General features: G+C 43.3%; 1 protein-coding gene across 1 annotated transcript; it reads right to left on the bottom strand.

The window, feature by feature from the left end:
* Window positions 1-2161: 2161 nt before the first annotated feature.
* On the bottom strand, window positions 2162-53764 carry fam222aa (family with sequence similarity 222 member Aa). Its single transcript, XM_085294305.1, has 3 exons — window positions 52863-53764; window positions 25923-26065; window positions 2162-9338 (listed from the first exon to the last, which is right to left on the bottom strand). Exons 2-3 carry the CDS (start codon window positions 26017-26019, stop codon window positions 7870-7872), a joined length of 1566 nt encoding a protein of 521 aa, XP_085150431.1. The 5' UTR covers window positions 26020-26065; window positions 52863-53764; the 3' UTR covers window positions 2162-7869.
* Window positions 53765-60948: the final 7184 nt, after the last annotated feature.

Genomic DNA, 60948 nt, shown 5'->3' with positions numbered 1-60948 from the left:
CCTTGGAAACACCTGGCCAGTGATTATGGGCTTTTGCCTTCCTAATGAAAGCACAAGCTGGCAACAATTTATGGACTGGTTCATTGCCTTTCACATTTCATCGTTACACCTCACCTTTCCCTATTTAAAGAGGAGCTGGAACGGCAATTCTCACTAATGATAACCAAAGCCTGACTGGACACCTCTTGTCCTTCTCCTCTCTCTCCTCGCTCACTGAGGCCAGCAGCGCTGAAGGACACAGGGAATCTCTCGCCACCTCAGAGAAGAGGCTAATCCTCTTTGCCCCAACTTTAACTGGGCCACTAATCCTCCAGGTTTATCTAAGCAGTGAGCACCTAGCGCTGCTGACAACTTGGCCTTCCCTCCTCTCTGTAGCCTGTTAAGTAGGGCAGGACTCGGTCCTGCGAGTGTCACTGTCAGCAACTCTAGAACCGCACACTTACACAGGAAGTGTGAACTGTTAACAAAATGGCTCACTCTCTTGCAGCATGTGCATGCTTGCTGCCACAAATGTGTCTCAACAAACCAAGTGACAGCCAAGAAGGATCATGTCGTAACTGCCCTTCATTTAGTAACCACACAAAAGGAAAAGTTGCCAGTCTCAGCAAAGTTTAAAGTGAACTAACCACCTTAGATACTGGCAGAACAAATTGTTCCGCTATTGTCTGGCCAGTTAAGCTTTAAGGTGTTCAGGCTGATGAGTGGATACTGAACTGGACTTGGGCCAGCTCATTCTTTCATCACCAAACAACAGCCCAGACTGTCTGATGACTTAAAGTACAACATTAATTGTCTGCCTGAGGTCCAGCAGACCAGCACAGAGAAGAAAGCTCATATTGGTGACACTCCCACTAATCATTTCTCCAACTTTCATTGCAAAAGAGATGATAAATCGTTACTGAATGACGCTCTACAAGGGAAGATTATGTCAGGCTCAGACCTGAGAGATAACTCCAGGAGCACATTTTCTGCTGTATTCAGCCAGTGCTAATTGTCTTTTCGAAATAATTCCTTCCATGATCCCCAGTGAAATATTTCACCGCAGTGGGGTGCTTCTAAACGTAGCGAGCAATCACTTGACGCACCGGGCGATGAAGAGGAGGAGCCAGGAACATACTGGTTAGGCGGCGTGTGAGATGACCTTTCAGTTCATCTAAGATGAAACGAGGCCGCTGAACCCGAAATGATTCAGAGTGTCTAAACTGACAGGCGAGGGCATGGCCATGGCAGAGTTTCAGCCGGCTGCCCGGCCTCCACAGGCATCTCTCATGATTTATTGTGAAATTGCCAGGGACTCAATGTGGCGTGCAGGTGAATGAGTTTTGCTAATAAGAGAAGCATTTCTGCTCCACGGAGCTCTTTTTCTATCTGAGCGAGCGTGTATGAAATCAGTGTGCAGTCTCCCACTACCACACGCTCTGGTGGAGGCAGCTGGCTCATCAGTCTACGACTTATCTGATGTTTTAGGTGGGTGGAGAGGCTGGCAGCGAGGAGAGAAAAGAGAAGAAAAGTGTCAATATTGAGGTGTTGAAGGTACCTGTGTTGTTCAACATTTAGATTAAGTGTATGCTGAGTTACTTCGAGTGCTGGAAAATTCTCAACACACAATTCCTATAGATGAGTTGATATTAGACTGTTATATAATATAAGCGATGGAGTTAAATATAGTGAAAAAAACAAGTGTAAATGGTTTTTGGTGTTTTAACTGGAGGGAATTTTTCAGTGGTTATTTTATAGGTCTGTTCTTTCATTATGCCGCAGCTTGTGTGTCCAACCATCAAAGGAGATGCTTTCACTTTGAAAATTTGTGTATACTGTGACTTAGCCTGCATTTGTCTTTGCTTGAGAGCAAAAACATAAGAAAAAAAATCAGGCAGTCCCACATTATTAAATTACTGTTTCCTTTGTGTCCCAAAGCTTGCCTGGCAACAAAAGCACAAACCACACATGCGTCATGAACTGCGAGGCCTTACCGATGCTGCAATAGACTGCTGTAAAGGTGAAAAGGATTGTCGCCGCGGCATATGGCGGTGATGCACAAAGTGAATCCTAAGACTGATATGCTTATCTTCATTACAGCAAGGTCTTCTTCAGGGATTTTAAAAATTGTTTAAGAAAGAAGGAATGAAAGTAAGGAGTAATGCGGATAACAGGACAGACATAGAAGTCATCTGCTTTATTTACTTATGTCAAACAATAATACATAAGAGACGAGAGGTCAAAAGAAAACCAACCATCTACATTTAAAATAAAGAAATTTCAGTCCTGAGATTGACAAAAAGCAGGGAGAACAGACAAAATATCTACTGTGATCGTTGGGATGGAGGAGGGACAGTGGCAGTTTCAGCAAATTGAAGATGATGGTTGTGGGGAGATTAGGGGGAGATTGCAGAACTGGAGAGGGTAAGCAATCACTGGGATGCTTGGCTGTAGGCACATTCAAAAGTTGAAAACCCCACTACTAAAGGATTTTACAGCTTTTTTTCTTTTTTCTTTTTTCTTTTTAAATATTCAGACTTCTTAGTTCAAAATCTGAGTCTCATATATTATAATTTTTCCAAAAAAGAAAAAAGGAAGATATTCTTTACATATTTTCATCCTGAGGAGACAAAATCATTTTTAAACATAAATACAACACTGCAGGGAGAACAATAAGAGAGATGCTTTATAGATTTCCCATTTCCATATATATTATTTTCTCAAGGTTGCGGCACCCTCAGACTTTGGCAGCGTTGGTGCATTTGAGATCGTTCGGGAAAAACAGCCCTGTTTGTCCACAGGAACATTCGGAGAGCCTCACAAACAGTGAAAGGAATCAGGAAGAAAATAAGCAAAATCCCCAGACTTTTGAGTTTTGATTGGATACAGCAATATCCCCACAGCGTAAACAAGATGAATATTTGGAGGCCATAAGCTTTCTCAGCTGAACATACATACTTGTGGCGCTGAAGAAATAAAAACGCTCTTGGAATTATGCCCCGCTGCATTGCCTTTCAGAAAAGGGCTCCGAGGCTGTGCCTTTTGGGATAAAGATCCTGATTTATTTCTTCATCTGTGCTGATCTTTTACCTTGCGGTGCATTTAACAGGTGCTGAAAACAAAATTTAAATTCTACGGCGCTCACATGTGACCCATCCAGTTCTATCAGACAGCACTAAAGAGACAGCAGTGTGCTCAACGTTTGTGACAAAACACAGAAAAATCTTTTAATGGTATTGTGCAATACAGCAATAAGGCTGGTGGATTAACAATACAAGCCTCCTCAAAACCAACTGAACTATTGATTAAGGTATTTTCTTGCTAGGTAGGAGCCAAATGGAGAGGAATGGCCTTGTGGATGTAACGTTAAGGAGGGATGCTGGGAAGAACTCTGAGATGAGAGCCCCAGGGGCCCAAGGGCAGCCAGGGGACATGACTGAGGTTGACCAAATCATTGTGGAAGTAAGGGGGTGGGGGGGCGCTTGGGCCTTCTCCCCCTCCTGTCATCTGTAGATTAGAGCAGCGCCAAGACTCTACAGAGTGAGCAGCTGCCTATATATTTTTTTGTCCTTCCCTCCCCTCCCGTTCCCTCTCTTCTGAGAGTGAAAGAGCTGACCCTGCTTTGAACGACCCCGTCTGCTCTCTTTTCTTCTCAGCAGTATTTAAGGCGCATAATATGCAACTAGACCTTTACACTGGGTAAAGGTCCTCGTGGCCTTATTGGGATTTACTAAGGGATTTTTACAACCAGCATAAGTCATTTCACCTTCGTTCTGCCCTCGGGCCATCCGTGAGAGCATCTCTCTGCCCTTGAAAATGTGTTAACAGTCAATATCGGTCTGTTGCTACAGCGATAAATTACAGATCCAAATGTCCTCATTCAGACTGAGATTTCTGTGTCATTAATAATTTCCTGGACAAAATATTTGTTGAAGTGTTAAAAAGTTTAAAGTGAAGTTTTTGTTTGTTTGTTTTTTTACTTAGGAAAATCAGATTGAGGCTCAATAAGTCTTTCAGCCAGAGAGGTGATTTCAGTTGGCCTTCAATCTGATAAGTGACCGCAGAGCCAAATAGGGGAAGCTTCAACCAGGCACCAGGAATATGGCAATTATCCTGATTACTGATGCTTCGAGGCTTCTCTGGCCCCCAAATCCTTGCCCACATCCTTTCCTCTCTCCAAACCCCCCTTTTTTGTTTTTTTTTGCTGAGACCTGTCACATTGCACAGGACCCATCAGCCAGGCAGAGAACAACCATATAACCATATATAATCCAACAGAAAACAAATCCCCTCGATCAAACACAGCCCAGCCTTTAAAGCAGGCCTCTGAGCCCAGGTGCCAGGGTGCAGTGCTGAGGCCCTCAGAGAAGCCGCGGAGGCTGTGATTTAGCAGCCTCCCCCCACCCACTCACCCACAGAAAACCATTCTATCCTCCTCTTTAACGCCAGCCAGCCAGTCCTAACCTTCAGTTTGTTTAAGCACTGCTGAACCCAGTTGGCCCCGGATAACGGGAGGGTGGGCTTAGATAATGACATGCCATATGCCACTCTGCCTCTGCAGCTGAGTGAGCCATGGCTGGATCAGCCCAGGCACAAATCTATTTGAAATTTAATTCTATTATCCTAATATGGGCTAAGCGTCCATTGTCCAAATCAGGAACAGAGGAATGGACCACAGTTCCAGGGATAAGATGCATCCCATCAATAGAAGCTCATTAATGTGTGTAAAGGACCAAGGGGACAGACAGTTTGGAGCCTGTACATAATGAACGGTGGCCACAAAGGCACAGAGTCACCTTTCGCTAAATAAAACTGTTGTTGTTTTTAACTTTGTATTTTTCTAAATGACAAATGATCGTATTCACGTGGATTTTTTCTGTTTATTCGGCTGAAGTTGGCTTCAAATGGCCAGATTTCTCTCAGTATCTAAGAGGAAATCCTTTACTATTTGAAAGGTGTTTGATTTCAACCCTTTGACTGAATGAATACTCTCTGCTGGCTGTGTCCTGTAGCCAGACGTCACCCAATATTCCCATTAGTAGAGAGGCCTGGTGCCTCAGACCTCCACTGGTGGGAAAGGCCAGACACTAGAAGCTCCACTGCCTCAAGTGTCTCCTCTTCACTTCAACATCATGTGACAGGGTTTAATGCTTGGATGCCGAAGCCAAACGGAAGGGATTTTGGGAAGGGATGTATCTGTAAATCTGTCAAAATATTTCTACAAGACAGAAAATATGCTGGAATCAGACCACGGCTGGGGCATTAAGCTGTTGAAACAACATGAAAAATTTCACTGGAATGTTAAAGAGGCTTACTGTGCAAATTTAAGCCAAGGGGCTTGGTACTCTTTAGACTGGAATCTCTGTCAGCGTTCAGATACAGTGGCATGCCTACGAACACCATTACCTCAAAATTTAAGGCTCATCGTTAATAATTAAGGGAAAAGATCAAATCATAACGATGCTTCTTCTTCTTTTAAATATCCGTCGCATTTCAGTATTAACGGTTAATGTTTTTCAGCAGTGCTGTCTGTCCCGTATCTTTGGATGGCCAAAGTGTAAACATTTAAAAGACGATCATCTAAATGCACTGCTACTACTACGTTTATCATTACAGCACATTATCCGAGCGATGTCACACACCGTATTCCACTCTGGGTCTCACAGAGCTGCTGTAACAATATCCCAAGCTTCCCACTGCCTTTTAGAGGTCACATGTTAAAAAATAATCACAGACTTCAAAGCCGAAATGTGGCTTCTGAATACATTTTTAAAGAAATTTATTTTACACCTCAAAACAAAAGATGGATAAGGATTAGGGATGTGGTACATTGGGAATGTATTGACAACTGTAGTTTACATTTTTTTTGGTGTAAGCTCAGAGAAAAAAAATGTTAATACAGTCATAATAATTGCACTTCATAAATCTAGACTAATGCCAGTATTTCCCCACAACAAAGCTCTGGTTCTTTCTTCCTCTGCAGTTAATAAATTCAATTTACTACTCAAATTTGACTGACAAAAGAAATGCTAATTTAAGACCAGAGGACTGCTGCACTGATCCAATTTTTCTCTTTCACTTGAGTCCCACTAGGCAATAAAACATCGCAGTAATTTAAGTGCAGTACATTCAAGGGAATCTCACAGTCATAATAAATATTTCACTGCTCTGAATCATCAAGTTAAGACTGGCCTCGGCTAAACGCATCCCAACCAGGGGCTGAAATGGACAATGAAAAGCAGTGAGCTTTGAGTCTCATTTCATCTGATGCCAGAGGACAGGGCATGATTGTTTTCATTTGTTTTTGTTTGCAGGATTAGGGGTGAATAGCACCCCGAAGATATGATCTCCATTTGTTTCCACCACTTTCTCATGATGATAGCACCTGACAGATGAAGAGGCTGTAGTGCTGTAAATACAGTCATAAAGGAGTCACGTGAGAAAATGCTCTCTAGCTCCACTGAAAATCTAAAGCCTCCGAAAATAAAAATTAAATAAGAGGGGTTGAATTTGCAAACCATCTCCCGTACATTATGCAGATATAATGTTTATGGGACCGGTGACTCAGTCTTTCGGTCTTGGTGGTAAAAATCTTGTAATGACAGAATTTGAGAAGAAGAAGAAAAAAAAAAAGTCTGAGGATTTTGAAGAACACAAATTTAAAAAAGAAAAAGACAAAGCACGCACGCATGCACTCAGCCACATACACGCATTAACATACATGTAAGGTTATGCAGATAACCTCCCAGTCACATTCTTCATTGTAACAATTCTTTTTCTTGTAATGTTTTTTTTTCTTTTTTGCAATGTTTTCTTTTTAAATAAGTATTTATTGTATTGTATGATTCCAGTGTTGGTTAGGAAAAAAAACAGCTCTCCAAACAGGTTCTTACAGAACCAAAGCAGCAACTATGCCTCACACCAGGACATAAGAAACTGCACGTCAGCCAGAGGAGAAATTATTAAGTCATCAAAACAAGAAGTGGAAAATAATAAAATTAAATTGAAAAAAAAAAAAAGCAAGCATTTGAGACACTTTTCCCCATAGCAGCCAAATACATATAATATACCTACAAATATATCAAACAACAAAAAATAGGTTCAAGTTTTTCAAGTTTCTTAAATATATCATATCCAAACTACCCAATTCCAAACTTCAAAGTTAACAAAATTCAAGCAGTGCAATTTATGTATCAATTATTATAACAGCAATAATAACTAATATCGTACTAGCCTTTTAACTCAACCTTATGATCCTTGTACATAACACCCGAGTACAGCCTATAGTCTTCTCACTTGTCAGTACATGTTTTGTTTTTTTGTCTTTTGTACGTGTTCACGTGTGTGTACTGTTACAGAGTTTGGATTTTGAGAGCAGCCCTAAATATTGGCCCTTTTGTGACCATTTCAGTGACAACCTACACAGTAGCTTCATCCTTAGTATTTAGAATGGGGATACAAGTGGCTTATGCACTTCATGTCAAGCTATGATTCTGGTCAAAACAAGTTCAGGCATGAGAAAAAAACAAAAACAAGAAACAAAACAAAAACAGGAGACCAAAAATATAATTAATTCAAAATCCTATTGGCAAACCACAAGCTGGAACATCAGGAGAATCATGAAATCCCTTTTCATTCCCACTGGCAATCACTACCACTTTTTGTATTTGGGATTTCCACAGCCTACCTTGAAACCACCAAACCTAGGGCCACACAGCACGACAACTGCTCTTCTCTAAGCACCCACACTAGTTAAAGCAGTGGCACTCGCATCAACCCCCTGCCCCCCCTCCCAAAAAAAACATCTGGTTTTTTTTTTTGTTTTTTTTTTTAAACTTGGAGAATCTTCACAAATTCACAACTCTTGATTCGTTTCCTTTACTTCCCCCTCTATCTGTAAACAGGGAGGCGGATGTGTGCATGCTGGTGGTCTAAGAGACGTGGCACAGACACAGTCTCGTAGCCTTTGCCAAGCATCTGCTCCTTGATGCAGGGTGGGTGGATGTCGTTGATCAGGTACTCCAGAGACTGCAAGCTGCTGCTCAGCACAGACGTGTTGCACAAGCTTTTGCTGGGCAGGCTGCAGCACAAACCTCCCCCGCTGTCTATAGCAGGGTGGTGATGGTGATGGTGATAGTGGTGATGGTGGTGAGGGTAGCCCATCTCTCTGTGCCCTGTGGCCGGCCCTCCGGTGGAGGTGCCCAAAAGCTCCTGGGGATTGTAGCAGTCACTGTCAGGTGTCACCAGCACGCTGTTCCATGGCGGCGCAAAGTACTGACCCACTGAGAAGTTTCCGTGCATACCCACGCAGTTCAAAGGGGAAGAGCTGACTTTGTCCAGCCCGCCTCCTCCACTGGCACTGGCAGTCAGGTGGTAAGGTCTAGAAGAAGAGGAGGACACCTGGGCACCCATAATCCCTCCTCCTGGAACACAAGTTTCCGGGGACTTGCTGATGGCGCCCCCTCCTCCACTGCCTCCACTGTACATGCGGAGCACAGCCTGTTGCTGCTGCTGTTGCTGCTGATGTTGCTGCTGCTTCTGCCATAGTATATAGTCCATACCATCTGCGTACACACCAGTCTTCATCGCCTCTGAGTTCTGAGCCGGCAGCCCCTGACCTGTATATACCATGTTAGCCTGGGGACCCATTCCTACCACATAGCCTCCACCGGAGGAGTTAGAAGAGACCCCCATGACAGCCGCGCCCTGCTTGGAAGGGCTGGAATTCGATGGTGCGGTGGCAGCCCCTTGACACACCTGCTGCAGAGCCTGGGCCTGGCAATGTTGGTTGATCTGGTAGATGATGCTCTGAATGGAGGGAAGGTTGGATTGCGTGGGCAAGGCCAGGCCTCGGCCCCCCGTTACAGGGATCACTGAGCCAGCTACAGTGACATTTGGGGGCACTGACAGTCTGGGGCCTTCTGGAGGCTTTGAGGGCCCAGTGTGGTATACCATTTGGCCATGGCCACTGGCTAAAGTGCTACTACTAGGGGGCGGGTATGGGGCAACAGCTATGTGGGCTGGAGAGAGCTTAGTCCGTCTGCCTTCGGAGTTCTTGAGAACACCTTTTGAAGAGACGAAGGTGGATGTTGACGATGATGACGATGACGAGGAGGAGGACTTAACAATAGCAAGGAGACCCTGGTAGCCCCCTGTGTGGAGGTGTGGGTAGGGACTATAGCGTTGGCCTGTGGTGTCATATCCATTTACAGTCCGGTTAAGGTGCTTGTGCTGGGGAACCCTGATGTTGGTGGGGAAGATCTTGATGGACAGCGGGCTGTTGGCTGTCTTCTGAGCATAGGCATCAAGTTCTGCCGCAGTGGGGTAGCGAGGGGAGTGTGTGGGCACTACTAGTTCACCTGCAAGACACAAAAAAGAAGAAAAAAAAGAATGACTTAAATGAATAAATGCCCGTAGAAGAAGCGAACAGCAGACCTGGGGTTTAATTACCAGAAATATCAAAGAGCCTGACAGCAATGGCATTCACAAAGCCGGGTCAATCAATTGTAATAACCACTGTTCTCCTGGAATAGTAAGATCTGGCAGCAGCACCACGGCTAGATTGAAAGCAGGTTAAAAGATGTCATCGTGACACAAGAGCAGGCGAATAACACAAGATTACAAACAGCAGAAACACTTCAGAGCAAACCCACACAGAGTTTGAAAATTGTAAATGAGGGCTGGCATTCATTTGCGTTCTCTCTCTCGTCCTCCATCTTAGCTTTCCTCCCATCTCATTTTCTCACCCTCCTGTGGAAGTTCATCCCTAGACAAATGGATCTTTTTAAAAACTCATTCTGTCAAAGCCTGGTACCTTAGGCGCTGTTAAATCAGTGCATTGTGAAATTAATTCGGACTCTCTTTAGCATTGAATTGGGTTAGCCTTGGATACCAGGCAAGGAGGGATGAAGGGGAGGGGATAAAAGCTTGTTTAATTGCAGTGGCACATTTGAGATTTATAAGTGCTATCACTTACTGGGTCTTACCCTTGGCCACAGAATTTTCACATTTTTTATTCAGTCCAGGAGTACATGAGAGGCCCTAGCAAAAACCTATTAAAAATCCATGGGGAATTAGTAGCCTGGTTAAGGTGAACTACATGAGAGCAGAGCCAAGTCCAGAATACTTGAGTGATATTTTTTTTTTTGCTGAAAGTATTTGTTAAAAAGGCAGAAAAACATAAACTCAGTGATGAAATAAATCAAACATTAGTTTTACAAATGGTATGCTCATACGTGACAATGAAATATTTCCAGTATGAGGTTAGAGAAGTAAAAAGCTGGCCTCCGTATCCTTGTAATATAAATTGATGTTACAAAAACTACACAAAAATGCTTGATTGAACAGGAAAAAAAGATAAATAGACGCCAGTATAGCAAATGTCTTCCTCTTACTTTACGTCCAAATTCTCTCTAAGGTTTGACCAGTGAAACCACTCATTTCAAAAATCAATTGGACACTGGTGTTGAGTGAGACTGGCGATGGTCCTCGGTCGTTGAACCAAGGGTTGGCCATTGTGAACTGAGGTGGCAAACAGGAAAAAATGCAATTTCTAAAAACCCCACCATGTGTCATTGTTTGGGGGGGGGGGCACGGAGGTGAGGCACTGCAGTGAGATTGGATTTAAACAACATTATTCAGGCAATTTCATGGCTACTTAGCTCAGTGCAACAAAAAGGGTATGGGGGTGGGAAAAGAACTCAATTTACAAGCAATATATCAGCTGCCACAAATGACTTGCAACCCCTTCAAAAATGACTTTTTTATGCAAAAGCTAACAAAATGCACAAAAATTTAACTGCCGTAACTGTGCCGTCAGCAAATGTCCTGGCGACCCAAGGCAGTCTGCAGGGTGCAGGCTGTGACTAGGACTCACTCCATTTGCTTTCCGATTGCAAAATCATTTTAAAGAGACTCCACAGCCAAGTAGTCACAATTCTCATTTCTTTGCTCCCATTACAGAAAGCATGGGGAGTTCATTTCAAAAACCCTATGGGTCTCCAACTGTGAAAATGATTAAATCTACAAGATCCATATCATAAAAGAAATAAATTGGGAATTTAACAGCAGACTGGAGAAACTGTGAATATTCCAAGCCAAATTTAGTGCCTGAACTATTATACGCGTGTTGTTTCATCCGACAGGCAACATGCTTTCCAGATCAGAAACTCTATGGCATCAAATTAGGCTTTAAATTTTGTAAAAGAAAGAAAAAAAAAGTGCTGACATTAATTATTTAATTTTAATTTAGAGTGTCATTCTAATGGGCTTGTCTGAGTATGCCAGGCTAGCCTATCTAAGATCTAACCAACCTTACTGAGGCAAAGCCCTGCTTCCCTGGTGACAGCAGTGCCATTTGCTTTGATGTTCTGACTTGCAGAGGAAAACTGACAGAAGACTTATTTGCTCAGAAGAAAAAAACATGCTCATTTCAAAGCACATTGCTGGTCCACATGCAAATGGATGGCAGCATTTTTTCTGATCATCTTTACATGAGGGCAAAAAAACATCTTTGATCATCACATGGTCTAAATGAGGAAAGATACTTGGCTTTCAGGCATATCAAGGGCCTGTGCCCTGCCGCCCCTATAAGCCCCCAGCTGCAGTATGCCCATCATTCCACCTAATTACTGCCACATGAGGAAAAAAACTATAAAAACAGCCAGGAAATTCATTAAAGGGTGGCTAATTCTATTCCTTCTCACTGACTGAGCCCATATTTTCCATGCCTGAGCCTGCATTTCTTCTGAGAGAGAGAGAGGAGAAAGCCTTCTCCCTCCGTCTTTTCCCAGCTTGGCCCTTGTTTGTCAATAGGCAGAGCCTTTGGCACACCAACCTGGCATCAAAGGGTTTCACACTTCACAGGCCACAGGGATTAGAGGCCTTTCAGGCCTACAAAACCCATCTCAGCTCCACAAAGGCTTCCGGTTATTAGAACCCATGGGCATAAAGGAAGAAGAGGAGGAGGAGGAGGCAAATGAGCATCTGGATGCTTCTGATTCTGGCTTCCTCTTTAAAAAGTTCCACGGTAAAAATTTTATAGCAAAGTTGATTACAGTAGCCTAAGTATGGCCACAAACCAGAGCATATTTCACTCTCATACACACATTGTTATTCACACTGTGTGTTTGATGTGCGGGGTCTCTGCATTTCTCTCCTCCAGAGCAGTAAGTCTATAAGTGAGGACATGGAGGTTAAAGGAGTGAGTCTCTTTTTAGGCTGGCGCTCTGTGACTTATTGGTTTAGGCTGCAGTAGATCATAGCAATGAGCAGCAGCATACAGATGGTGCGGGCTGATAAACACCCTCTGAGGCCGCCAGTACTGCCTCCTTTGTGCGAGCCCTTACCTCCTCATAAGGTGGGAGGGGGGGTTTCCTGCACCTGTGCACACTCTCTAGCGTGGTCGTGCATGCAAACATCATGCAGAAAAACAGGGGGAAAAAAATGGGGGGAGGCACATTCGCATGCATACACACACCTGCATCGGCAGTTGTGTGTCTCATTTGCCATCAGTGGAGCATGTTGTTATCCTCTGCTCAGCGCTCTCTCATGAAATGTAGGGCAGGGACAACAACAGGTGCCTGTGCGGGCGACAGCCTGCAATGCCTCCTGGGCTAAATGCTTCACACTCGCTTCATTTCAACATGCGACAGCCTTGTAAGGATTAATTATTTCCCCTGGGGATGGAAGAATATGCTATTTCCCTTCCTGAGAGCAGGAGGCTATGTGCACTCACAAGCACATGAAATAGCTCACAGTAAATGAACAGCAAAACCTGGGCAAGCGCTGCTTTGAAAAGAAGTAAGAGCGGAAAAAAAACTTTCACATGAAAGGAATGTAAACAAACCAAGCATAGTGTGATTGAACTGCATTGGAGATTAGATAAAAGCTCAGGCAAACACATGCATTAGTACTGAGAGATCACGCGCCAGGGAGCGGAGATGGCAGGGAGGCAATTAATGGGCTGACCTTCGTCCTTAATCACCCAGTGCCTGGCACACAATGCCCATGTGTCAGAGCAGCACATCTCTAAATGCCACCCCTCATTAGCACGATGCACGCCGTGAGAGAGGGGCTATCTGTGCAGTGCTCCACTCTCCAGCGGTCAGACAGAGATAGCAAGGCAGGGATTGGATAACATGGCAGCACAGCACTGAACTGAGCTGCAATAGGCCATGATATGATCTAGAAATCCCATTTCACTTGGAGGATGGGCACTCTCCTTTCTCTCCATTTTTGATTGGCATGAAACTCCCCAAGCGCAACGTCCTTGGTGTACCCGGTGCTGTCACTGTGATTGCGTGTGTGCTTTTTGTGTGATTGCTCTGTGTGTGTGTGTCTGTGTGCATTTGGTGAAGGGGGTACCCAATTCTGAACACTCAATTAACACTCCTTTAATTAGCCAGCAGTACATTTTGAATTCTGATGAACTAATTTTCTTGGTGTGACGGTGGAAGAGGCGGCAGAGGGGGGAGGCCTGGTAAAGATGAGGTCCACTGGGTACAAAACAGCAATAAAGAGGGAACTGGTTAGATTAGACTGTAAAAAATCCATTAAATTCTGTGCACTTCTTCCAAGTGAGAGGTCAAATTGTGTTGATCACAAGAAGCAAAGGCAGACAGAGAGAGTATGAGAGCATGGAGTTAGGTGAGGTGAAAAGAGGAGGGGTAGCAGGGGAGAGGAGCAAAAAAAAGGAGAGGAGATAGGGAGTCAGAGGCTGTGCGAGAGTGCAGCACCAAATCCAGAGGACCACGAGAATGCTTTGCATTTTAATTAGAGGTTTAAATGAATAAGCGGAGGAAAAAGTCTGAGAGAACTGCCTGAGATGCCCTTGCTCCCATTTATTAGTGTTCCAAGTGTTCTAAAATTATGAGCAGGTTGGAGAAGTTTCTTCTTATTAGCGGAGAAAACGCTCCAAAACATCAAAAAGCCCTCAGCATTTCCTCACTCACTCCTGCAAAGTCTACGTCCCTACTTACCACACGCTTTGATCCCCTCTGACCATGCACACTGGTGAGCAGGGGAGAAGAGCGCTTGTTTAGATGAAGGAAGAGGACCATTTGGTTGAACTGCAATTAGGTTTTCACAGAACAACGAGTGTGTAATACACTCAGACTACGGCCAAACAAACAGAGCAGCCTGTGATGAGGTTAGGGCAAACTACAGGAACAGAGATGACCAGGAAGACGAAAGAAAGCGAGAGGTCAGTCTTAGTTCAGCACCCGCTACTTTCGCTGGGAACCATTTCCCCTCATAATGACAGTCCACATTAAGTAAAAGCACGTCCTCGAAATACTCAGCATATATACCGTAAACCTATATGCACTCATGTGTGCTGGGCCTCTTTTCTTCGCCTTTGCTCTTCATTTATCTGGGTTGTCTTTTTGAGGACTGGGCTGGCGGGATGCTCCTTTTCCACACTCTCGCAGCCCATTCCTGCACTAATGTACAGTCAGCCATTAATCTCACTGTAATAAATTTATTCAAATTAATAATTCATGGCAATTCAAATCCTTCACATCACAATCTCCCAGCTTGGAAAAGGTTTGACCTGTCAAGCACGGGGCAGGCTGAACAGCATTGTCCCTTGAAGGAACCCTTGACCTGTGGCTATTGTTTATCTCTTAGCAGATAGAATCAGCGTCCCTTAACTTGCTGTAAAAGGATGGGCAGGCTGGGGAAAGCCAGAGGCAGCTTCACGTCCTGAACAATACCTGCCTTGTGCTAATGGAGGTGTCATCTGGCACAAGGCTGATTAGTCAGCGATTACAGCCAGGCCTCAATTGCCGTGACAACTGCTGCAAACACAATGGGCCCTGATAGAGCCAGCTGTTTGGTCCTCTGCAATTAACCCTGCATCCCACTCGTCTCCGGCAGAGCGCTGCCTCTAATTGACTATCGGGCACACAAAGCAGGGGCTTTCGTCCAGACCCCCTGGACATAGACCCCCGCCCCTCTGCCGAGGTAGAGATGATAATAATAGAGGCGTCCTGTGGACTCAGCCGCCAGTCAATCAAAGCCTCGGTGCCCCACAGGAGCTTCCTGAGGAGAGGGAGAGAGCGGAGGAAGCTCATGTATGAGCCACTGATCAACAGGGTAGAGCAGCCTTGCAGGGGGGCAGACATGTTGAATATGCCCTCAACCAAAGTACTAATCAATTCAAGTGCACGTGAGGGGAAAGGAAACCCTGCTGCTTGCTTGATATCAAAAAAGCATTTTTTTTTTTACAAGCACTCATCTCTCTCTGTTCATCTCAAGGTTGATTTTCTGTGCAACAACACAGGGAAGGAAAAAAAAAATCCAGGCAATTATTTGTCAGGCCTCTGCTATCTATAATTGCAAAGATAAAAATCAATCACTGCAATGATTTCTCAGAGGATAGAGCTGTCTGAATTCAGCAGCTGCTTGTGTCATCACAATCATCAAACAAATGCATATTGTGAGGCAGTGGAAACAAAAATGTGCTCACCAGATAACTCTTTTCTAAATACTTCATGACTTATTGATTGGATGTTTTTTTAATACGACTTTGTTGAATCAAAATCGGTTTATTTAACGCAGCTTTTTGTTTCCAGTTGCCGTCACTTTATCAAACATCGCACACAAACTTACAAGAAAATTATTTCTCTAATCAAATTAATTTCTATGTAAATAAAAGCAGTAGCTGGACAAGATATTTCAACAGGGGATACCATACTGCACTGCATATTGGGCTTTTAACCTGCCAACATGTTTCACAAATAGCAAAGCGGATAATGAGAATGTTAAAGCAATCTGCACACTGATCCTTCACAGGCACGCAGGCATGGCACCATGTCAAAAATGGATTTAATTGTTAAAATAGATTTAAGCAAAACTTGGACAAAACTCCCACATTTAATCTTTCATTTCATTAAAGACAATCTCATCCAAGATTTAATCTATCTATTTTCCACACAAGCAGATGGAAGAAATACTAAACTGAAAGACTAATCTGGGCTTCCTCCTCACTGCAGCATGAGGTCATTTGTTTAGCCTGCAGTGAAGCGGCACACGTGTGCGGTAAATACAGTACGCTGATACAGAGATGGGGTCCACAGGTACTGGATAACAGTGAAAAGGAGCAGCAGAAAAACAGAAATGTTTTTCACTTTCTGTTCCGCATGTTGTTACACGTTTTTTAATGTTTTACATATGCGGCTAACGTGTCCAAATCAAAACTGCTAATTGGATTTCTATTATAAAGGTTTCTACCAAAGAAATGTGAAATATTATACCATCAGGACACTGTCGTGTTTACATTTTCTCATTAGAATTTATCTCCAAAGCCAGATGTTACTGAATCAGCTATGAAAATTAATTAGCTGGTTTGATGTGGCAGCCTCATGCTCCTTCTAGACAGACCTGGCTTTTATGGGCTGTAGGGGAAATTACTGAGAACTGATTGATCCTGAAGGACTCCTCTGTACACATGGCCTGCCAGCCAGACACACACACACACACACACACACAGATCCCACTAACAACTAATTCTAATATTTTACCCTCCCGATGAAACTGATGTTTTTTCTCTTTAATAACATCAATAGCAATTCATCAATAAAATCCATAAATCAGAATTAGCTTCAAGCTAACTGATTTCTTATTAAAAACCACCAAACAGGTGAATAAACACAATTTAGTCTGAAAAAAGGACAACTCTCAGCCTGAGTGTGTTGACCTCTAAAACCCACCACTCTCTGAAATAATAGCGTTGCCCTCTGACCCATAAAAAAACATTGACTCTCCCTCTGCATGTCTTTGGATCTTTTTTTCACTGCTTTCTCTTGTTTCTCCCCATCCTTTTCATTTCTTTGTGCTCCTCTCACGCTTCATCCCCCTCTCTGTCTTTTCATCCTCCTCTCCGTCTCCTCTGTCTCTTCATCCCCCTCTCAGTCTCTTCTGTCTCCCTCTCTGAGTAAGTGAGTTTCATCTGGGGTGCTTGCCGGGCGAAATCACCTCAGGGCGAACACTTTATTATCTGTAGTCAAAGCGTCACCACAAATACCATTCTACACACACAAGTGTCACTTTCCATTTGTCTGCACTCTGGCTGCATTAGCAGAGCCTTGCCAGCCCAGAGCCTCATCTCAAACGCACCCAGCAGAAGAAAACTAACAGCGTGGGAAAGCACTCGCCCTGCATTCCTGCCCCATTAACACCACTGGCAGCACCAGAGCAGACCTGCTGCCTCTCAAAGGAATTAAGACATTATTATCAACACTGACCTTTCTGAAATATCTTACAATATGACAAGCTATTTAGGCAGGAGCCTTAGAGTCTAGGGGAAGATATCTTAATGTGCATGAAAGGGAACTAAGCAGATGAGCCTCCCTTTAATTCCGGAGATCACTGCACATGTTAATTACTAATGATCTAGCTGAGAGTCTGGTCAACACAACACCAGTGGGTAGTTTAGTCCTCTTTGAGCCGCAAAGGAATGCAGGCCGGCAGCAGCCGTGTCAGGCCTTTTGTAGGACACCCGTGCACCAAACAAACAGAAAAACTGGGGCAACATGTTTACCTCACACTACACGCTGAATTTCATAAACAACAACAACAACAACAAAATTAATTTAAAAAAAAAAAACACCCAAACAAAAAGAACAAGCTCCGTGTTTGTTCCCATGACAGCCAACACCAAAAAAAAAAAAAAAAAGGGCATTTCAATGGAAAAATAACCGTCCTGAATATTTCACACTGTGAAGAGAGCTGCTCACAGCAACAGCGTCATTTCAGGAACAAGTTTCACCAGGCTCTTTCCATTTGCAATAATTTATGGGGCTGGATGGGCAACATAATAGATTAATGGAAAAAATAACTATATTCATCGCAAAAATTGCTTTCTGTTTAATAATCAAGGCCTGCCAAAGGGCTTAGTTGAGTGCACGGTTCTGTATAGAAGCAGGTTCTGTGATGAGCCAGCCCTCAGGCCTGCCTGGGCCACCCTCATTGTGCATACAGCATGGTCTAGAAAGCAGAGCTTTATCAGCAAATACCCCGAGTCAGCACAAGCAGCGGGGTGGTTATGTGCTGCGACTGGCACACCAGCCGATATTGTCATGTGCGATTAGGCCTGTGCTCATGAGCCTGTGAACTCATTCCTATGGCATCAAAGTCAACTTCACCTCCTACTCGCCTCCATTTACATCCATTCCTCTCTGCTGCCCTCTCCTCCTTCCTTCCCCAGGTTCTTCCCATTTTACATTCAGCCCTGCCGCTTCACAGCGTACCTTCAGTGAACCTTGTGAAAAGCTGTGCTCTGCTGAAAACAGATAGAGAGGGAGAATAAAACAGCAGGTTAAACTGGTTTGATTTCCAAAACAAATCTCGACAGCTTAATTAACTCCAGCCAAAAGGGTCATCCACATGTTAGAGCCAGCCAGAGCAACAAAGGAGCAGACGGCTCCAGTTGTTTTGTTTTGTCTTGGTACACCTCTCCAGATGACAAGGCTGATAGAGAGGAACAAAGCACAGCTCACGGAAGACAGAAAGACAAACTATGAGGCCCGTTATGGGGAGACATCAGGAAGAGGAAACAGAGATTAAACCATTCAGCGATGAGCCAGAGAGCAATGCGGGACACAGAGCCAAGAAAAAACCCCAACAAGCTAAAAACCTGACCTGAAAGATTTATGTCAGGCCCTCCTTGTTCTGTCTTTAAGAGAATATGCCACGCTGTGACACCATTTTCTCAAAGGGCTACATGTACAGCAAAGAGCCAGCAGCATTCAGAGTCATGCACAAACACAAATGGACACAGCAACAACACACACACAGTTTTGGAGTAAAAAAGAAAAACCCAGAGGTAAAGATCGTAAGCACATAAGCACAAGAAAAGGAACCAGTGCACAGAGCAGAGGAGACGGGGAGGTAAGGGAGAGAGAGCGGGAGAGAGATGGAGAGATGAAGGAAGGCTGGAGGGGCCTGGGCAGGCCTGTCAAACTGGAGGAAGTGCTGGTGCGCAGGCCTGCAGGTAAATGGAAGAAGAAAGGCGCCTGCAGGCTGCCTGAGGCAAGCCTGGGCCCTTCTGTTCTATCATTTAGGAGACAAGTCCTCCACTGATTCCCAATTAATATTTAACACTGCACAGACAACAAGGCAGTACACATGCCGAGGAGAGGAGAGGAGAGGAGAGGAGAGGAGAGGAGAGGAGAGGAGAGGAGAGGAGAGGAGAGAACCATTGAAAGGACATGCATAAATGAGAACGTTGTCAAAAAGATTAATCAAAATTTGTAAAAGATTTAATGTCAGTGGAGTTTTTGAAGGAAGGATTTAATAGATGCAGTGTTCTATAATGTTAACCATCGCTTAAAGCTGAATGTTTTAATGTTTATTTTTCATCAATAAGGCTCCATCTTATCCAACTATGGGTCTGTGGTCAAACTTAAAAACCTGTTTTAAGTATTAAAGTTCAGTTCAACGGAATTCAGTATGCTTTATTGGCATGAATGATGCACAACTGTGTCAAGGAACCCCGTCACCAAAGCGACAAAATTAGTTTATATAGTTTATGTGGTAAGTTAGATCGATGACACCTTAAAGTTAACAGAGAAAATGAGATACAAATGCATTACAAGAACATTGTGAGTAGATCGTCACCCACTATCTTGCTGGCGAGATTCACCAAGCAGTCTGAGTGCAAGTGAAAGCACCATTAGATGATGTAACAGGTAGTGTAGAAGCAACATACTGACTGCTGTATGGTCTTCGCAGACCCATGGCTCTTATTCATTATTATTTAATAGATTCATTTTTATTGCATAAAAAGAAGTGACTATAGGCCACTACAAACTATTACTGATATCAAATTTGAGTTGTATTCTTGCAAGTAAATGTTTTGTTTCTTACTCAATGCACTCCTCTAAATGAAACCTGTATATTTGTATCACTGGCACCATCTGGTCACTGCCATGATCAATTTCCTGAGAAGCCACTTTCATTTGAAGACCAATCTGACAATCTGAGTTTGCAGATTGTCCTTTGAATTGTGATTGGTTAGGGGAAACTGATTCTTGGGGATAGTCTCTAAAGTCTTTAAGGAACCATGGAAGAGGGTTGTAGCAAGAGGTCTAGGATAAAACCTTAGGGTCAGACCATGGCGTCAAATCTTTAACTATGTAAGTAAATATTCAAATATGAAGATCCTAAAATGACAAAAATGGGCTTCATTAGAATGAGTAAACAGCAGACTGCAGTTAAATGTCCCAGTGGAGCAATGATTTGATTATTGTGCTGTGGTCAGTTTGCACTCCCATGCTCTCTCTGCCAAAACCTCTGCACTGCTTAGGCAGAATGAAAAACCAAAGGCAGGAGTGGTATTAAAAGTGCATTGCTGGTTCAAACCAAAACTACACACTGCTAATGGCTCTCTAATTTCAAATTGCTCACACATGACTTCTTGTGCATTTTCTAATCATGTTTACACCCTTCAAAGAACTTGTGCAATAACATACTGATCAATAAGTACTCTGTGAATCTCAATAATAGCTATGAGGTTAAAATGCGTTGGCTAATTCACTTAAAACTAAATGCTGGTGAATCCTCCAAAGAGGACTACTTTTATGCAAAATATTGCCAGTTTAGTAGAATTTAAGAAGGTAAATAATAATATCTTGATTTAAACTTTCGAATCTGCTGTAGTATTTTCATTTGGATGAAGCAACTAGACAGAAATAGAGCAATTAATGGCTTGAAGTTTGGTTAAAAAAGAACTCAAACTTTTCTTCCAACTCGCACACTTTTAAAGTCCAATTACTGGACCAAAATTCCGTTTTTATTTTAAGTTTTGTTAAGACGTCCATGCTCAAAAACAAAATATCCTGCCAGGAGTGTGCCAAACCTCCTGAACGCCTCTCACAGCCAGGCTGTGCTGGGTTTAGCTTTATGAAGACACGATCATTTCCTGTGGGACAGCTAGAGCCTGCAGACACTCTCTGTACCCTCGCTCAGATCGTCCAACCCACCCCCACTTTCTGGCAGGCGAAGACAGAGGGTGTCGCTGCCTTGCACCTGGGACGCCCAAATGCCAGCTCGGAGGCTTTGGAACAAGGAACCTGTTTTTGAACCCAAGTCCTGCTGCGACCAAAACTACACCAGAGTCCCTTTTCCTCAAGCTCACCTCTCAAGGCAATAAGATTGCTTCACCCCCTGTGTTCACAGCAGAAGGCAGAGGGCAGAGGGAAGGCATGGCTCTGCTGGATGTCACCATCCGGAAATGATTCTCTGTGTGCCAGCAATCAGACGCCAACACGACAGAAGAGGCTGTGGTATGCATGAGGTAAGATATGTACAACTAATATCATATGGCCGTCTCTCTGAAATAAACTGCGACTCAAAATTCTCCGCTTTTCACAATCTAGCAATATTACAGAAGTGCAAATTACACAATCAGTGCAGCTATGCAAAGCCAGCGATTCCTCAAAATGAAACTGCATAAATAGGAATCGTGGATGAGTTATGGAGGAAGACGTGGATAGCTGTCAATCACCTTGCACTGTAAAAAACACCTCGTGACCTCTGCTTCCTTGCTGCAGACAGTGGAATAATGACAGTCTCTGTGGACCCTCTGTGGAATTCCAAATGGGAGTTAGAAATGAGGTAGTTCAATCAGCGGGAAAAGGTCAAGTGCATGCAGATTTGCTCTCCCTTGCAGTCTCCATTCCTTTTTTCCCAGTTTCGCTTTACACCCTCCAGCCCCCGCCACCTCCAGGGTACTGAGGCAATCAGGGTAAAGGCTGTTATTTCTGCTGCCGCAAGTGACCACGTTTAAATATTCAACTAAAAAAGTCCCTTCCCTCCCCTTTCTTGCCAACTCCCCCTTTTCCCCCTTGGATAGTAGTTGTTGAAGTATTGTGGTGCAATTTGATACGGCCAGCTAATTCCACTGTTATGTCTCGTACTGCCTCAGACAAGTGTGGAGGAGAGGTGGCAGCAGGTCATTACCTGAGCATATTTCCCTCCCAATGGCAATGTGGCTTAGGAAGAGAAGCAGCTAAAAGCAAAGAAAAATAATGGCTTTGGCAGCTCTGCCTGCAAAAGCATGGGGCTATTAGGAAAACTACAATCCCCAGGTGTACCTCTATGTCATGTCCTAAGGCTGTATGTGACAAGGCCAGGTTGTCTCTGTCGATCAAGCTGGAAGAGGGCCGAACCTGGCCTGACATAGCATGAACCTGGGATACCAAGCCTTCTGGGAATTTTTCATCTACACCTGGCTGATTGGCACCCCCGGGCCTCCCGGGTGGTGTCACACAGGGTTATGGTTGCAGGTGTGCTTGTGTAAATGTGTGTGTACACATCTCTGCTACAAGAAAAATTCTGGGCTGTACAACAGTTGATTGAAGAGTGGCTTTAGCTTTAAATAATAATTTAAAAAAGTAGCTTTATGTTTTTGACATAAGTAGAATTGCGTTCATCTTTAAAGGAAAATCATTTTTGTTTTAATTAGGCTTAGGTGCAGTGACACCAAAAGTAATTATAAATCACCATTGTGTGCTCATGAGTCGCAACCAGGCCCTGTTGAGGTTAGAGACACAAGGGAACACCCAGGTTTAGCCCAAAGTCTGATCCAATCATTGGACAAATATGGGAGTGGCAGTAAGCTGTTTTGTTAACAAGGGTACTGTAGCATTGACAGCATGTCTGCACAAAATGTGCAAATATGCACACCCATTTTGACAACTGCATCATTACAAAATGTCATGCTGGCACAAACGCAACTGTTAAGGAATGAATAAACAAATTAAAACCTGCTGAAATTTGAAAAGATATTATTTTGGAAAATAGCCAGCAGAAATACCCCCATCAACTACTCAAGTGAAGGATTCTGGACCTGTTATTCTCTAGCTGACATGCGACAGAGTAATTGCTGTCTGGGCAAGAGGGGAGGCAGGGTAGTGGTGGGGGCTGCTGGGCCTCCTGTCCAGCCATCTCAGTGTTCACTGGACTGGTCCGCCTCCCGTTCCCCTCCGAGAGCGGGGCTTTAACGCTCACCCGTGTTCCCTGGACCTTCCGGACCACATCGAAGGATGATCAAGGAAAGGAATGGGTGGAGAGGGAGGTCACCACCGGCTGAGGGTGGCCAGGGTCAGTGGCATCCATTCACCCCTCTCCCCCTGCAGGGCCTTTCTCTCTCATCTGCCTGGATGGGTGCCCTCTCTGTGGGGCACAACACGATGAGAGGTCCTGGCTCCGCTGCCGTCTCTGCCTTTCATGTCTCCATATAGGGCAGTGGTAGATAGACGCGGAGGGGGAGGACGAAGGAGGGGGCAAGCTACAAATGTCACCCATAAGGGGGGATTTAATTAAAAATGACAGGGGCTGGCGCTGGAGAGTGCAGCCACATATGTGCGGAATTTGGGCGCAGTGAAAGCAAGTGCCTATGATTTATAATTCAAGTAATGCTCCGCACTCCTTTTAATTCTACGGCCAAAGAAAAAAAAACTATCAAAAGGCTGCCCTGTGAGGCTAATCCAATATGATATTTTTAAGGGCAGGCGGTCAATAGCTTTTTGAAAAGCCAGCTTCTCTGTCTCCCTTTCTGCTTCTCTCTCTCTCCTCTACTTGTCTGTCTTTCCCCGTCTCTCTCTCTGCTCCTGCCTCCTTTCTCTCCCCGCTCTACAGTACCTCACCCCACCCTCCTGAGCACAGACACAGAGCGGGCTGTGATAATGGAAACATCCCGCTCTCCGCCTCCTGTTTCTCCTGCTAAGCTCTGTGCGCTTGGGGGAAATTGATTGTCTGGCGAGCCGATCTGAACGCTTCCAGCTGATGGTAGAGCCAGTTAAGTCCTTTTTTATTGAGGGTATGAGGGATTTTTAATGGGATTCAATAGGAGTCGCATCAATGAACTGTGCAGCCACTCGGCATCTGCATGCAGGGGCTTTTTCTAAAACCCTCCTCGCCCTCTTATCCCAATGCTCTGCCACCCCACCTCCACTTTCTCTGACACACACACCCACACATACACATGCAGACAGGTTTTTGTGTAAAGGAAAGCAGATGCAAATGACAGAGCTCGCCTCTACCTTCGCTGCCACGTAATCCCCCTCCTGCACTTTTACTTACTGTCCATTTCAAGGGTGTATTCTTATATTCAGCTTCCTGTTGAGAGCCCTGTCATTTTACCCACAAACCCTTTCCATTCTGGCACAAACTTGGCCACGACCAATCAGTCATGGGACCTGCTCAGCATGGTGACCTGAGTGTGCCCACTTCTGCAGCCAGACCCACTGTCTGCTTTTCTGCAGCCTTTCTAGGCCCGGACAAACAATTGCCTTATTGAGGCCAAGTGGTGCACGATGGTGGAAATCCAACACTTGCCTCCCCCTCCCTCCAGTCCAAGGACAGAAAGGAGGTTATTATGTTCAAACATCCTCATTATGAACCTCAAGTCAGTCACTGCGGTAGTCCTTCAATCAAAGGGTTTAACAGGTGGAGAAGGAGAGGGAGTGACAGGGAGAGTTAGACAGAGAGGGTCAGCGAGAGGGAGGGCAAAGGGAAAGCTGGAGACTGTTCTTTTTCTCTATTGATTTGAGTCCTGACTCCCACTGGCTGCTCTTCAATAAAGGACCTTGAGAGGAAGTGGGCTAATCCTGCAAAATTGGAAGTAGGGAATCGATTAAGAAGACTGCTGAAGACTCCTTCCATTTCTCTCCCTTCCTCTTCATCTTTACCTTCACTAATTTTATTTTCACAATTTCTCCTTCCCCCTCCCCCTTTCACTGTGCCTCTTTCTCTAAAACCTCATTAGCGATTTGTGGTTGGTTCACTAATCTAAAGAGCTAACCCTTCCAAATGCACCCAAGGCTTTGTTTATCTCTCTGTTCCTCCCTGTTTCATGCACATCTATACACCTCCATATCCACACAGACTAGAAAAAACAACAAAAAAAGTCTGAGTACATATATTATACAGTCACCTTTTTGTTTATGATTCTTCTCTCCTCTGCATAAGGAATTTGGAAAGTGATGCTGAGCGGAAGAGTAGCTAATTGGACAGTGAGGAGCTGAAAAAGAATTTGGGCAGTGCTTCATTTCTTCGCCAATCAAGAGTTTCAAGCCTTTCACAGGGCTAGTTAAAGGCTTGATACAATGCTCCTCTGATGAAGAAGCCCAGATCCTTCTATTTCCACTAAGCCTTTGTAAGCTTGGGTAAAAACTGCAAGGTTAGTACTCCCCTGCTCTCCATCCGCCAACCTTTTTAATCAGCTTGAGGTAGCTCGTAGCCCTGCCATGTAAACAAAGGCCAATAAAGAGTCTAGGAGTGTTAAATAAGCAGGAAAGACCTTTCCTCCACTTGTCAGACAAAAAAGGCTTATTCAAAGCTTCAGCAAAGTTAACGAGAAGTTCACCTTCCAGAGGCCTGACCGCTGCAGCTCTCTCTAATCCCAAACTGGTTAGAGCTAGTTTCGCCAGCACTCTTAGCGGTTTTCAGCCCTGGCTCATCTCTGTCCCTTTACACCATTTTGTGGGTGGACAGAGGGTGGTGCTAGGGAGCAAACAGAGCAGCTGTCACACTTTACATGCGGCCGGCACAACCAGGGCCAGACACTGTAAATGTTTACAGACCCTCAGGGTCACCCAGGGCCACTGAGGCACGTTAAACACTGTCTGTTCGGCCCTGTTGCCACGACTGCACAATCAGCACTGCTAAACAGCCTCCCTCACAATGAGTAGCCAAACAACATAGCATTCCAAGGCCTAAGTGCAAAGTGAATGAAAGTGTTTAGAATTCCTCAGAGTATTGAGAGAAAATAGTGCCAACAACAGAAACTGAAAAGTCTATTTTTTGTAACTTCTCAGTTAGGGTTAACAACAAGTTTCTGTCCTTCAGCATGAAGATCAAACACAAACGTCGTTCTCATTCCACTGCTTCAGGCAAGAATTCCTGACCTCCATCGCACCCTCTCTTTGTTAACTTACATTTCCGTCCAAGGGCTTGTGGTGGCTCCAGGGTCTTGCTGGCACACACTGGGTGCTGGGGTTGAGGGTTTTGCCTCCTCTGCAAACAGGCCAGCATGGCGAGGTGGGCACAGTACAACAGCCGGGGGAGTTCTGCGGCCAACCTAGAGTAGAAAAGGAGCAAGAGAAAGAGAAAAAGAGGAACACTGCAGTGAATTAAGCAGGATGATTCGAGGTCATGGCCGTGTCTCGTAAGGCTGCAGGAACTCACTCTGGGCTAGATGGGCTAGGTTTCTCACTCACGATTTAATTGGTAAAGCATGCCTACGGCTGCCTGCCCCTCAGCTGTGTGTTGAATGATAAACACACACCTGCATCGGGGCACCACAGTTGACACGGGTTCAGAGCACAGTCCAGGCCAGTCACTCTGCAGCTTCAAACAGCACATCCACAAAGCCATTCAACCGCATCTCCTGTCCATGAAACCATCGTCAAAACAAACACACGGGCTCACACACAAAGTAGCAATACTCAGGCACACTGAGACACATTCCTTCCAGGCCAGTGTGTACGTGGTGATTGATGGCGTTATCTATGGACAGCTAAAAAAAAAAAAAATAAATAAAAAATGGGAATGCTGAGAAAACAGCAGTCTGCCTGCAACAACTTAACATGCAACAGCTCTGGGGGACTGTCAGGAAAGGCCTGGGGGGGACTGAGTGGTGTCTGCATGTATGTGTAGCCGTGTGTTGAACCGTATGGTTGCATGTGTGTGTGTGAGCAAATGCGATGGGCTAGGAGGGGGAGACTGCCAACCGTACATCAGGGCTAGTGACGGCACTAATCAATCTCCCTCTAGGCTATAAATCTCCAGCTCTACACTTCCATTTTTCCCCCACAGCCACCTTCACTCAGGAACAGGGAAGCAGTTGCTGCTAGTTTCTTCTGAAAAAGCCCATCCTAGTCCTAGTGGAAAGCACAGGACACAGTTTTACATATATTATGCAGATACAGGTTATCATTCATTAGAAACTTATGAGTGTCAATGATGACTGATTACTTCTACTGGTTTTATAGGCCAGATGAAAACAGCTAAAGCAAACCGCTGAGGTTCCAGAAGTGATTTTATATGATAAGGATCGAGATTCACTTCACCATTGTTTACACAGCAGATACCGTTCATTTCCTGGAACCACACGCTCTCGCTGTATTGAACACTTTTGCAGCCCAGTCTCACCTACAATGGATAATGGCTGTGTCTATAAAAAGGATTGTGGCCTTAATCTTAGCTCAGCCTGTGTTTGAATGTCTTGTCCAAAATGCATCAATATAAAACACTATTGTTTCCATCTGGGCTGGTCTCCTCTCATATTAAAACAAAGAACAGAGGCAAATATTTCATCTATGCTGTCAGCGCCAGCGTCTCCCGCCATGATGCGTGGCAGATTATTGAAAAATGATTTCTCATGCGCCTGTCACAGGCTTGTCCCCTGTTATTTATTTTCTCAGTGAATCACTAAATGAACATTTAGCCACCTGCCATCAGTCCATTACTTAGTTTTATAGATTATCATTTTAATATGAAAGAATGCAATTACAATGATTACAAGATAAATTAATGGCAGCAAAGCGCCGGCTCCTGTCTCATTCATTTAAAGAATAAAGCAAAACACAGACCAGCAGTGAAAATCGTCAAAAAATTAAACCAGTCATTGAAGAATCCAAACAAATCAAGCTTGTAAATGACCCAATGTTCCTGTAATATTTGACCAAAGTGAAAAACCATCATCTAAAGCAGGCTACGTTATGACAAACACTTACAAAGTCAATTTTGTAACTTTTATTGAATATCTGTGACAATGACTTCCAAATGCACAAATGCAAATTTGTGCTACGTTATCTGGCCTTAAAACAGAACATCCCCAGCACAGTTTAGGTGAAAAAGAGGAAAATTATAGACAAAATCCTTCCTCTAAGTTTGGCAGTAATTAACTTTCGATTTGTATTTACAGGTGTATTTGTATAAACTTGTGAAATTCCCCACATATATTTTACCTTTTAAAAACAGGAGATTTAAGAAGTGCATCCAAATGTTCTACAGCCATTTAGCTTTTCGAATGATTCAAGCAAAATTTGATTAGAAGTGTGAGGGTGGAAAATGCAGAAAGGAACTACGATATGCAAACACATCTAGCTGCCTGTAATTAACACTGAACGACTTCCCTGGTTTGAATAGGCAATGATCAGAAACAGGTGTTAAATGCATCCTCCCCGCCCAGAATGCAGTCTTTCACCCATAAAAAGCCTTTTAAAAAAATAAAAAAATAAAACAGTTTTAAAGAAATTACATTTGACCTCAGACCCTGAGGCTTGTATAATGCACTTAACACTCGCATGTATTTTTAAAGCATTTTAGAAGCAGCACAAAACAACTCTTTTAGCCTGTCGGTGTGAAAAGGGTGTTCACTAAAAATGCATCTCTCTAATAAATATGAGTAAACTGCATCTTTAGACTCCGAAGACTCCACTCCCTCTTCCTCTCTCACACACATTTGCAGTGAAGAGAGGGGCCACTCTCTGTCTCGCCAGGTGCTTGAGCAAAAAAAGGTCGCTTGCAGTGCCATTTCCTCTCACACACAGGCAGGCCTGGCCTAAACACACTGGCACTTTGAGCTCATTACTGGCTATTCACATAATCCTTTCTCTGTGTCCTCGCTGTGAGGATACTAATTTCACAACAAGCCCATCCTCACAGTCCATTTGTTCAAAGATAGTGGTTGAGAGAGTGGAAAGGGACACGGTGTAGATTGAGACTAAAAGCTAGTCTTAACGGGGGATACCGCCACCGCTTTCCCCTCTCTGAAATAAAAGACAATCGTCTAACTACCCTCCATTTTTCTCCATTTGCTGCTCACCAAATGTATTCGGAGGCATTATACTTGCTGAAAGAGACCCTCTTTTTTTCAATTCAATTTCAAGAACCAATTTTCCCCTATTATTGCCGTTAAGAGAGAAGCCGAAGGTGCAAGTCTTCAGCTTGTTTGTCATGTCCCTCTTTTCCCCTCATCTCCTCCCATTAGGTTATTGTACTACTTAGCAGATGTCTATCAGTGGCAGGAAATAATCTCCAAACTAAAACCCTGTGATCCATCGTCCAGCTGCCCAAAAAAACAGCCTGTCTTCCTGAGGTCAAACCCCGTGGAGCTGCTGAAGAATGTGCGAGCACACACACTCACTGCCCCCCCCCCAAAAAAAACCCACCTGCACTTCACTCACTCATCAAATCCACTCACAGGTCTCCTATTACACCAGTGCAGGGATATCTCAAAAGCCAGGATGTCTATCGGCTCTTTCTCGTTCTGCTAACGCTGCTGCAGGGTTTGCAATGGGGGTGGAAGATCAGTCCCATGAGATGAGGGAATAAGCCGGAATCAAGAGGCGGTGGGCTTGGCAGAGGGCTATTTCTTAGTTAAAAGGTTCTTAAACTGCAGAGGAGATCAGAAGAGATGGCTCCCTGCGCCCAAAGCTGTCTGCTCAGATAAGCATCCTGCCAAGTGCGGGGTGTAACAGGGTGGTCATGGATGAATGAACGGTGTGTGCGTGTGTTTTTTGAGGTATACATGTTCCAGGTGAAAGAGAGAGTGAGGCAGCTGATACCCAGGACATGTCCGTGCTAACAGGTTTTCATCTTAAAATTAAAATGTAAAACTTTTGCGGCTTTTTGCCTAACATCCAAACTACTTTACCTTTTTTTGGGGGGCACTGAAAACAGAGATTTTATTTTAATTTAAAAACTCTCAGACTGTGTTTTAGTCTGAAGTAGAGAAACGATGTTGGAGACAACATGTGCAGTTTGATTTGAGTCCTCGTCTGATTCATCACGCTGCTGTCACATTACGCTTTTCATCAGTCTTGACTACCAGCGGTTATTTTAACACGGTACATCAGGTGTTGCTGACCTTGATTTCTGTACCATCAGAAATCAAGATCAGCAATGTGCTTATCATGCTGGCTCTATGTGCCGGTGGCATGCAGTGTTCATTTTTTCAGGAGTTTATTTATGAACAAAGGTTATTTCTTTGCTGGTGCAAAAATGCTGATCTAGTTATAAATATAAATACATTAAAGTTAAAGTAGCCTCAGGGCCGGGTACTTATGGCTCTAAAAATATATCTCAAGCGGCAAAAACTATCCAAATTAAATGCATGTCCAACCTGAACTGTTGGCTTACTGTGTAATCAGATGGGTGCTGGTTTAAAATACGTTTGCATTAAATGTGAACCGCACTTCTGCAGCTGTTTGTGTTTAAACAGCATTTATCATGTGTAAACTCTTATTTACTGCTATATGAAAAGTTTATCAGTATCACAGGATTTACGCTCATATAAGCCAGTCTGCATCTCCAGCAGCAACATTCTGTATTAATACAGGGCACGCGTATCAAGACTGAAAGCTAGCATCTGGCTGTTGGGGTGATTAACAGGTTTGACTGCCATATCCAAAACCTAACTAAACTAGTCCGTGGCTCCTATAACTGTAACCGCTTTCTTGTAACAATTGATTGGAATAATTAACAATGTATTGATTGGATATCAGCCCGATTCTGACAAAAAGCTGCACTGGTTACGGCCATAATGGCTCCAATCAATCACTCGAGTTCTATTTTGTCCCGTGTTTACTACACTACGCTTCAGCTGCAGCGCACTCGCTCTCACTCACTTACGTTCAGTGTAACACTTGCTGGGAAGCTTTTATTGCACTTACAGCAACATAACTTCTTGTTGTCAACTCTGCTTCTATTATTTCACTTCACCTGTGTAGAGTGAAACTGCTTCCTTCCTTCCCCGAAGAAACAGGTGAAGTCGTAAGTGATAGCCATATACAGAAGCTTATTTATCATAATTTTTTGTTTTCATTTTAATACTTTATTCCCACTGGGTTATTATTATTATGATCATTGTTTTACTAAGAAATACTGAAACAGTAAATTTATATTCTTGGATGTATCTTATTTAATTTTCTTGTATTCAGTGTGTTGCAAAATAAAGGTTTGTAGTATGATACAACATCAGCACCGCTATCTGCGAGAAGCTGATTTCATGTTTTGCCAGTGTTAGCGGGCAAAATAAACTATTTTCCAGCTCTAGTTAATGTTGCTGTTGTTACCAGTTTACAGAAAACTTCTCATCAAGCTTCTACAGTTAATCGTCTTAAGCGTCAGCAGTGAAAATTTCCCCTCCCAGCAGTGGTTCGGGAGCCTGGCAGACAGCCTCGACAATAAGCGGGGGGCGTGGCTTCAGCCTAATTGAATGGTGACCCTGCAGTCTCACTATGGGACGCCCCATGCAGTGCTTTTAACAAGCTGCTGTGTCTCCCCTCTTAATAAGCCCAAACAAGTTAATCCAATCGACACACTCAAACCCTTTCTTTTTCTTTAACAAGGCACTGCCTCTACCCCGTTAATCCCTGGCTCCCCCCTTCTCCGTCACCATACCGTCACATGAATGGAGGGAGAGTGAAAGGCTCCATTAGGGAGGACTGGCAGTAAACCCCTTTCGGCTCGGCACTTTCCACACACCAGCATTAAATTATTTGCACTCATACTGTATATTCAAACACCCACTCACTAATGCTCACATGTATCCGACAAAAAAAAAAAAAGGGGTCTATTTGGATGTGGCACACAATGAGAGGGTTATGTTCGCCGACCCTGATCCACATAGACAAACCAACAACAAAACCACACACAAACAAAAATTCTGAGGGGACGTTTGCCGACAGGCACGCACTCTGGGACATGAAAAAGGCATTGTTAACAAACCCTCCCAGCTCCACAAACAACAGCCACTGATTCCCTAACAATACAAGCCCCTGGATGCACTCACCCACCAGCTCTGTACAACCTCACACCAGCGCGATAAATAACCTGCACAACAAAAGGCCATTGTGTGTAAAAGCCAACAGTTTGGGCATTATTGCCGTGATATACAGTGTTGGAATAACATATTGGCAGCAGAGCCTTATATATAATAATGCAGCATGTCACAGTTATTGGGGCTTATACGGCCTTGTATGCCGAGCAGTCATATTTATAAGAGGTTTCCCTGCAGATGAAGGGCAACTTGGCAAAAACACTCAGCTGTTAGCTTTCCATATTCCAGTCAGCTTCAATAGCTTCGCCCATGGGATGAAGGGTGAGGAATGTCTGGCAGTCCAATAGCAGCGAGTCGTCTGTCATCTCTAATCAAAACACGCATGCCTAGACTAATGTCAAGCCTATAATAGCAATGAGGACTAATTGACTTCACAGCCAACTACTGCATCTTTGTGCTGAGCTACGTTTCATTAGTGCTAAATAACAGCCTCACGAAGCATTGAGCTGTTACGTGGCAACTAAACTCCAGTGTTTAAAAAAGAGGAAAAGAGACTGAAGTTCAGAAGATAGTAAATGTATGTCCACACAGACTAAGGAGCATTTAAACCAGTTATGAGTGGACATATTAAAAATACTCTCATTTCTCCAAATGAACTGCAATACGAGAGTAAAATCTGAAGGTGGTTCAAGTTGACTTGTCAGGCAGTGTTTCCACCAGTTTGCGCTCCTATTCTAGGAAGGTGCACTGACAGACACCTGCCTAGAGGTTGTTAATGTTTACCATTTGCTGGGTTTAATGTCAATTATTATAAGTATGAGATCTAACCAAGCCGTGCAATCTTATAATCAAGCTGCAAATTCTTCCTGATCTTGTTCTGAGAATATTACATAGCAGGCTGTAAAAGATTATTAAGACTTTTTTAAGAATGTGTCTATTTTCCTGACTTATTTGGCAAATCCCGTTTAGTCATTTTGCATGCACATCAAGCTTCATTTGTCTTTTCAGACTGTTTTTAGCTGCGAGAACTTGTTTTGTGCCTCCCTCATAGTAATTGCTTAATAATCACACTTGATTTGGTAAGTCACATTAGTATTCGAAATACTGGTGTTGTGTCAACATCAGCACATTAATTTGCAAAAGGCAACACGCTCCCTCAAAAACCTTACCCAGTATCGTTATTATTTTCTATTTTTTAACAAAATCATCAAGGTTGTTTTATCTTAAAACATAAATATTTAACATTTCTGGATAAGAGGATCCACTAGCCTTTAAACATACATCAACTCAAAGATGAGATGTGAAACAATATAATCAACAACAGACCAAATGCTCAAAGGAAGGCATCGTTTTATAGATGGACTTTTTACCATAATTCTGACAATAATTCATGTTACAGTGTTGGACGGTATTGATCCCCCCTCACAACTTTTGTTCTTCGCTATAATGCACTCCACACTTGTCACGTTAAAGACGGTAACATTGTATTGATTGCAACACGGTATATTACACTCTTGTAGAGAGATTTATTCACTAACTGTAGGGTTGGCGGTTTGATCCCTGATCACTTGCTATAATGTGTTGTTTTTCACTTACACCTCACAGAGAAAATCTCCGGTTTCAAGAGATTTTCACTCTCATAAAAGAAAGTAACCGTCAATAAAATAACTGACATTCATCTTACATTTATTTGACTTAATACAGTGCTTGGGATGCATGCCAGTGCTTGTTTCAAGAAACCTTGCTAAAGCATCTGTACTGGCAGATAATTAGACTTATTTCTAGTGGGAATTCTTCTCTAATCAAGAATTTAATTCTTATATTTAGTTATTTATTTGTTTGTTGTTGCCGCGAGCAGACCAGCTCGCATAGTTCGGCTCACTCTTTGCACCTGCAGCTGTTCCTGCACATGGAGTTCATAACATGCTCCGCTGCCTGGTAAGGTTTCCAAATAAAAAATGTCCCCACATATCCGAAACATTGTAAAGCACGGCCAATCCGAGCTAGTGAGGACAACAATGTATAGTGCGCCGCAGTACTAGGAAGCAATCAGTCTCCAGTTCTCAGAGGTATTACCTGTGCAGCTTTCGGTGGGACTTACCAAAGCATTAGTCATGTAAGGCTTAACATTACTGCTCTTTTTACACCTACAGAATGAGTGATCACCGCGGAGCTGTTACAGCAAGCCAAGCACGATGAGTATGACCTTCACATCACATGTGACAGTGAAGGGGCCTTGAGCACCGAGGGGTTAAGGACATTGTTCTTGACAGAGTCTGCCAACTTGCGAAACGGTTTTCTTTTCAACAGGCCTGAGAGCTGAGACAGTTTCTTCAGCCTCGATAAACATGAGTAAAATGTAACTGAAATATATCTAATCAACGGTTAATGTATTCAAATAATAAATCATTAAGGGAAATGTGAATATATACCAATCAGATACATTTCATTTGAACAGATTTTATTCAATTTAACATTTTACTACACAGGAACTGTAATTTTGGGCATAATTTGAGTTTAACGAATTCTGACCGTGCTTACTGATCAAACAGTAAGAGTTTGTGTTGATTGAAGGGTTTGTTTATTTTGTGTAAACAACAGTACAAACGGAATACCGTTTTAGCCTTTAGAAAAGCGTCCTTTGCACTAATAGCCGACCGGGAATCTGCCCTCATTCATTTCAACCAATGTACTCTTCCAAAATGACAGAGTCCCTGCGCTCCTGCTCAAGCCTGTGGGGGACTTTGAGCAATGAGAGTGTGGCTTAAGATTGTCAGACAAACCACAGTGGAAACACATCCTGTTCCCCGCTTATTGTCTCAGCCGTTGTTGTTTTTTGTTATATTGTTCTACAAAGCAAAAGGATCAGTTGTTGTTTCATACCACTTTCACACACAGACCCAGCTAAATGATTATCGAACAATGTAGAGGCCGACTGTAAAGTTGATCCTGAAAAACACAGGGCAACTGAAATGGATGATCTTTAATTAACTAAAGTTTAATCACACATTCAAACTGCATATCAATCCAAAACAAACAAACAGAATGCTTCTCCATGCAAAACCCAGGAAGCATGTCCAAATATAAACCAGCTCCCTCCCTGCTAACTTCAGCAATATGTGAAAAAAACAACGATTTTTTTGGTTTTAATGCTGGGATTTCTGTTTTCCTCCATAAACCTTATTACACACTGTTTGTAAAGCATTGTTGATGTTGCAAAATTTCTTATCCCAATGTGACACAATCCTTTATTGTCCCAGACAGGTCCATTCATGGCTTAACACAACAACAATAAAACAAGGGCTCTTTTTTCCCCCCTTTCTAACCATCCTATAGTGGCTCACTTGAATATTCAAATGTTCATTGTCTTTTCTGCGTTTTGTTCATTGTTTGTTGTGCTGTCATTCCTCAGCTTGGCTCCTGAACTTCAAAGAAAGGCTTATGTCAATTTATGATGAAATGGAGTGAGCAGGCGAGAGGCAAGACGGAGAGGGAACGAGCGAGAGAGAGAACCTTCATGCAAAACGGCCCTGCCTCAGAATGTATGCTTATTAATGGGTGTTCAATAAATCAATGGAATATAATTAAATTCAAACAGTGTGATTTCTTCTCCGACTCCAAATATCACTCTCTCTGCAGGGCCTAAGGTGACCCCAATTCCCATGGTCCAAAGGACAACTCCGCTGTCTTTCACTGGAGGGTGTCACAGATCCAATACTAAGTCATGCATAACATTAGCGTGTTTTGAAGCCCACAAGGCAATCAAATAGTGCACCGTTGAAATGTTGACACTGATCTCATTTGATATATCTCAAGTGTGACAAAGCCATTTTTGCTCTGCTGGATATTAAAGACTTTAAAAGAGAGGATGACACGAGTGCTCACAGCTAGTTTGGAAAAGGAAACAGGCAGTTTTTGCCACATATTTTCTCCGTATTGCAGTTTATATCGCTGAGGCTCAGCAGTCTCTCTTTTACTCCATAATGTGTGCCATCCAGCTGTTGTCATCTTTTTCCCTCTCGAAGCTGGCCCCGACCATGCCAGCAAAGGGAATCCAATTGGACAGAGTGGGAGGTGAGTCTGCGGTTGGTAATCACCTGCTGGCTAAAGGCACAGATGGCACAAACATCAGCAAGATGTTCATGCAGCAGCGATCCAAGAAGTCTTTCTGACAGGCTGACAAACAAATACAGAAACCTGAGAAACCCACAGGAAGCTGAGGAAGCACTGCAAGCAGGTTTGATGCAGAAAGTTGGCAACCTGGGAGTAAGTGAGCAACCTGAGGTGCCAAGCACTGATCCCTGTGCTGTTTTCACAGGCAAGATGCTGATTGCAGATTGTAATGATTTAAAAATTTAGACTCTTTGCTCAACAAGAGTAGCCTAATAATGTACTGTGCTGTGAGCCGATGGTAGAGTTAGCAGCACTCATGCAGGCTGACTTCTTCTTCCTCTGTGATTTTATTTAGCAGACCAAACACTTGCATTCTGTTTCAGGTTTTAGGACTGCACTTCAACGAGAACACGACTGTAGTACATCTGTTAAGATTTCTCCCTGAGCTGCCATGACTTCTCCTGACACGCTGGAGAGAGCCCATTTAAGTTTTCACTAGGATTAACAGGCGATATATTTAACTACAACAGTTTGCACAAGCATGCAGCTATCGCTCCAATCAGGTGTAAAGCCTGTTAGCTCTTCTCTCTCAGCTCTGGATGAAGGAAGTTAGACGAAGTCATTTAGTTTATTGATGTTGCTGGCAGAGATTTTTTTTTATTTTATGGTAGTCAAGGCTCCCAACACATCAAACATATCAGAGTAAAAAGGCCCCAGAGACATCCCTCTTCTTGAAGACTCCCCAGCAGATGAGCTCCTTCTGCTCTCTGTGTTACTGCTTGGTGCCGTGGTTTGTCCTTCACAAGAGACAGGTAACACTGCCAAGACCCAGTAATTAGTGCAGATGGAGACTGTAATACTCTCTTCCCCTCCCTGCAGAAATGCCAAGGGAGGCAATCTATAAATTCCTGCATATTAATGCAATTTAAAACCACTCCAGACACCTTGCTGGAGGCATGTGATAAAAAGGGTGAAAGCCAGACTATGGCACAGAGCTGCGGATATGTCGCTGACATCAGTACCGTCTCAGCAACTTTGTGACCTAACACAAACCGGAATAGAGTCCCAATCTGTCTCCTTTCTTGGAAAAGGCTTTCCAAATCCTGACCTTAGGCCTTACAACTGGGTCTCTATCAATAATTAAATGGTAATCTAAAAACCCATTTTAGTTAGGTCATCTTTCTGCGCCATTGTCCCCGCTTCTCTTCTTCCTCCGTCTATTTTTTCCCGTCTTTCCGTAAGATCTAGTTAGAGATTCCATTAGCATGAGAAAGCAGGCTGGTAATTGTCTTCACCCTACTGAGTGATCCCTGGATAGAGGATTAGGCAGTGAGAAAGCCCTATTTCAACTTGGAGCACAGATGCTGCCCACAGCCACCCACTCCAGATTAGATTAGACTGTGGAGGGATGAAACCAACTGGTAACTTCAAGCAGCATTAAACAAAAAGCGTGGACAGGAGGTTAAAACCAAACTTTTGTTCACCTTTCAGCACCAGCTGTGGCCACCTTGTTTCCTTTTCTCTCTCTGTGTCTCTCTCTCAGTCTAGTCTTTTTCAAAATTTCTCTTTTAATCTACTAATATGCTTTTCTGTTGAAAATGGGGATTGTGGGAAAGGCAGCTTATAGTTTCTCTCTCTGATATACACAGAGTATTTAGAGCTGAATCTCCCTAAATCATCCCCCTGGGCCACCCTGTCCGTCACTAATCTGCACGCCTACACCCACTCATAAGGAGGTGTCACATTTCTGGCACTCCTCCATGGGATATAAGCACTTCAAACACCACAGCTTCTCCACTTGACCTTTCCACGGAGATGATCGATTAAGCCAGTTGGATTTATTCCATAAACAGGCAACCATTACATCAGAAAGGCGAGGAATTTACCTCTGAGGCAGAACTTAAAATCCATATAAGCTTCATGAGGATTCCAATTTTTATTGGCTTTTTCAATCCACGTCTTGGAGAACATTAATAACCACTGAGCTTTTTCGGGAGGCTGTTACCGTATCCGAACCGCAGCAGTTCTCCGGCTGTAATTATCGAAGCAAATCACAATGACAACAGAGTGAAATTCAACCGCTATCTGTACTCCATAAACCTGATGATGCAGGAAAACGATTGAGCTCGCTGCACTGCCGGGGTAGTACGAGGCGCATTATAAAACAAGGGGAAATTTAGCCCTGAAAAATTCAACGCCGCAAATGTGGCTTCCTTCTTTTAAAAACGTAACAAAAAAACAGAAAAGGAAACAAAACACAAACTGATACTTCTTTAGTTTGCTGTTTAGGAGGCTCTGCAGGGTAAACAAAGGAGTATAAGCAACAATAAAAGCTTTATTACACTCAGCAGAAACTTTATTAGGTACACCTGTGAAATCTAATGCAACAGCTCTACCATAAATTTGTCTGGAGACTCTATTATGTTGCACCCCTCACATTAACCGGGCTGAAAGCATATAAGGAACAATGTAGTCTAGCTCAGGTGTTGGGCTACATCAAAAAAGTGTAAAAGTAGACTTAAGGGTGGAGCTGCTGAACTGCATTGCATAAGACTTCATTGTCTCTAGTGAAGAAGAGCTACAACCCTGTAGCTTTCTTGTTTTTATGCTTGAATACCTTTTGTATGCTTTCAGTACAGACAAGAAACAATCTGAAGTGAATCAACAGGGTGAAGACACCTAGTAAGATGAAAAGTATTTCGGTGGCAGTACGCTCGAGTTAACAAGCTCAAATTTCATTTGTGAAAGTTAAAACAGGAAATCTAAAACCGCTTTCAAGCCAGAAAAGCAGAGACCTCCATCGAGGAGCTGGACTCCTCCTGTTAGTGATCACAGTAGCCAGAGAGCTCTGCTTCAGCTCTGAGGGACTCCTGCTCTATGGTAATCATATCCTATTTGAATAATGAGGCAATACCACCACTCCTGCTGCCCATTCCCCCTGCATCCTTGACTGGAGTCTTTGATAGACACTAATTCTAGCTCCATCTATAAAGCTCCTCTCATGCATTTTTAATAGAATCTATTACTTTAGGATTAAATTATAAAAGACTGTCCTCCTTAAATTTTTAATAGTTTGCATAATTGGTATCAGGGCCTGAATGCGGACCATAAAAACCCAGTTTGTACAGGGCTAAGCTGCAGAACGAGTTAGACGAAAGCACAAAACACTGTTGCACAAAAAGTGCATGGCTATATGACACTATTGCATGCAAGCACACATCTGCACACACATCGCAGCGTGCATGTGAGCGAGGCTTTTACAGCTTTGGTTTCACTGTCGCTGTGAATACGATGGCGCGACCTCTGAGGGAAGGGCACAATAAGGTCAGGGACCACGAGAGATACTCTTGGCTGCTGACTCCTGAAGCAGCCTGAGGCAGGGGGAGTCACTTGAAGGAAACTGGAGACATGAACCAGGTGTCCACAGACACCTGCTGCCAAAGATGTGACCACAACACTCACCAGGGCAAACAGCAAAAACTACTTAGCAGGTTTACAACCTCCCTTTGTCCCCACAGTCACTGATAACTGTGTTCAGTCAGCGTAAATGGAAATGTATTTCCCCTCTCTGTTCCTCGTCGCAGGCAGATCAGCCACAAGTTAAATGTCATCTGCGCTCTCTCACTCTCTACATCTCTAGCTCGGCTCCTTCCAATAGCAGACAGAGCATACAGGAGAACAAATGTGTCTGAGACATCACCTCCAAACTAAAGCCCCCTTAGAAATCTATGCACGTCACCAGTCCCCAAATTAGCACCACAGGGACACCCTCCTCACCGCCCCCGCATGCTAGCGGCAGCTCTTTGGCATATCTGTACTGGGGAAAATATTTCACACTGTATGAATTATTAAGTGAGGGGCCAGTGCTAAGCAGTGTGGAGATAGACCAGTTATTCACAGCTCTATTGGGACGGATGCGTCGGAAACCCGGGCCGCTCGCCTATCAGATCGTTTGTCACGAGCAATAGACAATTTACAATGAGAGAATTTTTCAATTTATTCGTTCTGCTGTCACTGCACTTTTCCACCTCCACTCATTCCACTCGACAACCCCCCCCCTCCTTTAGTTCCGTCTCTTCTGGTTGAGGGGGCTCCATGCCCGAACCACCCGCGCGCTTCTCAGTCTGATACTGTTGCTCACTTTGTCTTCTGCGAGGGGAAGTCTGGGAGTGTAACACATGCGTAGAAGGCACGAGGAGAGGGACTGTGCTGCTTTAATCATCTTAACTGAAGTAAAGGTGTGTTAAGGACATGCTGTGTTACCTGAGGGCTCTAGGTGATGAAGCTGATCTGTGGCTCTGTGACAGGGGAAAGAACAGGAGACTAGGGGGGAAGATGCTTGGCTGTGCCTCTTCAGAACTTTTTGAGTACTTCAGCACTTTTTTTTTGTCCCTGTGTGATAGGGGCAAAAGAAAGAGTTAACTGAACCAAACTGCAAGTCAACAGAAAAGAACCTTACAGAATGCATAGATGTGACAAATACTATGATTGGACCTGTATTGTAATAAAAGACTTAAAAAGAAAAACACATCCAGAAGGATTTTTTTTTTTTAAGTTAATGAGAATCTTCTTCAGGAGAAAGAAGAGGATCCCACCAGGCATTTCCTCTTTCACTTAAGTGGAAATGCCAAATAACAACTCCCACACAGAAAGACAGAAGACCTCAGCACAAACGTCTGGCAGAATGCAATTTTACCATTAATTACCGAAGGTGAACCAGCTGTCAAAACAGCCACACATTTCGTTTTTGTTCACAAATACCCTCCGTTAAAGAGGATGAACTGCAGAACAGACCATGCCCGAAAGCCCAAAGCAGTACTCTTGCACCATTTCATGTTTCCAAACCTTAAAAAAAAAAAAAAAAAAAAAAAAATAGATTCTGTCTCTCTAAGCTGAATATACAAGAGAAACAGAACATTACATGAGCAGCTTTGTTGGTCTAAATGCTTACGGAGTGCACTGAGAGCAGCAAAGCAGCCCAGAGTGTTTCTTTATCGGTGATGTCCTTTGAAAACCTGATGCAGACGGGTTGCACTGAATAGGTCTTGATGTGAAAGGCAGAGATGTTAGATAAATGTGCTCATAGCCAAGGCCTTTGCCCTCTTCCCGATGACGCGTTCTTTTACTCAAATACCTACTCCCCCTTTACATGCAAGCACACACACACACACACACGGAAACACAGACGAACAGTGCCAATAATCCCACTGAGGGCAGCATTTGTTTGGGGACAAGGTGACCCTGTTGCCTTGGGGCCTGTGAACAGGCACAATGAAGGCCTCTCATCCTGCACACACCCAGCTGGCTGTGTTGGGCTGACGATGGGTGGAGAGGTGAAGGGGAGAAGGGTGGGGTTGTGAGAGGCATCGCAACACCCTTCGTCTGCAGTTTTAAAACTCCATTCAGGAAGCCCCCCTGAGATAGCTCTTTTCACACCCTTCACAGACGGAGCAAAATCCCCGCTTGTAACCCAGAGTCACGCAGTCAACAGATGGAGCTGCTATTGAGTGAAGGATCGCGGCAGCAGAGGCGGCTCCCCATCCATCCCCGCTGGAAACAATGGGGCAGCAGGTCAAGAGTGCCGTCTCCAGGAGGAGGGGTCAGGGAGGAGGGGCGTGCTTCGACACAGTTGAGCTATGCGAGCGCTTTGAAACCGGAGGAACTGAGAATCTTTTGGGGTAACGGACAGAGGGGAAGAGGCTCGCGGCTACGTGCAAGTCGCCAAGTTCCCGGGGATCAGGCTCAGGTGGAGGAGGATTGCGTGTGAATCTGGGACAGCAGTGTTTGTGTTTAACCTGCAAACAAGAACAAAAAGACATCCCTATGCACACACATTTGCCTGTTCAGAAGAAAACACAGACTTACAGTTTAACATACATTCCAAGGACTCGCACTTATACTCGCTCATCTCGTTGCAAACACAGCCACGCGTAAAGAAAAGCGGACCTCATTTTTGATCAAAAAAGAAAAGGAAATACAGAAAAAAAAAAAAAACTCAGTGCAATGATGCTTTATAGACAGAAAGGCGAGAAAACGATTGAAGTGCCCCGAAGATATTTTTTTCCATAAAATACTAATGTGTATACTTTTAAAGTTCGTGTCAAGTATTACAAAAGTGGGTCAGAGAGCTTTCTAGTTTTGAAAGCACACAATTAAAAAGCAAACACTTCTATTCAACTATTCCTTATTGTTCAAGCTCTCAATTTTCTCACAGAAGCATCACATAAGATCAAAGTTCCAGACTAAAGCTTATATAAATAGTGACACTAAAGTGCTCTGAATTTATTAATGTTTTGTGTGTGTGTGCTTTTCAAATGTACCGAGTTAACTGTGTGAACCACAGAGGAAAACTATGAATAGCTACATGCTGAATCGCTCATGTGTGCGTGCATGCACAGGTGCATGACCACACAGATCAGAACAAAGCACTCGTGGCTTGCTTTACAGGGGAAAGTATATCCATTTTCATTGACCAGAACTCTGGCTATTATTTTGCTCTGACCTGGAAGTCAATTAGTCAGCTAGGTTGCACTGCCTCGCTGGATTTCTATGACTGGAGCAGAGACAAAGACACAATCAAGGTATACAGTGATCCCACAATTTCAGTCTCTTTTATATGGCATGAACATTTCTGAGGGAGAGAGAAGCCAAAATACTGCTGCCACATGCTCCTCATCCTTGAAAGGTTTGGTTTATGGGGCCATTTTGCACAGGAAGGAACTCATTATAAAGCAGAGGGTGTCAAGAGCATTGCAGCAATTCTCCATTAACATCCACTTGACAAGAAAGTGCAAAAAAAAGAAGAAAAAAAAAAGAAGACTTCCTATCACTCGGGATGTTCACAAATCGCACCTAATTAAACACAAAAGCCTAAGTCCATGAAATCAGAGTGCAGAAAGCCATTTGAAGACAGAGGTGAGAGAGAGCATTTTCTTGGTGGCAAGAAACATACATTGCAAGGAGGCCACAATTTCATTCATGTTTGCGTCTCCTTCAAACAAATTGTCAGCTAAGTACACTGGGACAAAGGGCTGAACTGTTATTCTACCTTCGCTAGGTCACATCACAATACATCAATGGGTTGCCATTTCAGAATATGCTGCTGTTATGCTATTTGAGCCCAGAATTGAAAAAAATAAAGACTATTCCAACCATGCTGAAAAGGATCAATAAGCGCATAGAAAAAGAAAATGGCCATAAACACAGAGGCTTTTATTCAGAGTGCCACAATGTAGATGAAAGCACAGAATGCACCTGGAGAGCGAAGCTGAAAGAGGCAGAAGACAACAGAGCCCACAGAGTTATCAGGTGGGTCCAGAGAGCGTTATCTATATTCAGACCTCGGGATCATCCATCTCCGCAGCACCTATTAGAGTTCTAATATTGTAGGTTTTAAGGAGGCTCTGCTTTCCTGCCACAGTGAGACAGATTCAGCACTGTTGCCCCCTTTCCCTTTTCAGTGTGGTCTCACAAGGTCCTCTTGGTTTTCTACAAACAATACTGCTGGGCTGCGGCCCTTATTTAAAAGATTAATAGGATGCTGTCTTGGCAGAGAAGCAATCAGTGAGGTTTCTGTGACAGCAGAAAATGTGTGAAAACAAGGGAAAGAGGAGAGACCATTGTCACGGTTACCAACTGGCTGCTGGAGCTCAATTGAGATAGCTGTGGCTTTCAAGCCCAGCTGTCAATCACAGCAGCGAGCATCAATGGGGTAAATTTAAATGATAAAACGATAAGTCATGAGCAGGCGATTTCGCTGTCATCAGGACGGGGGCTGCTTCAGAGTAACTCACTATGGGTGCAGAGATTTCACTGCAGCCATATGGAATTTGGTTTTGCATCGAGTTGCTGGCTTCACCCCTCAATCATGACAGAATGTGTAATCACCAAATGTCTTCCTCTCAATCCCTGTTACAATTGGCAGCACAGTGCTGCCACTAGAGATGGGGGAACAAAATGGAAAGCTGACTAAATGACAAGCTTTAAGTGACACTTAATTTGAGATACCCCGGCATTCTCTCAGCTCCAGTAAACAGGATCTATCAAACTTCGCCCACAGACTGTATGACTCCGCAGCTGTCTGTGGGGAGAGGCACAGTATGCCTGAGAGGCCCCCAGCTACCAAGAGTGATGATAAAGAAATCAAATCCTTAATAGTTCCTAAAACACTCCAGAAGAGCTATAGGAACAATTAGCACACTTTCAAAATGTGTACATTTGCATTGTCTGTGTGTCTCGAGGATTTTCGACCTCTGACGATAAGCATAGACTGTATAAAAAAGATGAACAAGGCCACTGGTTTGTGCACTCCCTAAATGCTGATCATATCATTTTTTTGAAATCAGATATTACATATAAGGTGTGGATCTGACTGAAAAATCCAGGGACACTGCTGGCCACCATAAAGCATAAACTTGACGTTAAAGCACGCTAAGTATAACGGAGCCGTAACGTATAAAATTCACATCTTCTTGTATAAATAAGATTTGAAACCAGCGACTGACACCAAAAAACAGCTGGAAAACTGCTAATCATGGTCACAGATCAAGTGAGAAGTCGGTTTGTTTACCCACAGACTTTATACAAACAGACTTCTTTTTCCACCCCAAGAAGTCGCCCCCTGCTGGCCATTAGAAAGAACGTAGAGTTAGAGCAACTCTGCATTGGCCTCACTTTTCAGACCCAGAGACTATGTCCATCTTTTATTTACATTCTGTGCAACAAACCCATTAAAAAAAATTAAATTTAAAAAAAAACAAAAAAACAATACTTGGAGGTCATATCACACAACGTACAAGGCACATCTATAACCACACATAGACACACAGAGATACACAGAACCTCTGTTATCAAATGCCCCTAACTGTTCAAAAAGTTATTTAAAACCCGTGTAACAGAAGCTAATGACAGCCTTAGAGGAAATGACAGAGTAGGGAAAAACACAAGTGAGCTGGTGAAGAAGTGAGAGAAAAACACTTAACAGCTGTTTTCTCCCTTCTTCCCTTTGCTCATCCCAGGAGAGAGTTCCACACGATCTCCCTGATCCTAGTTTGTGGCTGACAGAGGGGACCGCAGATCTGTTCATCTCCCCACTCACATGGCTCTGTGCGTCCCCCCCCCCACCCCCGCCTGCCTCGCCATCGTGCTCTGATGCCAAGAGGGAAAGATGGTAGAGAATGAGGAGGGGAAGCGGGAGTGGGGGGGGGTCTACATCAAGGAGAGACTCTCCCAGTGGGTTCTCGTCAGTTCCAGGCCATTGCACCTTGTTCGCTGGGATTTTGTTTACACACACACGCACGCACACGTGTGCACAAGAACTCACACACACATACATGCGGAGGCAGATGACTATTAATGGATACAATAATGCAGAGTCGCTTTTCAGTTTTTTTGGGCTGCACAGTCACGTGTTTTGTTTTTAACTACTGTTGTGACAACAGGAAGCTTCAGCGGCAGATCACTGTAAGTCACTGACAAAGAAAAAAATAATACAACAGTCTGAAGCCTCGCAGAGCTCATTTAAGTGGCACAGAAGCAGATGACATTCAATCAAAACCCAGTGATACGGTTGATGTGGTCAGCGGTAATGTGTAGCCAAAAGGCCTGACACACTTCCACGGTCTTCGGGGACAAGCGGGGAACGGCAGGCTGCCCTTGTGTGTTCAGTCTCTACAGATGTTGCCTTGGAGAGCGGCTGACTGGTGGGCTGCCGTGACAGCTGGACAGCTGTTCTATAGATGCAGCTACAGAAGCATGGCACTGAGATTGAGGGGGAGGATAGGGATGTATGTTTAGTTTATCTGTATGAAGTTCCCAGGACATACGAAGCTGTCAATTTTAGCATTGGTGCATGAGCCCGGATAAGAAAAGATGGCACCGAAGAGGATATGGAGAAAGAGCACAGATGGGCAAATATCAGACGCGGCTGACGATCTATAAAGAAGCTCCAATAACAAAACAGATTTTTTTTTTTTAAGTGTAGATATAATACGTCAATCCAGAAATGAACAAATACACCACCAACTGGCTACGCGAGCGCAAGACAAAGCATTTAATTTGATCCACAAGGTCTGTTTAAGCAGCCGTGACTTTTTATCATCATAAACAAGTAAAAGTTTAATATGAACTTCACAGGCATGTTCAAATGATTCAAATCTCATGAAAGAGGAAAGGAAAGAAAAAAAAAACTGGGAAGATTAAAAAAAGAAGAAAGAAACAGAAACAGAGAGAATAACTGGCAGATAATTTAAAGGACTCTGGAATTTGTGCCAACACCGAGGCTGCTGGTGATGAAAGGCAGCTTAAATTGGGGGTCATGTTCAGATATTACACCTTTACTCTGCCACTTAAAAATCCAGTAACCTAAATTCAAACCTGCAAGAGAACAGTGCGAGTAGACTGTATCTATTACAACAGAACTGCTTCAGACTAAGATCTGAAAAAACAGAACAGATGAAAAAAAAAGAGCTGAAATGTTGGGAAACACTCCGCTGTATTAAATGTTGTCACCTGCTGAATAAACACGCTGTAAATCATGAGTTAAATAGCTGGGACGGGTGCCAGTCACCACTGCCAAAGCTCGAATTTGTCCTTAGCGGGCCAGACCTTTCATTATACCATAAAAGGTCAGCAATTTGTTCAACTCAATAAAAAATGTTAATAAAACTAAGAGCTCACATGAAGCAGCCCTTGATAGCTTCTGGTCGCTCATCAGAAAACATGAAAGTGTGTGTCTGTGTATTTGTGCATCTGCACCGTCACCAGTGTGGCATTATGTCGGTCAAAGGTCGTACAGCGGCAGGAAATATAGCTTTGGCCTAGTCGTAATCCAGGCCAAACTCCAACAGCAAAAGCACATACAAACACTTTCCTACAAACACACATGAATGCAAGTGCAATTTTGCATTGCACAAAAGCCGGGAGTCGATAAGCACCACCACGCAAAAATCCCCAATTCCAGCTCACACCCTCCACCCTACTGTGCTAAATAAATGAAAAGCCCCATTATAATTATATATGAAATCTTTTAGAGGAAAAAAGTGATTACTGTGGATGCAAGTCTGGAAGTGGGTGGGGGTGGGTCATTGCTAAGCAACCAGTCATTATCCTCCAGAGTAGAGAGCGAGGTGACCGGCCATCCATCTAACTCCGGTGGCTTGCCTGGCTCCTGTGTACCCCCCCTCGCCCACACCACAAACACCTTCTCTTCCCCTTCTTTCCTCCGCCACTCACCCTCTCTGGCTCTCCCTCTTCCTTGCTCCCTCACTCTCTCTCTGCCGTCTCCCCGTCCGAATACAAACAGAGATAAAGAACGCTGCAATCGCTCTTGACACACAAATAGGTTAACACAATAAAGCCGGCTTTGCCTGGCTCACTCGAGGGAGGAAAGCAATTCCAGCAGCAGGCAGGAGGTAATAAAACAGGGCTAGGAGTGTGTGTATGTGTGCGTGTGTCCATACATGTCCTCATGTCAATGTTCCTGTGTTTTTGTATGTGAATGGAAGCAGGCACACAGAAGCTCTTTGGCCCCAGGGCCTAATATCCCAGGGATTTTCAACCCTTTCTTGACACAAATAATACCAGGAGAGAAAATGACAGAAATTCCAGGGTGCTCTGCCATTTAGATTAAAGGAATGGTGGTTTTATATTAACAGTATAGCTGACCTGCATGATCCCTATAAAAACATTCTCCTACGGGTCATATGGCGGCTCTTTTGCAAATGGTCTCTGCCTCGCATGGTTAAAATTCAACAAGTAAATTGAATGAGTTTTATCTGTGCAAGCCTCGGCTCACTCTCCCTGATGCGGCTGCCAGGCCTGGCAATAAATGATAAAAATCTCCAGAGTTTTATTAAATCGTGTTGCATTCACGCTGAACTCGGGGAAAATGGCGAGGTGGCTTCTGCAATTACAGTGCAGACCAGACAACATTGTTTTCTCCAGTCAGTGGAAATTTCATTACCTTACAGCAACCGCCTTAGAATTGGGTAATAGCCTCTTTTTGTCACAGACGTAAGCCGTCTGCGGGAGGTGTGACACCCCCTTAAGTGTTATCCATTTGCAACAATATGCACCAAGCCAGTCGCAGTCCGGATGCTGGTCAGCATAATGTACAGCGTTATTCAGTGATACGGTGGAGGAAGAGAACGGACCAAACAAAAAAAAAAAAGAAAAAGGAAAGCGGTCAATAGCTAATTCCTGAAATGACTGTGGCGTAATCAAAAGCATTGAACCTGGATACATCCATGCAGCTGACATATCTCTCCTCAGGCTACGCATGCCCCCCTTCTCTGGTGTGTCAATAAATAGAGAGAGGGCTAGCACATTTGGCTGTGGATGGACTGAACTGTGAAGAAACCCCAATTAAAGCCTCTAGAAAAGTTTCACACATTTAGGTCATACAGGACAACCATTTGTAAGCGTCAATCAATTCCCCCACGTTTTTACCCGCGGCTTCTTCAACCAGCTAATCAAACAGCAGAGATGTAAAGTGGTGGCCATTGTCAACAGGGAATAAATTACCAAAGCATGAAGAGAAAACATCTTATCTGTCTGATGTATTTCCTGCTTCTGCAGAAAGCTACAAAGCCCAAGGGAGAGCAGTCAACCAAAATGCAGGGAGAGATGGAGATTAGGATGATGTGCAGTTCCTTGTTCCATTAAAGTTTGATCTTCCTCAATAGCCGAGGAAAATCAGATATCTCCCATTCAAGATTAAAGTACACCAGCAGAGAGGCAGAGATTAATCAGAGGCCTGCATGAGATAAAAAACAGCCTTGCTTCTGGCATGGAAAACAGTGGCAATAAAGAGTTCAGCTGATAATATGAAACATGGCGAGGCACAATAGCAAATCAAACAGCATGTAGGGGCCTCCAAAACAAATCAAAGCACCGACTAGACTGCGATACAGTGGCTGAAGAAGTACAGCAGGGGCTGATCTGATAGTAACCAAGGCCTTCATTTTATTACTGTTTAAGGTTGAGGAGGGCACGCTGTGGATTTTCCCATGTTGCTCTCTGTCGCCAGCCTTTCATTCCCTCTCCTCCTCTTCTCCTTGAGATCAATGGCGCTGGGGTGATTTCACAGCAGCCTGCACTGTCACCCAGAACAAATCAATGTGACCATGAGGAAGGCAAGAGCGGCATTGTTTTTAAGGAGAGCAAATTCGCTGTTGGAGAGCTTGTCAGATTTGCTTTATTCTCCTTCTTCCCCCCAAGAAGTCTTTGCAAGGAGCATGCCACCCCTCACTTTACTGCCTGTGCTGTGGAACAAACTATAAACTGCACAGTACTCTGGCTCGCCATATGACTGTACTCATTAACCACGTTTGAACAGCACAGTTCCCGCTCACGATATTGCACAAGCGCCAAAAAAAGAAATAAATAAAATGGGCTGGGTGTCCCTAACCTTTAGAAATGAAAGACTAGACATTAACCTCGAGCCCTGCTGAGACGTGACTTCCATTCTGCCTGACGGAGGGGCGAGAGGGGAAAAGAGAGAGGAGGTCGGAGGATCATTGCTGTCCGTCATGCGCTAAGTGGTTGCAGATAACCCTGATGAGGAGCTGCCAAGGTCTCATGAGCAGAGTAGTGAGCAGGTACAACTCACAAAAATAAGTGAAAATGATCAGTGGGCAGAGAACCGACACCCTTACCAGAAACACAGAAAGAGTGCACGCAATCACACTGCTGTAACTTATGTTAGAGTAGTTCTTCTGCATCACACAAAATCAACTTTCATGTAAACGCTAGAGCGCCTGTTTATAAAACCAAGAAGCTTGCACTGTATTTAAAATTTACTACCACGTCTCACTTAATGCTTTATGATGTATAAATGGAATCTCACTCTGGCATCACATTTCGCACAAGTGTTGATGTCATTAGGTATAAAGTGCTGTGATTTCATTCGTTTTTACAAGGCTAGCAGCATGAAGAGGTTTTTCTCCTACCATATACTGTATTATGGAGTATATGGTTGATAAAATGAGTATTTCTTCTTCTTCTTGTTCTCATTTTTTGATTACTGTAGTTCAGCATTTATAACCATGACAGTGTGGACACACTGGGAAGAATACTCATTTCATTTGACTTCCTCAGTACAGCTAATATAACCATGAAGGTTAATCTTTAAGCGCTGAAATAGTCATAATAATGGTCACAAAAAAGGGCGATATAGATTAGATAGCATTAACAGCTAGCAGTGTATGGGGGTGCTACCTGCACACAAATGTGCTAAATAGCTAAGTAGAAGGACTCTTATTAATCCTGCCTGCAAAGTCCCACCAACGCCACCAAGTCTGCTGGAAAGTGGACATCACTTTTCACCTGTATTTGTTCACGCCGAGTTGCTGAAAGGTGTCTCTGTTTCTCTAGCCCCACTTCCACGTAATGCTTTTTGTTTTCTGTTTCCCTTTTCATGTTCTGTCACTACTGTTCCAGGTACTGATGTGCAAAACAAATCTCTGTACAGGGACAATAGAGTTTATATCAAAACAAGTAAAACTGCAAAGAACAAGAAAGGGCAAATTTTCTGTTGTTTGGCTTAACATGAAAAAGCGTTAAAAGCGTTAAAACAAGAACTGTTATAGACTTTCGCTGATATGAAACACTTTGATCAGGTACCTAATGAGCTGCTGTTGACGTGGCTTTGAGGGTCCGATGATGTTTCCAGGTAAGAAGCTTTGTGCTTTCCTGTGATATCAGTTAACATAAGAGTTGTTGTCTTTTCTTTGGCAGGAAAAGAAGATGAATTTAATGTTTGTTTTCATCCAAAGTGTATTATTCTATAATTGGACTTGGTGGGAAAAAGCTATTTAAAAAAAAGAAGATTTAATTTGCACTTTCAGTAATGAAGTCCGCACAAGAATGGACATAAGCTTAGACACTTGAGGGGTCAGTAGATCTTGAGTAAGGCGCTCTCTCTCACACACACACACACACACACACACACACACACACACACACACACACACACCTACCTACTATTTTAGTCATCTTAACTGTCAAAATGAGTTTTGGTGCCTCTGGGTAGGTGTTGAGACAATCAAACCATGCAGGGATTAAAAAAGATTAATACACAGCACAGGAAATTAAACTTCAGCGACTTTAACGATATTCATGAGTGGAGCTCACTTATTCACTCCAGGCAGGCACTTTAATAAGCAAAGAATACAGCAAGGAGCCCAAATGCAATCAATCAATCAAGCTGATACGCTATTTGAGTTCCAAACTTATAAAATTTCAGGGTTATTTTGGCGTGTTTCTGTTAACTCATTGCTCAAATATGTTCACTACCTTCCAGCTGTTGGCAGCTCAATTAAGTACAAGAGATTACATTTTACTCAAGTTGGCGACTTACGCCCGTTTCATTTTATGATCAAGTAAAAAATAATGTGGAAAACACATGAAATTAACTTTGAGCCCACAAAGCACCGATATCCTTTTGTCAGCTACCAACGCAGAGAAAGCAGAGCAAAAGCAAACATGGTGAAAGCGAGAGGAATGAAATGTGGATCAAGTCTTGAGCTGGCAGCGGGACCCTTGAAGCTCCAGTGTTACAAAAAAAGAAAAATCGAAAAGCAAGCCAAAAAAAGCAGTCAGAACAACAACTACAATCTCAAAAAGGTAATTCAGTGACCTAAATATTAAAGCTTCCCTGCCATTCCACTCTCCCCTGCCTTGTCCAACCATCATGTTGAGTTAAGGCAAGCATTATGCTGGGGAGACTATTTGTTTAGGTGAGGAGCAGCCGCAGAGCTAATATGAGCACAATTTGCTCAGCAGGTCATAGACGCAGAGTGGAGGAAGTAAATGAGGCAGTTCTGCCCCCTCGGGTGCAGCTCCTGCCTCATACATCACTGGATGTTTTATTCAATACAGCCAGGAAGGCTCTATGTCAGGTGCCCTGACTGTGGGGGCCCATATTACATTCTGCAAGCTGCCTATCTGCAAGGCTGCTGGAGAGAGAACGACTGGAAGATAAGAATTTGAGGATGCTTGTAGTCTAATGATAAAACATACAGTGTGTGGCTTTTTCACTGCACAGTCAGCATAATGTGGAGGCTCATTTACGTGCAATGCGAGCAATGGAACTAAATATTGCAAAGCAACCTCAGCAACCAGCGAGGCTCAAAGTTCACGGGAAACAATCCAAACTTTATCAGCTAATTCACAGTCGAGTCAAATTTTCAGACTTCCTCTGGCTGCACCAGAGGCTGGGGCCGCAGAGGGCACGTGAGCTGTGGAATTCACGGGACAATGACAAATTGTCTCCCGACCTTAGTGCAGCACTGAGGATCATCCATATCACCGAGCATAAAGTGAAAACTTTTACAGCGCTAGGCACACATGCTCGTGAATTTTATGAGTCTCTCTATGAAAGCCTGTCACACCATACAGGCACACAATAAAATAAAATAAAAAAGACAGAGATTGTGTATCATTAACACACCAGGGTGAAAATCTCTAATTGCAGCAGGCACTGTAGTTACCCTACCCGTGCGCGGTGACGCACGGGGGCGTACAGATGAGAAATTCGCACCTTTTGCTCTGAGCCGCAACTCTTCCAGTGCCACACATCCCCGTGTCTGTGATGCCTGCCTGCAGTGCACTGGCCTCGACAATATACTTAATTGCTACCCATACTTGAAAAGACCAATATTACACATCAAAGCAGCTCCTCGAGCAATTCGGCAGCGGCTCTCTAACAAGTCGATTTTTACAACACTTCCTATGGGTCAAACAAAGGGTTTAAATCCGAGACATCATCAACCGTGTGGGCAGCATCCTGGGGGGAAAGGAGGGGGGCATTTTATAAACATTCATTATTTTCAGGCGTTTCTCTGTTTCGGCGACAATCCTCCCCAAACATTGAAGCGAAGCTCTGACACAAACTACCATGATGGTTACAAATAAATGACCCGTACCATTCAGAATCTACACGACTGGGAGAGACAGACATGCAAAATATATTTACCATAAATTGCTCCGTAGTGTACACTAGAACTCCATGCAGATCGTAGCATTCACTGAGCAATCTGCCTCATACTTCTGCGGTCCAAATTAAAACGGATTCATTCTGTTGCCCCAAAATCCAGATGCTGCTTTGTCGATGTCAAATGTTGATTAAGTTTATCCTCGTCTTCCGACGGTATGCAAATGTAGCGGTAACCCTGCAAATTAGATTCCACACTCTAGCCTCTAGCATGCAAAGTTAATAAGCTTTGCCTTTTTTTCTCGATTCGGCTGCCAATTTTTGTCGAGGGCAAAAGCGCAGGTCGGCAATTTCAAGAGCGTCCTCAGAAGGATTGCGCACCAAGTGTGCTTCGGGTTTTCACCGTTTAGCCTCCGAATCAAAGTAGGTACAGGGTCCCGGTTGATCTTCCTCTCGCTTGAAGATATCTCCAAATAGCAGAACTCTTAACCGACACACTGGGTAGGTTTAGCGGCTACGCAGTATTCCAAAAAAATCCCCCCGCTGTTACGCATGGGTTTCGTGGTCCGCCTGCTCAATTTTGACGACCTTATGAGAAATGTATCATTCAAATGTTTTCATCTAGGCAATATTGTGTGAAGGTACCCTGAAAGAGATCAAGGCTGGGCCAAAGTAGCTGCCTGAATATCCTAAACTGATGCGATGTAAAATCCCGGAGAGCAGGCTCTGCTCCGTCCGTCACTTTATCCGAGGTGTCGGCAGACGCTCTGAGATGTGTTGCCTCTCGATTCAGACTTAAATTTCCAGGTGAGGCTGTGGAGTAACCTTGACGGCAAAGCCCCGAAAGGCTCTCTTTGGTAATATTAACCAAACAGGAAAAGGTTACGTCTGGATAAAGAGCTAGCTACTTCTGGCAGCTCCGGGATGCGGTCCTGCCCTTCTGCCGAGCTGCCGAGACTGACAATAACCCGGAACGCTGCAGACTGTCAGGCTGCACAGACCGCCCACCGACCAATCACCGCACTGAGGGAATAGAAACATTCCCACGGGTTAGCCAATCATTGGTAATTGAGGACTGTTACCATAGAGATCCTCGGCGTCTAGGCGTCTGAAACCACGTTGTTTATACGCAGAAAAATAATAATAATAAAGAAAACGTAATTATAAATTTAACATAGCAGAATTCATATTAATATCGTAATTACTCTTTTATCCATTGTAGGGTTTCATCCATTCCCCCCAGCAGTCAAAGGTTAACAGCTTTATTGGAAAACCTGGGCTCAAACCCGAAGGCATCTCTAAAGTGCCCTTGAGCAACAATGACCTCAAGCTGCAGGAAGGCCCCCCTGTAGCTGAAATTAAGTATTGTTATGCAGCTTGAATAAAATTAAGTGTGATCAGTGTGCTAAAATTACTACACTGTTCATAAACGTAAACGTTTCAAGTGCTATTTAACTCCATTGCTTTGTAAATTGCTTTGTAAATCTAATAGAACAGCTGTTACATCTTTTAAAATTCATTTTAAACATCCAAAGTTCTCTTCTTTTCTGATCGTCAACAGCCCGGGAAGCATGGAGCTTGCTGTTTTCTACATGATATATTAAGACAACACTTTTTTCCTACCAAAATTCCCATATTTCCAGTTGCTTCCCGTTTTAAATTACCCACATTTCAGCAAGAACATCTTTAAAAAAGTATGACATGTCTGTGACTGTCTGCTTAACTTTGCAGAATTCCATCACTGACACCAGAAGCTTATGAGTCACTGGAAACCTCACAAAACACCTATTTTTGCCAAAAGAAAAAAAAGGGGGAAGAGAAAAAGAAAAAAAATGTCACTACAACAGTGGGGAAGTGGACTGTTTACTCTGACAGAAGCCCTTAGTATTTTTCCTCTTCTTGCCAACTGTGTCCGGTGCACACAGACCCTGGGACACACAAAGGCAGTACAAGCAATCACACATCATGGACTCTCATAATAAGCTGACGCTGGGAAGTGGGTGATGCAGCACTCAGCTTATGCCAGTGCTGATAAGAGCCTGAAAGTATTACCTCGGTCTGGCAGCCCGCTCCAAGAAATCCATCGTGAGCCAGGTCATCAATTCTGCCCTATCTGATTGCTCACCAATCCCTGGCAGCTCCATGTCGCTGTCCTGGCTTCTGCCTTTGAAATTTTCTCTATGACTTGCACTTTTGTGCTAGTTCTTTCACAGAAAAACAGACACATACTGTATGTACACACAGGATCTTTTATGTGATCTTACACCTACATGTCAAATAATAAAGCAATGTGTGTGTGAGAGAGAAAGCAATGTAGACTTTCCAGAACAATGGATTGCCTGACTTACTTAGTCTCAATCAGATCTCCTGCTTATTGCTGCAGTGGACCTAAAAAGCATACATTTAAAACTTGTGGAGTTCATTCATATCACACATACTGTGTGGCTGCGCAGTCAATCAAACAGAAGAACAATTAATTGAAAAATACTCAAGCAGGCCTGTGCTGTGCTCCAGTGAGGTAGTCGGGCAGGCAGGCAGGCAAATAAGCCATTTGATTAGCTGATAAGCAGATGACTCAACAAACATTCAAGGCATGTTTACTGTGGTTTGATTAGAGTACGTCCAATACGCAGAAGATTGGACACAAATACGTTGTGAAAACACTCAGCTGTTCCAATCCCCAAGGCAGCATGAGGGCACATAAAAACAATGAATTATTTATGGGGGAGACTAGTGAAATATCACAGTGGATAATTTTCTGTGGGCTATATTAAATGTAGTTTTCAAAATGATATGCCTGAGTCTGTGCATTTCCCAGAAATCATTCCCTCCCAGTGACAGGATCTAGAGCCTGGAGATTGGACATGAAATCATATTAGATATTTCCCCTGCCAAGAAATCTATGAGCGTTTATCTAAAACACCAAAGCAAGGGTTATTCACATGCTAATTGGGCCTCCCTCTTTCTTAGTAAATATGATCAAAGGATATTTGCTTTGTCTCTGTTTTAGGTATTAGCTCTGGTTCAAAATGAAAGACCTAGAATCAAGGCAAGCCTTTTGCATGCCACATCTGAAAGAGGGTTCACAATACCAGTAAATCCAGGTTCTGCTTCAGTAGAAATCACTGCAGCATCTCTTTGAATGGGGCATCTCATAAATAAAGCTCTTATACTCCCCATCCGGAGCTAACATTAATGTCTGTCTCAGAGCTGAAAGCCTTACGCTGTTACAATTTGTTCCTGAAAGTCAACTCAGTTTAATTGAGCAAAGTTCAAGACTCCGCAAACAGCAAAGTAACAGGGAAAAAAAATCGATGGCGGCAGAGGCATGGAAAAAAGAGATAGCATTGATTTATCTGCCATTGATTCACGAGGATCGCTGCATTGTGCCCTGCGGTTGAAATGCACGCTGTCTGCCAACTGATGGGGATGAATTTGAAAAGGTGTCAAGTGGTTGGAGGACACAGAGGTGGAGGATGAGATCGGGCGCAGCGAGCGGTGGCTGGGGAGGAAGAGTAGACTGGAGTGGGAGCAAGGGCATGAAGTATCAAACAGAAAGAAGGCGGAAGAAGAAAGGCTTGATAAGAGGGGATAATGTTGCAAGGATGACACCACTACCATGTGGGCCCCAGTCTCCATAGCGTTGTGTTAAAATGTCTGACAGGAGCGAGGAGAGATCAACTTGAAAGCAGAATACCGAGTGACCCGAAGGACCTCAAGTTAAAACCACCGCCATGACACCTGTTTAAATCCACTCTGCTCTATCCGTTTGATAATAAAAAACATCTGAGATTAAAATAACACATCAGACTCTAATATTTCAGAGTATTATAAGCAGCTGAGGCAGCGGGGCAACAACAGTTTAGTCAGTGAGAAGTAAAAGGTTGTTACAATAACACTGTGTGTAAGCATTTATCAAATCCCGCTGTTGCAAGTACTTGACAAGAAAAGCAACTTTTGCAATATTTTAAGTCTCAACTATTGGCAAATAGATGCCTCCTCAGAGACTAATACTGACAGCCATATGTTGTTGAGAAGAGGGGAAGCCAGGACAGAGATCAGAGGCCAGAGCAGCTACACAGGCAGAGAAGCATTATTGCTCAACTTTGGTATCTTTACAACATCCCTTTTCCTCTGCTGTGACTGCTGGCAGTCTCCTGTTTATGCCGACGCTAAAAGAGAACTATTATTTTCTGTTGTTTGATGTTAATTGTGTGTTTAGGGGTATTTTAGAAAAGCAGACATAGTTTCTTTTCATTGCCATTGTGGCAGCATTTTTAAATATTTTGTTTTACTTTCCCAAAGTCTGTGCGTCTGTGTTCAGTGTGTAGTAAAAATGTAGCTGTTCGACCAGAAGCCCGACACCTATTTGTGTTTTAAAACGAGTCGTGTAATCATAGCGTGGCTTCAAGTGGTTCCTGAGCAGCTTTAGCTAAGAGCGAGTCTATTTTATTTTTTTTCCCTTTTTGCAAAGTGCAGTTTAAGTCAAGATGACACTTGTTTGACTTAGAAGTCTGCTTTTTTCTCAGCGGCGTTTTGGTTCAACCCTGGAAAGCATCTTGGTTTCCTGTGTGTGACCAACCAGTGATATCTTCACGAGAAACCCCCCCAGTGCCTCCGCACACACACAGGAAGCCGTTTGCAGGGAGGCTGAGTTAAGGTTATCTAATGCATGCCCTGTGTTTGGTGCAACTGTGCTGTGCGTGATGACTGTTATTATTCATGCGACCAAGGTTGATTTTTCTAAAAAAAACAAAAGTTAAATCCAATTACTGTTACCACATAAGGGTGTGAAAAGCAGAAACTGTGCTGTAAATGAGAAATAACAATGTTGAGTATGAAACAGATACCCACAGATGATCAGAGATGAAATATGATGTTTGTTTCACGTAGCCAGATCCTTGCACATCTTCATTAAAGGGACTCATAAAAGCTCTTGAGTGTGGGAAGATCATTCACAGCGTGACCCCCTGTCACACCCTGTAAAATCTCACGGCATCTCGTCCTCCTCATAAAAACAAAAAACACGGGGAAGCAGACGCCCAAACTGTTTGAATTTGCTACACCTAAGGTAGGAAACCAGATTCCAGTAATTGGAAGGCTTTGAAGCAGAAGTTGTTCCTTGTAGCTGTCACTGCAGTAAGAAAATAAAACAACTTTTACCACCTCCACGGGGTCTGTCAGCATCTTTATAGTAGCTGCACTACCTAGCAGGATATCAAAAAACGACAAATTTAACTATATTCTTTTATTCGTTAATCTAAATGTGGTGGATTTAAATATTTTACATCTACTTAAAGCTTTTCAGGATCATATAGAAATATCAGAATCTTACAAAACTGGAAGTACAAAATATTAGCAACTTACCTCACACTCTTGTCTATTAAGAGGCGCTCTTGAAATCACACATTTACAGTGTTTTCCTCCCCACAGCATCTGGTTAAGGCAGGTCTGCCGAGAACACAGCTATTCTTCCTGTTGTTTGACAGCTGCACATGCTGTATCACCTCTCCCCTCATACAATGCAATGTCACAGCAGCACCACTGTATGTAGCAGCCAAGGAGCCACTGAATGTAACCTAAGTAAAGGACTGCTTTAGAGAAAGGGGCCTAGGAACAGCAATAAGAAACATAAAGATTCATTGTTAATATGTTTGGGGAAAAAAATCAGAAAAATACATTAAAAAAGTTGTAAATTACAATTTCCTCCATTTTACATATTAATCTTACAAGATCTCTATGTAGCACTATCATTTACTCATGTAGGTGGCAACTTGTGCATTGTTATTCATTCCTAACTCCACATAAAATCAACACCATGAAACCACTTTGCATGACATATAATACAGAAACATCAATTACAGATGAATTGAATGTACAAAAATACCTCTTAATCTTTGATTTCAGGTGTTTTCAGTCCCAGTGCCACAGGTGCATAAAATCAAGCACAGAGTCATGTACTCTTTACAAACATTTGTGAAAGAACTCTTTGCTCTAAAGAGCTCACTGAATTTGAGTGTGGTACTGCCACGCTCAAATGCCACCATTGCAACAAGTCAGTGTGTGAAATTTGTTCTGTCCTAGATATTCCACCATAAACCACAGAGGTTACAGAGCGAGGTCACTGAGTGCATAGTGTGCACAAGTCCCCAGCGCACTGCTGACTCAATAACTGCAGAGCTTTGGCATTAATATCAGCACAAAAACTGCATGCCAGGAGCTTCATGGGATGGGTTTCCATAGTCAAGCATTATATCTGTAAGTATCATTTTCAGTTGGTCCAGTACATTTACTCAATTTCATCTGTGTGTACATTCAAAAGCAACACTTTCTGATGGTGTTTGCACTAAAAAGTTAATTCTGTATTAAAATGATTTTGATTAGATTTGACTCATTCTAATAGCATTTCAAGTATGCAGTGTGTTCACTGAGGTGGACTCAAAATGAGCGTGTGTACATATGCTGAATTTTCCTTTTGAGTGTGGTTCTGTATGTATAATTTGCAATACAAATTTAATTTAATACGACTGCAGGAGGTTCTCGCAGTCATCAAAAACAGTGAAAGCTGCAGGAGCATCTCGAAAAAGAATTTGAATTATGTGTTTCTGCTATTCAATTGAGTTGCAATTCTCCATGTCTGCCAAGGCGTGACCTTTAACCTCATCACTAACCCATCAATTTATGCTATTAGACATTTGTGCGAAGTGCCATCATAATTAACCTATGGATCCTTGGCCTATGGTTAAAATGTGCTTTGTAAGGTCACAGTGACCTTTGACCTTTGCCCACTACACCCTAATAAGTTCATTCTTTAGTCCAGGTTGACCTCTTTGGCAGATGTAATGAAATTTCCTCCAGGTGTTTCTGAGATATTGCATTCAGAAGAATCCGATTGACTGACATACCAAAAACATAACTGCTCCGCTCACAGCTGTTGCCAACACAGATTTTGCATTTTGGGGCATTTTCAATCATGTTCTTCAGCAACCTTTAGATGAATCTCTTGACATCCAGGCTCAGCAGTTGCTTTCTACAGTCATTATTTCCAAAGAGTACTTCGTTTTATGAACACAGCAAGTACAACCACAATTCCAAAACAGCAGCAATGCCATGTTAAACGTAAAATCAGAATGCAGTCATTTGCAAGAATCATAACCCAATTTTTTATTTTTAACATAGAAAATAAATCAAATGTTTAAATTGACAAAATGTACCATTTAAAGAAAAATGTTAGCTTGTTTTGAATTTGATAGTGGCAAATTCAAAACATGTTCTTTTACCAACAGTTTATAAACATGTGGGAACTGAGGAGACCAGTTTTGGGGCTTTTAGGAATGGTGTCCCATTTTTGTCTAAAACAGGATTCTAGCTGCTCAACAGTCCTCGGTCTTCTTTGTTGTATTGTTTTGAGTTGGTGAAAGGTTTGAAATGCAGGCAGGCCAGTTCAGCAGCCGGATTCTTCTACCATCAAATCCTGCTGCTGCAGTATGCCGTTTAGCGTTGTCCTATTGAAATACGCAGGAAAAAGACGACATCTGGATGGGAGCATATGGTGCTTTAAAACCTGTATACATCTTACAACATTTATGGTGCCTGTCCAGATGCGCGAGCTGCCAACTCCATTGGCAATAGCCCCATACCATCAGAGATGCAGACTTTTGAACCCAATGCTGATAACAAGCTGGATGGTCCCTCTCTCTTTAGTCCAGAGGATGCAGCGTTCATGTTTTTCAAAAAGCATTTTAACTTTGTATTCAACTGACCACATAATAGTTTCCCAAATCCATTTTAATGAGCTTTGACGAGAGAAGATGCCAGGGATTCTGGACTACTTTATTGTATGATAGATCTTTTACCTGCATTTGTTGATGGCACAGCAAGTGTTCTTGAGCCCATTCAGTGATTTCCATGACAAAATCGTGCCTGTTTTTAATGCAGTCCTGCATGAAGGCCAAAGATTTCGGGCATCCAGTGCTGCACACAGAGATTTCTCAAGATTTTCTCAATCTTTTGATGATAATTACATTTTACATATTTACATTTAACACAGCACCCCAACTTTGTTTAGAATTGGGGTTGTTGAATAATGTCAAAATGCTTGTAGCCCATGCACTGCAAAGGGGACCAA

This window comes from Mchenga conophoros, linkage group LG12, assembly GCF_057382185.1.
Source record: "Mchenga conophoros isolate Kocher_MC1m ecotype Shallow Benthic linkage group LG12, M_conophoros_male_GT1.1, whole genome shotgun sequence".
NCBI lineage: Eukaryota > Metazoa > Chordata > Actinopteri > Cichliformes > Cichlidae > Mchenga > Mchenga conophoros.
The sequence above is the reverse complement of the archived record's forward strand: the minus strand, read 5'-3'. Positions and strand labels throughout refer to the sequence as shown.

Excerpts from the sequence above, each read along its gene's own strand:
- fam222aa (XM_085294305.1), bottom strand. The coding sequence starts at position 26,019 with ATGCTGGCCTGTTTGCAGAGGAGGCAAAACCCTCAACCCCAGCACCCA. Across the intron at positions 9,339-25,922 it reads ACAAGCCCTTGGACGGAAAT|GTGAACTAGTAGTGCCCACA; the intron begins GTAAGTTAACAA and ends TGTGTCTTGCAG.